Source organism: Myotis myotis, unplaced genomic scaffold (assembly GCF_014108235.1).
Source record: "Myotis myotis isolate mMyoMyo1 unplaced genomic scaffold, mMyoMyo1.p scaffold_m19_p_6, whole genome shotgun sequence".
Classification (NCBI taxonomy): Eukaryota; Metazoa; Chordata; class Mammalia; order Chiroptera; family Vespertilionidae; genus Myotis; species Myotis myotis.
The window spans coordinates 29474581-29544653 of NW_023416368.1; the positions used below are offsets into that span (position 1 = coordinate 29474581).

At 55.8% G+C, this 70073-nt stretch overlaps 1 protein-coding gene and 1 long non-coding RNA gene across 4 annotated transcripts; one reads left to right on the forward strand and one right to left on the reverse strand.

Moving 5' to 3' along the window:
* The first annotated feature begins 1953 nt into the window (after positions 1–1953).
* Positions 1954–3171, forward strand: LOC118659205. The gene is made up of 2 exons (XR_004968472.1): positions 1954–2269; positions 2602–3171. It is a non-coding gene; the product is annotated as an uncharacterized LOC118659205 (long non-coding RNA).
* Positions 3172–26504: 23333 nt separating this feature from the next.
* On the reverse strand, positions 26505–60137 carry CXXC5 (CXXC finger protein 5). Of its 3 annotated transcripts, none has more exons than XM_036313734.1 (3): positions 59840–60137; positions 29035–30105; positions 26505–27549 (listed from the first exon to the last, which is right to left on the reverse strand). In XM_036313734.1, the coding sequence occupies exons 2-3, from the start codon at positions 29944–29946 to the stop codon at positions 27505–27507; spliced, it is 957 nt and encodes a 318-aa protein (XP_036169627.1). In that variant the 5' UTR covers positions 29947–30105; positions 59840–60137; the 3' UTR covers positions 26505–27504. The 3 variants fall into 3 exon arrangements, with proteins under 3 accessions (XP_036169627.1, XP_036169624.1, XP_036169626.1); XM_036313731.1 differs by having other exon boundaries at positions 59574–60137; XM_036313733.1 differs by lacking the exon at positions 59840–60137 and adding an exon at positions 59411–59530.
* Between the last annotated feature and the right edge of the window lie 9936 nt (positions 60138–70073).

Below are 70073 nucleotides of genomic sequence, written 5' to 3' on the forward strand. Positions count from 1 at the left end.
ATTCATGGGTACATGGATGTGCATGTGAGGGCATCAGAACAGATGGGCCAGTGTGAGTCTGGATGAGTGTAGTTGAGAAAAAGTGGATATGTGGGCCAGTGTGTGCAAGAATAACAGGGCCCAAAGCGGGTGTCCTCTGCTGCCTACAGCCAAGCAGAAGCTCTGAGAGGTCATCTCAGCCATCCCCCAGCCTCAAGTAGACACATGCCCCTTCCCCAAGTCAGACTTGAATGTTCTTGTGCCCAGAGACCATCCAGGACCCTTCCCAGTGCATAGACCCAGTTTCAGGAAGGTCTTCCAGCATTCCAACCACAATCCTTGAGTGACACTTCAGAAACCAGTAGTCTCAAAGCCCCTGAAAGGAAGACATCAACCCTATGTTCCAGGCATATGTTGATCCTACATCCTCATTCAGCTCCCCCACAAGCTGCCCTTCCAGAGGTGACAGGTGGAATCCCACATTCCCAAAGGCCTCTCCAATTTGGGTGCCCTATTCCTGCCCCTAGAATGCCCAGCATTAACACTCCCTGTCCCACCACTATCCCCTTGGGGAGGAGAAGGGGCTAAATTACTTGGCCTCTTTCCCACCATCACAGGATCTGATGCTTGACAAAGAAGTGTGGCTAGACATGGGTCTAGGAAGGGCAAGCTCTCAAGCACTAACCAGGCCAGTATCAATGACAGGGTGATACTTTCCGAGGATGAAAAAGGCCCAAAGCACTAGGGTTTACGGGGGAGATCCACAGATGACACCATCTCCAGGGAATGACTCCTACCTTTCCCTTTCCAGGGGAGGAAGCCCTCACCGGGAGGCATGGCCCCCTTACTCCCGAGTCAGAGCTGGGGATCAGAGCTCCATGGTTCAGAGAAGTGGGCTCTCCTGGCTCTGTTGCCAGCTGGAGGTCTTGGGAAGCCTGCAGATGACAGGACCACCCCAGACCCACTGAATCAGATTCTCCACATACTGTTCCCCCTCCCTCCCCCACATCTGCAAGCTCACCGGCCAAGTGGTCTTGGGTGCACCAAGTTTTAAGAATTCCTGGGGTGGTGGGAGCCCCTGGTGGAAAGGAAGGTAAGGGACGTGGAAAGCACCCCTTCTCAGGCCTTGTTGGGGGAACTTCAGGTCACAAGATTCCTGAGTTCCAGAGGTGTTCCCCATTATAGGGGTGGGGAGGGGGAAGAAGTGAGTTCTGTCCCCCAGTCATCTCCCCCTGCCATCCCTGAGCCAGACAGGCACAAGAGTCTGAACAAATACCCTCTAAAAAAAAAAAAACTGGAGTAGGGTGGGAGCAACCGGCACAGCTGAGGGAGGGGGTGCCTGGGGGCGGAGAGGCGGCTACAGAGGCAGGAAGGTGGAAACCGGAACAAAGGCTGACCCGAGTCAGGCCAACTGGCCAACCAGCCCACCCCCACCCCCCTGCGGCAGGCAGCTCGGCAGGGCTGAGCGCCAGCTCCTAGATCCAAAACGAGTTCCCACCGAGCGTGCTTAATGCAGCGGCGGTGACATTTCTGCCGTCAGAGGCAAAAACAGGAACCCGGCCATTTTGATGAAGGACGCCCAGAGTGCGGCGGGAGATGAAGGCGGGTGGGGCTCGGACTCAGGCACCCGGCGCCCTAACCGCCCCCTCCTGCCTCTGCCCAGGACCCAAGCCCAGACGGTCACAAAACTAGGGTCGCCAGACTGGAATGCCCTCCCCGACACACACAGTCTTGTACTGGTGGGGAAACTGAGGCCATAGCCCTGACACTTCCAGGCCTGGGAAGGTAAAATGAGAGACCGAGAAAAGCCCTGGGGGAGAATGCCTTGAAGAATGTCCTAGTGGGCGTGCCTGTCTGGGAAGCAGAGAGCAGAACCGGCCGGGCCGCAATGACCGGTCTCAAAAGAGAGTACACACCTGGCCCCCAACCGGGCGTGCCCTTATGAGGGCGCTGGCAGTGCCTCTACCTCTCCAAGCAGCGAGAGGGTTAAGCTCCCTCGCGGTACTTGCTGCAGTAAGTGGAAAGGAAAGAAGTGTCAACTCTGTTCTCACCACAGCGGGGCTGTCGGATGGCACCTCCCCCCGCCCGGCGCACCCCGCCCGGCCTGCTCCCCCGCCCTCCCCTCGGAACGCGCGCACACACACCTCCCACCGCTTTGCCCAAATTATTTTCGATCCCGGGAGACTCCGGATGCCAGACGCGCTCCGTGGCGGCGACAGCGGCCGCGCCTGATTCATTGCGCCAAAGCTGCAGATGCGACCTCCCGCCTGCGCCCTGTGCCCTGGCCTGCGTGCGCGCCTGGAGAGACGGGGGTGGGAGTGGGGGTGGGAGGAGGTGGCAATTTGTAGGCGTCCCCCCCCACCCTAGAGCCCGCCCCCGGCCCCCCGGGGCCAGGTCCCCAGTCCCCAGTTTCCTGGGCTGCTCTAATTAGCTTCCTCGGGGGGCACCACGCGGCGTGAGGGGCGGCAATTTCCCGGCTGGGCTGCGGGGGAAGCGCTCCCACCGCCTGGGAAGGTGAAATGGGAAACTCGATTCAAAGAGAGCTTTCCTCCCCCCTCCCGCCAAGCGCCGTAGAAAACGGGTTTGAAATTCCTCCTCTTTTTTTTTTTTTTTTATTTATAGTGCACCGTCTCCATGGAAACCGCGGAGGAGGTCACGGTAGCTGGGCCCCCGCGCGTCACCCCGCGCCTCGTCGGCTGCAGACGCCAGGATTGCGGCCTCCCAGGCGCCGCGGCCCGCGTGGACTCTACTCCGCGTTCCCCGCCCCCGCTGCACTCCGCCCGCGGCTCCAGCCGTATGACTTTGTCGGGTCCCAAATGGAACGGCGCACCTGGGCACCGGTGCGCCAGGCCGTGCCTCTGTCCCCAGGCACTGGCACTAGAGACTGCGCCAAGAAACACGTGCGCAGCTCCAAGACGAGGACGCGTGCGGCAAGAAGCCGTTAGGGGATCCCTGCACTTGTGAATGCCCTGGGCGACCGACCTATATAGGCGCACAGCTCCCGCGCTCTGGCTACAGTGAGACCCCTGGTGGGAGTCGGCCAAGTCCTGCCTAAGTAACTTCCTAGCTACGTGACTTCGGGGGAGTCACAACTTCTCTGCGTCTCAGCTTGCTCGTCAACAAAATGGACTTGTGAGGCTGGAGACAAAGTACATTAAACGCTTAACTACCTTCGTCACGAGGTTCCGAAAAGATGGTAGTTGTGGTTAGGGTTCTATTTTCCCAGGCTGGGAAAACCGAGGCCCAAAAGGTGCTGCTGAGCGGCCAGCCTGAGGGCTGGGAGTGACACCTTGGGAACTCCCCAGCACCGCAGCCTAGACTCACAGGTGGGAGGGGAGGGGAGGGGAGCGTGCGCGGCGCGGGGCCTGGGCCACATCTGCACCCGGAATCCCGGAAATGGGGCCGCTCGCGGCGTCCTCCTTCCCCGCCCTAACACCGCCAGCAACAGGCCTGCCAGCCCTCCCTCCCAGGGCTGAGGCCGCACCTGCCCCACCGGATGGCCGCCCAGGGACCAGGCCTTGCCCCCCCACCGCGCACACTTCCTCCCGGACCCCAGAGCCCCGTCGGGCGCGTAGGGGGAGGGGACCCGACCGCCCCCGCTCCGCCAGCTTCCCACAGACTGAGCTGCCCAGAGCCGGGGAGGCAGGAAGTCTCAGAGCCGGGGCGTGGAGGCGGGGTAGGGGCAGGAAGTTGGGGGTGACTCTCCCAGAGACCCCAGACGGGGCCCCGGCGTGGGAGCGGGGTAGGCGGGTGCGTAGGGATTCAGGGTGCCCCTCCTGTAGCTGTAGGCCGTGTGACCCAGGCCAGAGCGCCCCGCTGGGTCAGGGCGAAGGCCGCTGCCTCTGGCGACCCCCAGCAGCGTGCACAGAGAGGGAGGGGCTGCCTTTGTCTACTTTGCCGCAGAGGCGGCCCCCCACAACCCCTCCCCCCCGCGCCCCGCCGGGCCCTGCACAGCCCGGGTTTTCCATCCGGCCCGGCTCGGCTCGGCAGCTGTCAGGGGACCGAGCTGACCTTCGCGAGCAGGGAGTTTCAATTAGCCGCAGATCAGATAAGCGGGCGGGCCCGTCTCTCCGGGCACCGCGGGGGCGCAGCCCCGCCCCCGCCACCCCGCGCCAAACGCGCTCCAGATGGGAACAAAGATGAGGACGCAGCTCCACCTGCCTCCCTGGGGAGGGGAGAAGAGGCCCCGCCGGGAGGAGCTTCCCAGAGGAAGGGGTTGCGTGCCCTCCCCTGCCCATCTAGGATCTGATGCCGGGCCCGGGGTCTAGCTAAGATGGGTCTTTGCTGCTCTGCTCGCCTCCCGCACAGCGGAGTGGTGTCTGACGCACTGACCTCATCCCCAGGCAGGCATCGCGTCCCTCCTCCCCCGGAAGGCGCCTTTTGCCATCTCTGATCTCATCCAGAGCGCTCCCTGAGAGGCTGAGAGGAGGCAAAGCCCAACAGAAAAAGGAAACTGAGGTAGAGAGGGGCTAGGTCGCCCAGCCACATTCTTTCAGATGTTGTTTGAGTATCGAATGCGTGCCAGGCACTGTTGAGAGTTTAGACCGTGGAGACACCAGAAAACAAAAATAGTCTCCTCCCCAGCCTCCCAGGACTTACAGGGAGACAGACTATAATCAAGTAAACAAATAGTTGAACAAGAGCATTTTGGAGTCTGAAGAGCCACGAAGGTATTAAAATAGGTCACGTGAGACTGACTCCAGAGAGGGGACGGTGTTAGCTACGGTAGTCAGGGAGGGCCTCTCTGAGGAGGTGACATCTGAACCAAGGCTCGAAAGGCCAGAAGCAGCCAGCCAACTAAAGGAGAGGGTGTAGAGCAATCACAGGGAAATGAATGCAACACAATTACAGTAATCAGTCATTAGCGAATGTTGTAGTTCATTACCAATAATTATGTATAACAGGATATTGTAAAAATTAAGTTACAAAATTTTTATTAAAACTTTTCGTACATACCAGTGTATTGGCTGGGCCCCAAAAATATTCATTGTGGGCTGCGAGTTTGACACGCATTCGCTAATGACTGATTACTCTAACCATGTTGCATTAGTTTCCCTTGCGCGCAGGCGCACCATTTCTCTCCACTAATACTAGCAGCGAATATTTTAGCAGCGGATTGCCACATCATTACTCTTGGACTGACTTGTTTGGCGTGCACAACAGGAAATATTTCACTTTTGGAGAACAAGAAAAATAGGTTTATTTGCGTTACGCTTATTAATTTGTGCAGTTATTCAGTGTCTGGTAAGTTAATGTTCAAGAAAAAATATTAATTTTTATTCAAATGTTCTGTTATTTTATGTTAACGATGACTCATTTATTTCAGCCCTTTGTATTCAGCATGTCTCTATCGAAATAAACCTACATTTCTATGAAAATGAAGCTTTTGGGTTTTTTTCGGCCCACATAAACTTAAACCTTGTTTATTTGGCCCATGTTAGCCTTTGAGTTTGACATGCTTGGTGTAGAGCAAGCCACTGTGGACATGGACCAAAGGGGAAGCAGATATAGCAGGGCTTTGCAAAACAGGCGAGGTGTCAGAGTTTATGCAAAGTGGGTTCTAAGCTGGGAGTGACAAGGTCTGACTAATTTTTGTAAGATCCCTATGGCTGCAGTATAGATCAAAGTAAGGCAAAGGTACAAGCAGGGAGACCAGGGAAGAGGGGCAAAAGATGGGCTAGAGGGAAAAGGGTGGAGGAGAGTTTGCTGGATTAGTGATATAGTTAGGCAGATGAAGTGGGTGTAGGGGTGAGGTAGAGCAACAGAAGCTTGGAGAGAAAGGCAGGGTTTGAACCCACGTTGGCCTTTGGAAGCATGAAGGAGCTGCTTAGATGTGAAGGGTAAATGTATGGAGCAAGAATGCCAGGCAGGGTTCAAATCCTGGTACCATTAGATGAGTGACCTTGGGCAAGCTTCTCTATGAATTTCCTCAAACATTAAAAAAGACAAGTAGGATTGTCATTAAAAGGTTTGAATATGATATGACCTGAAAAGTGTTTATCACAGAGCCTGGTAAAGAGTAGGTGCTCGCCCTGGCCAGTTTGGCTCAGTGGATAGAGCATCAGCCTGTGGACTGAAGGGTCCTGGGTTTGATTCTGGTCAAGGGCACATAACTTCAGTGTGTGGAAGGCAACTAATCACATAAATATTTCCTCTCTCTGTCTCTACCCCTCCTTTCCGCTCTCTAAAAATCAATGGAAAAATATCCTCTGGTATGGATTAATTAAAAAAAAAAAAAAAAAAGAGCAAGTGCTCAGTAAATTTTGGCCATTATTATGGGTGCTGTTGCTATCCCACCCATCCTCCTCATACACAGCTGCCACTTCCTACCAGAAGCCCCACAAGGGCCTTACAAGACCCTCCTCTCTGGCCTTGTTTTCAGTTGCTGAGGGCAGAAGCTCCTCCTCGCATCTCACCATCTCCTCCCAACACCTTTGGAGAGCAGTTGAGGAGGTAGGTCATTAGGGAGCGACCCACCCAGTCATTATTCCCTAAAATAACTGCTGGGATCCATCCTCATCCCAGGACCCCTATTCACCACCTCGGAGTAACCCTCCAAGCCCCTCAGTGGTCTCAAGATGGGCCTGCCCCGATCCTGCCAGAGCAGTAGTCAGCATTCAATATCATTCATTCAATCAGCTGAGTGATCCTCCAGGACCTGGCTATTGTGGGGACAGAGAAAAACATAACCCAGGCCCTGTCCTCAGGCAGATGCTTGGACAACACAGTTGCTGTTGTTTCTCTAGGAGCTCAGAGCTAATGAGCAGTAGCTTCCAGAGGTGAAGTGCCTTGCCCACAATCACACAGCGATTGTAGTGGTGCTGGTCTCACATGCTGTTAAATGCAAAGGTGTCTCCAAAAGGCCTTCCCCCAAAGTCCTGTGCAAATGGATTTTGCCCTTACTTCCCTGTGTGCCTGAGGCTTCACCCGATTCCTCAGGAGCCCACCTGGTGTCAGGTATACAGTAGGTGCTCAAGTTCTGCTTGAACAAGGTAGCATCCTCTTGGCAAGCAGCGATGAGGCCTACTCTCACCTCCACATCTCCCCTTGGGCTCCCCTATAACTCATTTCAGAGCCTGTCAGAGTTGTTGACTAGAAAAAAAATGTTCTAGTTTGCAGAATATTTGCATCTGCTTTGCATGCTGTTCACATAACATCAAAATGCACAGAGGCCAGGCCCTGGTACCCTACTCACTCTCTTGATATCCCCCCAAGAGAGGCTTGGGGGAGTATCTATTTAGGGTCCCCCTAAGCTTGTCTACTTTCAATGTGTGGAGACAGAGATGGGAAGTTTCTTGCCTACCCTTGCTCCTCCCTTCCCTCCATCTCTTACTGGGAGAAGTGTGGTGGGTCAGAGCAGGAAAGCCAGTGGCAAGCCAATGCAGGTACACACACACACACACACATACACACACATACACACACACACATACACACACATACACACACACACATACACACACATACACACACACACACACAGCAGTGCAGCAGGAAACATCTGGGGTCTGACAGAGGTTGAGCAGAAGGCAAAGGAGAAGGTGATGCTTTGGTGTTGCCACTGGTAGGTGACATGGCTGATGGCTGGGCTATCCCCAGTCATACTCTCATATCTCAGCCTCTCCTCACACCAGGCCAGTCTGTCTCCCCCACAGCCAACCATACACCTATCCACACTTCTGATATGGCTGCTTGGGCTGGAGGGAGGGGAGGAAAAGGACAGGAAGAAATAGAGATGTCAGTAATGGAATGGTAGCAAGGACTAGAAAGAAGGAATCTGTGGCTCTGTAATTTTGGAAGAAGAGGGAGAGAGTGAGGTTTAACCAGGTCCAGGACCTCCTAGAGACCCTGACATGGGGACATAGGAGGAGGGAGCTGCTGTGATTGGCTGTGAGATGTGGCCCACATACTAGTAAGTTAACAGAGGCCAATAACCTATCCTGATTAACAGTAGACACATTGTAATGAGTATTTGGGGATCTGATTGGCAGTTGAGGACTGATTTACAGAGGCATCTTGCAGCCCACACATGCCCCTTCCTTCACTCTAGGTTGAGATTTCAGGCTTGGAGGCACCGAGAAGCTGAATAGAAGTTAAAGATCCAGGAACTCAGAGTGGTGTCTCACATAGGGTCTTTGGATGAATGGGAGACAGCAGGATGCTTACTGAGTAAGCTTTGTGCCCGCCCTGTGACGGGAGCTGAGGGTAATACAGAGCTGACAGCATGGCAGAGATCCTCACACCTCCAAACAACCGCTGCACAAACACTGCCCTAGGAGCCCGTCCCAGAGAAGGCATCACAGGGGCTGGGCTCCAAGGGATGCATGGAGACCGTGACCAGACAAGTAACTGAAGGCACAGTGGGCAGGGCCTGCTTCAGGATGTCAGGGACTAGGAGAAAGGAACATTGGGAGGTGGACTGTGCCAGGCCTTGAATGCCAAGCCTAGGAGCCAGCACTTTGACAAGCAGGTGCTGTAGGCTGAGCTCCCAGAGGAACCCCCCCCCACCCCCCACCCCACCCCCGTGAAGCAGCTCCTGGCCCCTTGCCTCTTCTGGTTGTGTATGCCCCCATCACCAGCCTATGCTCAGCTGAGCAGCCAGGCTGGCAGAGACCTTCACGATCATCTTCTCAGCCCTTATACTGTAGGGCACAGAGTCCTGGGGGAATTCCAGTTTCCATAACTTACAGTCACAGACTCTCCTGAGCCTCAGTTTCCTCGCCTGAGATGCAGATAACACCAACTTTCTAAGATTCTTCTGAGAATTAACTTGGAAGTGCTGAACAGAATGCCTGAATTTTATTTGTTTAATCTCTATTTACTGAGTGCCTTCCATGTGCCGGGTATTGTTCTAGGCACTGGGGTTTCAGCAGTAAATCTCAGGGGTTTCCATTCTAGAAAGGGAGGAAGAATATAAACCACAAATATGTCAAGGAGAGAATGTCACATTATGGCAATGCTGTGACAATATAAATAGGGTAATGTAATAAGTTGACATCATGGCGTAACTGGAAGTAGAGGACAGACGTTTTGGATAAGGTGGTCAGGTTACCTCTGGGGTGTCATTTGAGCTGAGATCTGAATAATGAGGAGGAGTCAATCATAGTAAGAAGCAGAGAAAGGGTGTTCCCGAAACAGTAAGTGCAAAGGCCCTGAGGCAGGGAGAACTTGCCCTGTGGGGAGGGTGGTGGGGCTAAAGCAGTGGGAACAGGAAAGGCAGAGGCATAGGTACCGGTGCCAGGGGTCTTCAAGGACCTTGGAAGGAGTCCGGTTTTAATAGTTTTAATTCCAAGGACCATAGAAAACCACTGGAGTTTGCAGCAGGCATGCTGGGAACTGATTTGCACAGTAATTGCTCAATAAAGGCTTGCTGTTGTCATTATGAATAATAATAATACGAAGCTCAGAGAGGAATAGCAATATGCCCAAGGTCACAGAGTCCCCTTCCCACAGCCCCTTCCTCCTTTGATTGGCCTTCCCCCTCCCCTAAGGAGCCCTGTGGATCAGCCGCAAGCCTGGCGGGAAGGAGGTGAGTGCAGCCTCCCTTCCCTCATTCCCGCTCCTTCCCTCCGGCCATTTCCCGTGCTCTTGGCGCCTGCGTCCCAATTAGCCAGCGAGGCTGACGGCCTCGGCTCCGAATGACAGACACCTCCTGTCACCCCCTGACGGGCGAGGAGATTAACTCTGAGCAGCACCGGCTCCAAGGGACTACAGGGAGAGGAGGGGAAGGGGGAGGGGATGACCATGCTTCCCCCCACCAAGGGCCCCATGGCGTTGGAAGAAAGGGGGGTAGGAAGGGCCCTATTCTCTGAGAGGACCCCTAGCAGTCTGGGGAAGACTGCCCCCACTCTCCTGATTGGTCACTGTAGCTGGGGCCACTACCCAACTTCCACCCTCAGCAGCTCTGAAGGCAGGGACTGTGCCATGCCTGTGGGTGCTTCACAGCTGAACCCTCGGCTCTGGGTATTACATGGCATCATGAGCACAGAGTGGAGTGCCCAGTAAACATGTGTGGGCTACTATGCTAAGTACTTTTTTTCATGCAGACTCTTTCAATCCTCACAACAACCCCATTTTAAAGAACAGGAAACTAAGGCACAGAAGCAGAGGGACTGGTTCAAAGATCATACAGATGGGCTAGAATCTAAACTGAGGCTGCCTGATGCCAAAACCAGGTATCTAACCACTCCTCTCCTAGGAGGAGACTCAGCTCATGGCGTTTAGGTATTTTCAATCCACTTTGGAGCAATGAGAGGAAAGCCCTGGAAAAGGGAATTAACAAAGCAATTCTGGGCATAGACTGAGCACCAGGCTGGGGGCAGAAGTTCCAGGTAACACTCCCAGGTGAGCGGAGCCAGCAGGGATGGGAGACAGAATAGAAGTGAGTTTCCTAGAGAAGAGGTGAGTTGGACTTCTGAACACAAGTATGAATGGTCTGGAGAGGGCAAGAGGAGGTGTTCCAGGCAGAGAATTGCATGGGCGAAGGCTTGAAGGCAAAAATGAGCAATGCAGAAATCCAGGTTGCAAGTGAAAGAAACCCAACACACTGGCTTGAGCTAAACTGGAAGGAACATAGTGGTTCATTCTGAGGCTCAAAGGGAAGAGTGTTTGGCTTCAAGTACAAGGATCAGTTTCCCTTTGCTGGCTTCACCCATGGATAGCTCTCCCCAAGTGGTGGTGGCTACCACATCAGAGACCACCCAAAGCCCTGGGATTCAACCTGATTGGCCAGGGCCAGGTAACATGTCCATCTCTAAACTAATCCCTGTGCTCAGGAAGGAGTCTGCTGTTGGCCAGGTCCCTCAACACCAGCCGCTGATAGAATCCCTCTAGAGCAGCGGTTCTCAACCTGTGGGTCGCGACCGCTATGGGGGTCGCACGACCCTTTCACAGGGGTCGCCGAAATACATCCTGCGTATCAGATATTTACATGACGATTCATAACAGTAGCAAAATTACAGTTATGAAGTATGAAAATAATTTTATGGCTGGGGGTCACCACAACATGAGGAACTGTATTAAAGGGTCGCGGCATTAGGAAGGTTGCGAACCACTGCTCTAGAGTCCTAACGGTGGTGGGAGAAGGGAAAGGGGGAGGCTCCCCAGTTCCAGTGCTGGATTGTGAGCCCTGGATGACTCCTCCTTGGGCAGCCTAAGGACCCCTAATGTCCCCAAATCCAAGAGTTCCCATCTGTGTAGATGACATCCATCAGATCAGCTCTGGCCACGTGAGAGGGGGTTCCAGAAAGGCTCCTAACCCAGCACAGGAAGGCCTTGAGGTTTCCCCTACTCTAGTTTGCTCCATAGACCTACCTGATCTCGACCCATCCTTCACCCTTAGGCCAGCTATACGTTTCCCCTAGAGTTTGTTTCATTATCAGGGTCCTTAATTGCCTTTTACAAAGTCACCAGCTCTGACTGCCAAGAAGGACAGTCTTGCAATAGAAAAAACTGTGGCCAGGTGCCAGGAAGGACTTCTACAGGGAGAGTGTTCCCCCCTGTAGCTAGGGATAGGCATGGCTGTCAGTGTTAGGAAGCAAGAGAACACCCAGGCCAGCCCCCAGGGAAGCTGCTGCAGTAGCTCCTCCTAGAGCTACTGTCTCTGGAGGTAAGGAGCTCACTTCACTGGGAGGAGGAGGGAAGCACAGTACTTTTGGCAGTCATGCTCAGAGTTTGGAGAATGGACTTGGAAGTCACACTGACAGAGATTTGATTTGGGGGTCAGCTGAGTGACCTTGGGCTTGCCCTGGTCAGCCTTGGTTTTCTCATCTGTAAAATGGGATAATACGAGGCCTAACCTCAAGGTATCGCGAAGTTCAAATGAGATACTGTATCTACTACTGGCTACTACTACTATTCTAGCTCTGTCCAAGACCGGCCCTTAGCCTGTAGCTCCCCAAAACTCTTTCTGGACCTACCTCAGTTTCTCCATTTGTACTTCCAGCACTCTCTAGGGTGGGTGACTTGGATGATCTCACTGAGGGGAGGACCCCTCCCATATCAGTCAATCCGTGGGGGGTAGCGAAGGCAGCAGGCAATGCCCAACCAATGTTTTCACCAGGCTGGGCAGGCAGCGCCAGGCAGGCGGGAGCTGGTCAGGTTTTTAATTGAACGAGATGCAAATGAAATGTAAATACCATGCAAATAAGCTCCTGCCAGGAGGCGTTGGGCTAGGAGCAGAGGGAGCAGGGAGGGGACTGCTGAGCAAGGGCCCTCCCCGTCCCCCTTTTTTTGCTCTCCGGTAGCTGCCCACGCCCACCCCCTGGTGCTGCCCACCCAGCCAGTCCGTTACATTCTGGGAACTGTGGGCACTGCATCCCCCCACAGCTCCTTTCCAGATCCACTTCCCTAACCCTATGGCTCCTAGTGGTGATGGTGATAGGGCGCTCAAGGAGGAGCAGGGATCCTGTGGATAAGGCTTGACTGACACAAACACTCATAGTCACACAGAAAGACCTACTCAGAGCATAAAGGAGACACACAGATACACACATGCAGATACCCACATTCCCTCTCAAGCCCCCCACAACACTGAGACCCACACAGACAGCCCATCACACAAATATGGACACCCGCACATTCAGTCACAAATACCGGGGAAAATTAAACTAGTCATAGGGGCACACACATGTATACACACACGTGAACACAGACGTCTGCCCTGCCATGAGGACTGCAGACTAAGGTCCCTGTGCTGGCCTGAGGTCAGGACTGGGGGGTAGAAGTCCAGGCACCCTGTGTGGTCAGAGCCTGGTGGTCTGAAGGAGGCCAGATGGGCGGTAGGGGGTGAGGGGATCCTTCCGGGTGGCCTGGGCTCTTTGCCCACCCCACCCCCTCCCAAGACACATCGCCATACCCCAGGACTCACAGGCCCTAGACAATGACAGGTGTTGGTCCATCCCCCAATTCCTGGGGTACTGGGTCCCTGGAATCGAGAATCTCCCTGTGGTTCCATACCCCACCCCCACTCCCAGGCAGCCAGATACTTGAGGGAGGCTGGCCGAGGTGGGCTAGGTCAGGAGTCCATGCCCCACTCTGCAAAGAGGTGGGGTATGAAGCACAAGGGAAGGCGGGGAGGCGGGGAAGTTTGGTCAAACCTCCATTCCACCCAGGACCCACATCTGGGGGTGGTTCCAGCCCCTACTCGGAGCTGACTCACGCCCCACATTTAACTCTCATTAGCGCCTCTGAGCCCAGCTGGGAGGGACAACCGCCAACTTCCCCCAGCAGACGGAGCTCTGGGTGGGCCGCCCTCACAGCCTCAGTTTCCCCCCAGGGGCCTGGCCTGGCGACAGGGGCTGCGTGGGAGAGCAGTGGCTCATAGTCCCCTCGTCTGAGCTAGGGCCGTCCTCCGCCCCAAGGAATTAGGGGCTGGGTGTGGCCTCTTCCGGGAACCCCCGCCCCAGTCTCCCACCGGATGCCCTGCAGCCTCAGATAATCCCCCACCCCAACCAGTGCCCAAGGGTCAGGAGGCGGGGGCAGATGGCGTCGGATCTAAGGCTGCCGAAATTGCGGATGACCCGCCGCCAATCGGGCTGCTGCGCCCTCCAACCGCACTGCCCACTCGGCCTTACACAGGGCGGGGGCGGATGAATGGGGGCCAGAGAAGCAGGGACGTGGCCAAGGATCCATGGCCGTTCCGGCCTCCTTCCTTCGCCTGCTCCACAGGCCGACCCTGTTCTTATTTTCACTGAAACCGCCCTGTTCGTCGTCTCTCACGGAGCGCAGGGCGCCCGAGGCATCGGCCCCTGGGAGGCCACGCCGCCGGCCCCCACCACGCCCCAGGAGGGGCCGGTTCCGCAGCCTCCACCACACGCACTCCCCCTTTCCCTGCTCTGTGGGAAGGCGGCAGCTGGGGCGGGGGTGGCCGCGGGAGCGTCTTGCCCGTGTGATCGTGCCGAGCCGGGAATTCGGGGCCATGTGGGAAAGACATTAGTGCCGGCCGCCCTGCCAGCCAGGAATGCGCCCCCCGCTCCGCAGCCGCCGCCTGCCTGGCCCAGAAACGGTGACTCACCCGCTCCGTGTTCCCACCCCCTCATCTTGCACCCTCCACAGCCCACCACAGGCCTGGCCGCCGGCTTCCCAGCCTCCCTGCCTCTGCTCCGCCTGGTCCTGCTACCTGCCTTGCCCATCCTCCAGTCTCTACCGATCCCGGTTAGTGAGACTGAACCAGATCGCACCTCCGGGGGAGTCCTGAGAGGCCCCTCCCCAGGCCTGTCTCTTCTCTGGTCTCTTGCTCTGGTTAGAACACTTCTTTGGGACTCAACCCCTCCAGCTGTCTCCCTCACTCCAGAATGACTCACCTCTGGGTCCCCACACCCAGCACAGGGCCTGGAGCACAGGGCAGGTGCAGAAAAAAGAAAGTCAGTGTAACCTGTTCTGTTTGGGAAGCTGTGGGGGGTACTGTTCCTCCGCTCCTCTGTGACCCTGGAATAATAAACAAGGCCACCTGCTCCATAGGATGGGTGGCCTTGGGTCCCTTGCTCCCCTGGACTGAGCCTTGCTTCCCTGTTCTGATTCGGTGGGAATAAAGAACCTGCCCCATGTGCTAACAGGATGGCATAGGAAGAAACTTTGTCTGTAAAATCCTGGGCTCAAGCAAGGTCTGCCACTGAGAGGTACTCAATCACAACAATGATGGTGATGATATTACTGGTAATCGCAACTATTTAATGAACACCTACTATGTGCCAAGCCTCAGGCTGGGTGCTTTATAGACATGATCTCATATAATCTCTGCCTCAGTCCTGTGAAGTAAGTTATTATTATTCTTTTACAAGTGAGGAAACACTGAGGCTTGGTGAGGGGAAATCACTGATCCAGGGACCCACAAGTGGCAGAACCTCAGCCCACACCCAGGGCTCTGGTCCCAGCACCCAGAGCTCTCCAGAGTCCATGCAGGGACATTCTCGTCAACTGAATCTGCTAAAGATCAAACTGGGCCCTTTGCAGGGTAGCTCAGTTGGTTTAGGGTAGCTTAGTTGGTTGGAGTGTCATCGCTATGCACCAAGGTTATGGGTTCAATCTCTGTTCAGGGCACATATAAGAGTCAACCAATGAATGCACAACTAGGTGGAACAACAAATCTCTCTCTCTCTCTCATCTCTCCTTCCCTCTCTCACTCTCTAAATCAATAAATAAAATAAAAAATAAAAAAAGGACCAAACTGGGCTCTAGCAGGTGATCTCCTGTAGCACCCACCTTCATTGGAACCACACTACCAGCCTCCCACCTCACCCTGGTCCCCCTCTCATAACTTTTAATAAGAGGTAATATAGCACCAAGCAGCGGGCATCAGCTTCATTTTTAATTATCTAATTTACATGTAATTTTCCCCACCAAGGTGATGCAGTTTATTAATGTTTTACCTAAGAGCATTCATTTATGGGCTAAAAATATGTTTACAAAATTAATGACCAATGCTTCTCTTTTGGAGGCCTCTGTTCAGAGTGGGGGACCCCAGCTTGGGCCTTAGGCCCTGAGACCCAGTAGCCCACGTAACTCAAGACACTGAAATAACACACAAATGTCCCAGAACCCTTTCAGAGCATGCTCCTTCCCTGCCAGCCTCCATAAAGAATGATTATTGAGTGCTTGCTTGGCCAGACACTCTATGGCAGCGTCTCATTTAATTCTTGCACTAATCCTTATGGACAGGTACTATTAATACCTGTTCTGCAGATGGACAAACAGACCTAGAAAGATAAAGTGTCTGCCCAGGGTCACATAGTAAGTGAAGGGAAGAACTGGCATTGCAAACTTAGGGTGCATGACTCAAAGCCCACTCTATGCACTGTGGGGTCGGGGCCCCCTCAGAAAATTGATGCCCTGGTCCTGCAGGCACCAGTTTTAAACCTTGAGACCTTGGATCAATGGGGCCCTGTAGTTCTCAGGATGTCAGCAGAAGTGGGAGACAGGGCCAGTGGGGGGAAATGGAACGCATTGACTTGGGTCTTACAGCATTTGATCCCCTAGGGATCCCTGCGACCTGGGTCTGGTTTTCCAGGCCTCTCAGTGCCCAATGGCTGTGATTTCCATGGTGGGTTCCATAGGCCCCGGGAGGGTCCTGGAAATAGCAGGGCACCCCCATCTTTCCTCCCCACATTGGTCCCCAGATGAGACTGAGCAGAGCAGATGAGCAAACATTCTGGTTTTCAAGAGAGAAGAAAGAGTAGGAAACCCAAAATGAAGTCTAAGCTCAGAGCTGCTGCAAAGAAGACACAGGCTCAGGGCAAGTGGGCAGTGTGGATACTGACCTTTCCTCAGTTTCTTATGAGCAGTGTGGACCCTCAACTCAGCCTCAGCCAGGACTGGGCAGACAGGCTGCCTCAGCCTTGGTTGGCCCAGAGGATGAGGCATACAGACAACGACTCCACTCCTCAGCCAGACCTTGGGCAAATGGACAATGTGAACACTCACCTGCACTTCAACCAAACCCTAGGTGGGCAAGTGGACCCCCACCTCAAGCCTCAGCCCGACCCCAGGTGGAGGCAGGGTAGAGTGCTCCCCAGTCTCAGTATGCTCTCAGAACCGGGAACTCCTCTGAAATTTGAGGGTGCTGATCCCTGCCCTACTGTGGGGGCACAGACTTATTTTTCTACAAAATGGGGTCCCAGAAACTCAACTTGCCACTGCAAGACTAGAAAGGGCCACCCTGAAGCCAAAGACCTGATTAGCCCCCCTTAAGCCATCCTTACCTCTCCAGCCTTAGTGCGCTTATCTGGAAAAGGGGGTTATGGCCCAGTGCATTCGCCAGGGTGCTGCCAGGACTGCTGTGGTAGTTCAGTGAGATGGCGTGACCGGGGCTTGACCATCTATTCCATTCCTGTGCTTCTGCTCTTCCTTGTAGCTCCCTCATTACACAGGAAGGGAAACCAAGGCCCAGAGAGGACAAAGGACTAACCCAGGGTCACAGAGCAAATTGCGGTCAGAGGTGGAAGTGGCACCCAGATCTGGGTTTCACACAGGGGCTGGACTTTGGGCGACTCCATGGACCACAGTACTGTGTGGAATAAGCTACTAGTACACCTCAGCATCTGGCTAGACTGGTGTGTGTGTGTGTGTGTGTGTGTGTGTGTGTGTGTGTGTGTTGCTAGTGGTGGTGGTGCGGGGCGGGGTGGGGGGAGGGTTGGACAGGTGTCAGGGGAGCTGCCAATGCCGCCTCCCTGGTATTTTTAGCCTTGAGAATGAGCTGAGCTCAGGGCTCTGAGCAACCATCGGCAGTGAGGGAAATGGGAAGGTCCCCACCACCCCTTCCTACCACCATCAGCCTGGATCTAATTTTGGGGGTTGGAGGGCCAGCCTGGAAAAGGGTAGCTACCTCAGAGACTGGGAGGGGCCAGGCCCTGAGACCCTGCACCCCAGCACACTCCATCCGGGTCATCTTTCCAGTACCCTCTTTACCAAGTCAAGCTGGCAGGGACAAGCATTTCCCATCTCACCCCCTGCTACCCTCGGCTTCCCCTGCTAGAACTCCAGGCCAGCTCTCTCCTGTACCACCAGGTCAGAGCTGTGAGGTTCCCATGACAACGGGTGACAACAGCAGAGGCTACTGGCCACAGGGTCCAGGGGTGAGGGGGGTGTGTGTGGCAAAGCAGGAGAAGGGAGGGGGCCCAGCACACAGGTGGCGGAAGAGGCTGGAGTGAAGGACCCCAAAATTACAGCTCCCTTCTGAGGCCTGAACGCCAAGGAAAAGCCTAGAACTTTAGTTGATTGATGTGGAAGGGACTCCATTACAATGACTGGGAAAGCTAGGCATAGGAAGGGCTGGCTATTCTTTGGTCATGTGATCATGAAGCCAGCTAGGGTATAGAGTTTGGATGGAAATCCTAGACCCTTGCTTCCTAGCCCAGTCTCTGCAGCTTCTAGGCTAGGGTGTAGGGGGGTAAGAGGTGGACCCAGATGTCCCCTTATCCCATCTCTAGGAAGTGAATGGGTCCAGAAGCCCTTCAACCAGCCTGGCCTTTTTATAACTTGAATTCCCCATCCTGTAATGAATGATCAAGGCCCTAAAACCAACAGGTCACTTCTTATCAAGCCTCGCCCCCACTTTCTAACACAGAATATGTTGTAGTTCCTCTGGACGGGGACACGGCAGGGATTAAGGCCTCCTTGTGACTTCCCACTCCAGTCCCAGGGGCCCAGAGTGGGGCTGGGAACGTGTCCCACATACCCAGGTTGACTGGAGGCTTTCCTCCCGACCTGAGTCTCTCAAAAAGCTGCCCAGGTTCCAGAACCATCATTGGTCCCCACTGTCCCTGAGACAAAATATATCACTTATCCTGGAGCTTGAGGTTGACTCCACAGTCTGCTAAGCTCCCTCCAGTATGGTCTCCTTGCTGTCCCAGAAGTACCCGTCTTCAGATCGCCTAGGTAAGCGTAGCTGCACCCACACCTCCTTCAAGAAGCCTTCTTGGCTCCTCCAATCCATCCAGATCTATTGCTCATCAAGGAGTACAAGGCTGAAGAGTTCACAAGGACTTTTCACACAGGACTTCCCATTCTACCCTCAAAGTATCTCTGGGAAGCGATGTTACTTGCTGATGAGTAAACCAAGGCGCTGAGAAGGAAGCCTCTTGTAGAACGTCACACAGCCTGTGAGTGTCAACTTGGTACCTACCTGCAGGCCTCCTTTTCTCTTGAGGCCCCTTCTTGGCAGTGACCGGCCTGTGGCACTGAATTTGGAATCCTCCAGTTCACACCCAGCAGTTTCGTTCTCCAGGTCCTTATACACAGAGGGCCAACCAATGTCCTCTACCTTTGATTCATCCATTTATTTAATATTAAGCACCTAACATACCAGGTGGACAGTCTCCTCCCCCTTGGAGCTCACCTTCTAGCTGGGAAGACCAGCAAGTAAACAGAATTCATCCAGTATGATCCAAGCAGAGTTCCTGAGCCCGGGGGCCCCTGAGGCAGTGGGTGCCCAGGAGAGGGTTCTCCAGCCAGGCTTGCAGAGTCAAGGCTGACTCCAACCACAGCTCAACCTCCCTTAGGTCCTGTCTTCCTGGGGAATTTTACTCCCGTGTCTAACCTCAATCCCATTAGCTGCAACCCCTAAAAGACTTTGTAAGTAGGTGACTGGCTGAGAAAGGCCAATACACCGATCCTTGACCCCAGTGCTTTATCAAGCAGCAACCTTACTCTGTATCTACCCAGGATCCCCTCTCTCCACCACCTCCTCAGACCCACCAGTATGGTTAGAGGGGGCTGGCTGGACAGCAGGCCCATCAGCCCTAAAGCCAACAGATCCCCTGTGCTCTTCTTTGACTTCCCCAACCCCCAGCTCTGCTTTGGGGTGCTAGCAGGCCAGTGGGACCAGTAGGACCAGCAGGAGGTAGGTACACAGGCAAGGGTAAGAGCCTCCCCCTTCTCGAGCTGCTGAGCCTACGTGGCAACAGGGAAAGGAAAGAAGCCACAGGATTGCTGCTTGGCCCTCAGGGTCCCTGAGAGCCCAGGAACTGGAGAGAAAATGAGAAAGTAACTCAGTCTAGGTTCCCAAAATCCTCCCACCAATTGGACCGGGGGCCTGGGGGCTGCAGGAGGCAGGGCGGGCTCGTGATGAGGCTGGCTGCAGGGTGATTAATCTTGTGAGGCCTGTGCGTCAGCCCCCCACTCCTCAGCCTCCCATGGTCAACCCCGCCCGCACTGCCCGGGGAGTTAATCTCCGCTCGCTCGGGACTTCTCACAGCCGCTGTCACGGCTGCATTAATTCTGAGGCAGAGGGAAGCAGGAAGGAAGAAGCACAGTGGGGAGGGGGGCTTCCTTGGGAAGGTTTCGTGGTCAGCAGCTGGAGAGGAGGGGTCCAAAGGATGGGGCCTGGATCCCCTTCAAGGCCCAGCCCTAGATGAAGGGGGTGTGTGGGGGGGGTCGTCCATATTATCCCCCTCAGGCCATCAGAGCCCTTGTACCCCTGGTGGCCTCAAGCCCTGGTCGCCAGCTGAGCCCCAAATGCAGTTTGCAGTTTTGACAGCAGATGTCTCTGCTATTATGATTTATCAAAATGCTTAAGGTAAATAATGTACACATATTTATATGAAAGCGGGGGAGTGGAAGGAGGTGGGAGGGACCGAATGGGGTCAGGGAGCTTTGGGACCCAGGACTCAGAGCACCCTTGCCTCTGTCCTCAGCTCTCCCCTCTCAGATCCAAAGCTTGACCCTAGCTTGGCCCTGGGGAAAGTGAGCTGGGGTGACATCAAGCCTGCCCAGCCGCCTGCCCAGGCCTGGCAGGAGGTCAGGGAGTGGGTGGACCCGTCTTGCTGGGCCCCTGCCAGGCCTGGGAGGCGGCCACCTGGGGGAAGCAGCTGAGCCAGCCTCACACCTTGGCCCCGTTTCCATGGCTTCACTGTGTCCTGGCTACCGAAGGCTCTGTTGCCTTATCAACAGTGGGCACCACCCTTGCCCTTACTCTCCAAGCCACTCCTCCAGGACCCCAGCAGCTGCCTGTGGATCCCACTATGACACAGCCAAAACTCAGCCACGGGCGGTGCCCGCTCCTGGGCAGGCCTGAGCTGGGTGAGGGGCTGGGAGTGTGGTAGAAAGACCCCAGGGAGGTGGAGGGGAAGAAGCCTTTGTAGAGTCAAGCTGCACCCACTTTCATCCCCCAAATGCCCAAACCCTGTCGTTTCATTATTACACCACCCCGTGCCTTCACGCCATACAGTCCTCTTTGTCCCCAAACCTTTCTGGGCTTACGAACGTGTTAACTAACTTTATTGGGTTTCTTTTATTTGTTTGTTTTTTATTGATTTCAGAGAGGAAGGGATTGGGAGAGAGAGATAGAAACATCAATGATGAGAGAGAATCATTGATTGGCTGCTTCCTGCACGCCCCCTACCCAGGATCGAGCTTGAAACCCGGGCATGTGCCCTTGACTGGAATCGAACCCGGGACCCTTCAGTCCACAGGCCGATGCTCCATCCACTGAGCCAAACCAGCGAGGGCGGGTTTTCTGATTTGTAAAGCAATATATATTTACTGGGGGGAAAAAAATTAGAAAATGCAGAAAAGTTAAAGTAAGTCATGCTTGACCCTACTTCCACGTCTGGGCAGGACCACAAGCAGCAAGTGAGGTGGGGTGGGGTGGGGGTTCCTTCCAGCCAAAGCCTGAAGCATAACCAGGTGTTTAAAAGCCCGCTTCTGAAAACAGAGGAGCCCGGCTGTGTGCCTTGTGTATGCTTGCTTCTCCCTCTCTGAACCTCAACGTCCTCATCTATAAAATGGGATAACTGAGTGCGAGGATTCAGTGAGCTAGGCGCTGAGGAAAGGGGCTCTTTCTGGTAAGTTTCCCCTCACCAGTGAACAACACTCCAATTAGAATTGGAAATGCATGAGGAAAAAATGTCCAGAAAGAGGAGATAAGGTGTTTATTCAGTTCACACCGGTTTTCTGGTGCCGGTGCTGTAGACCACACCCCTGAAGCCAGGTGATGTCACCCAGAGTGATCAGTGTAGTCGTGGGGGTAGCACAGGGATTCTAGTCCTGGCCTGCAAGGCTTAAGAAGGCTCCTGAGGAGGTAGCACCTGACGGGGAAGGAAGGCATCAGTCAGGAAAAGGCAACAGGAAATAGACCTCATCTGACCAGGGTAGCCGGACACCAGAACTCACAGACCAATTCCCTGCCCCCAGCGCAGGAGCTCTGCACCCAGGCCTGGAACCTGGAGGACCAGCTCTCCTCCCCTGGGCCCGCCCCGTCTTCACGCCCTGCTGCCTGGAATCTGAGGCAGCCCTTGTTCTCTGGCAGGAGGGGAATTTAATGCCGCTGAGGGATGGCAGGTCGACAGGCGAAGAGATGAAAGTGTCCGCTCTGGCAGCTGGGTCGGTGGCCTCAGGGGACCCTCCCGCACCCCCTCCACTTTCCCCAGCCATCTCCACTCAGTGGCAGAAAGAGCCTTCACGGGGCCCTCAGGGGGTTGTGGACCTCTGGGACATAACTCCCTGGACTGGAGGGCTGTGTGACCTTGGTGGGACAGCAGGACCTCTCTGTGCCATCACCTGCCTGCAGGATGCCTGGGCCAAGGTCTGCATTATTAACATGCTGGTGCCTGCCCGGCCCTCCCCCGCCTTGGTTGTCCTCCCCCACCGCGGCTGTGGTCAGCAGTGCCTGTCAGCAAAGGGCTTCGGTGGGCAGTGGGGGACTGGGGCGGGCTGCAACAGTGACCTCCATCCATCCATCCATCTCTGGCACCTGGGAGGGAGTGGGAGCTGATGCTGCAATCAGGTCAGGCTGAAGTGGCCTTGACTACAGCAGAGTCGTGCGGCCATTACCGCCTCCTTCTTTGTGACAGCCGAGCTAGGTTTAGCCTGGGAATCAAGGCTGGGGCCTCAAGCCAGAATCTATCCCACTGAACCACCAAGCCCACGTCCCTATTGGAGATGCTGTGCGTCTTGGCACTATGAGGCGACCTTGCTGTTCTGCAAAGCACCCTGCCCATGCCCCACCCCACAACCTCCGGCCCTTCTTTCTTGGGAACAGAGAGGCAAGGGCATTTGGCCAAGGTCACCCAGCAAGGGCATGGGAGCAAGTGTGTGCGCGCGCGCACACACACACACACACACACACACACACACCATGACTTTGACACATGGTCACCAGGTGACCAAGAAATAAAGAGGACCAGTGTGTCCAGATTCCCAAGACCCCCTTTCCTGTCCATTGAGGAAGCTGATTCTTCCAAAGCAGCCTAGTCTGGCGCAGGGGTCTGGCAGCCAAGAGCCAAGTTCTAATTAGGACCCTGCTACCATCTTGCTCTGTGACCTGGCATGTCACATACTCTCTCTGGGCTTTGGTTTCTCACCTATAAAATGCGGAATAATCCCCATCCTGATGACTTTCTGGAGCCAAAGAAGCAAACTTACTGGCCAATTGAAACTATCTCAGACTGAAGGCAGCCTCCAACTAGCCTTGGGCTGAGAAGTACCCATATAAGAGAGCTTAGCTCCTGGCCCATAGTTACCCAGCACACTACAGCTTTCCTGCATCCTTCTTCCTGCACATGACCGGCCACAGCAAGCTCATAGCAGAGGTTCAAAGGCCCAGTCTGGACTGTTGCGTCAGGTTCAGGGCAGGAGACAGGGGCCCCAGGCAGGGAGGGGAGAATAAGGGCAGCAAGGGACTAGGTCAGGCCAAGCCCGGCTGCTGTGGGGAGGAGGGGGCGCCTGGCAAGCACTGGGCAGGCTGGGGTGGGGGAGGCCTTTGGCGGCCACAGAGAACAAAGAGGCTGGGGTTGCCAGGATATGCAGTGGAGCTGAAGCCCTGTGGTGGGGCTGGGAGAGGGGCCGTGGTGGCCGTGGGAACTGTGCCTGCTGCCCCCACGCCAGCTCTCCCACCCAGACTGGGCCTCAGAACCAGGCTGGGGGTCATGGGCTGCCAGGGCCCCACTCTGTCCCCAGAGTTGCATGGCTGTCAGGGAAGAGAGCCAGGAAATGCTGTAGACAAAGACACACAAGGCACATAGTGTCATCATTACTGAGGGTCACAGGTGCACACTGACATACAATGTCATGAGCACACACCCAGGGCACGACCACAGGGTTGCAAGCCAGCATCACACAATCATACAGAGTCGCTGATGTCAGTCTCAGGGCCACACCCTGATGGCCCCCCAGATTCAATGACACAAACCACATAGAATCATCCAGCGTCTGTCATAGGGTCATGCATGCCATACATGATCAATGCTGCATATCCAATGTCCCACATATAGAATCACTCAATGTCACACATTTAGTTGTACACCCTGGTATCACACCGGGCCTGTTACAGAATTGTACAATGTTACAGGATTACACATGCAATGTCACAGAATATCCCAAAGTGTCGCTGCTGACATCACATACTAACCCACAGCCACAAGAGGTCTCACATCATAGTTTACCACACACTGTCAGAGACCCATTTGCATGACACACTCAGTGTCACACAAGGCCTCACATGGTTGCCAGGGCCTTTAAGCATCTCTCTCTCTCTCTCTCTCTCTCTCTCACACACACACACACACACACACACACACACGCACGCCACACCACTTGGCTGCATGGAGGCAGGTTTTGACTCCAGCCCCTTGTGCACTCCCGCCTATCCCACCACTCCCTGCCACCCAGGTAAAGGTTCCTGGGTCACTAGGAGGTCAGGCTCCCAACTGTAGCAGAGCGGCGCTGAGGGCACCTCCTGGGGAGGGGAACTGGGCATACTTCACGGGGAAGCCGCCCCTGAATACTTCTCTGTCAGATAGGAGAGCAGCAGGGATGAACCTGTAAGAGAAAGGCAGGGAGGGACAGGATACAGAGATAGAGAAACATGAGAGACATGGAGGCTCCGAGACACAGAAGAGTCAGAGACCAACAGAGACCATCAGGACAGAGCTTCAGAGACAGTGAGCCAGAGCAACAGGCAGGCAGACAGGGCTGGGGCTTGCTGGGGAAGGAGTGAGGTGGGAGGTGGGGTGGCGAGGTTTTTAGGGAAGACACACACCTGGGTGGAAGGTGGGGGACATCTTGGTGAGATTTAGGTCAATAGTTTTAAAATAGTAACATCAGCCCTGGCCAGTGTGGCTCAGTTGGTTGAGCATCATCCCGTTCATCAAAAGGTTGCCAGTTCGATTCCTGGTCAGGGCACATGCCCAGATTTCAGGTTCAGTCCCTGGTTGGGGTATATACAGGAGGGATTGGATTGACGTTTCTCTCTCACATTGATGCTTCTCTCTCTCTCTCTCTCTCAAATCAATAAAAAAATTTTAAAAATAAATAAAATACCACCACCAGCTGCCATTGACCAAGCGCTTAAGATGAGCCAGGCCCTTCCCTAGAGTGATCTCATTTCATCCGAAGGTCCCTTTATGGGAGAGAGACTATTAATTGTCCCCATTTCCCAGATGAGGTAACTGAGGTTTCATCATGTGTTCAGCCTCACAGCTATCCCCACCCCTGCCTGGGGGCTGACCTACCATTTCCACAAAGCAGAGCGCAAAAAGCTGAAGTTGGAAGGGTGAGGGCCTTCGAGGTGAGAGCTTCTCTGTAGTGTGTGTGTGTGTGTGTGTGTGTGTGTGTGTGTGTGTGTGTGTTGGGGCAGGGGAGGGGGGGCAGGAGCTATGGCTGGGCTGTAAGTTGGCACACTACAAGGTACAGACTGGCTGAGTCACGGCACCCCCCTCCCCCTTGGGGCTGGCACAGGAGCCATCCACCCCGCACCTAAGGGCTGGCCGAGGCCATCTGCAGCTTTTGTTTTGCCAGTAGCCAGGTGGGGGCATGAAGGGGCCTCCAGCCTGGGTGCCCCCTGCTGGCCAGGCTTCCCATCCCTACCCCCCAAGGAGGATCCTTCAAGGTTCCGAGGTGCTGCAGTTTGCCTTGTGCAGGGGGTGAGGGTGCCCCCGCTGCAACACCTCCCCCTACTCCCTGCTGGACGCCCCCATCGGCAGAGCCGCCTGGAGAGATCACAGGCAGCCACATGAAAGGGAATTTTTCCCAGGCAGAGATGGAGTTGAAAGCAGCCTCCCACCTCCCCCGCCTGCCCCCGCTGTGCCAGGCCAGGCTGCTGAGCTCCTGGTGCTGGAAAGGAGCTTGTGGCACATGGGAAAGGGTTGAGGGTCAGAACCCCAACCAACATGGCTGCTTTTCCCCTCCCAGAAACGACAGAGCCATGTCCCTCACCTCTCTGCCCACGCAGCTTCAGAAGTAGCTCCTTCCGTCATCCCCAAAGCCCTCACCCACCTGAAGCCAGGCCCCACATCTTCCGGAAGTCCTTCCTCAAGCCTAGCCTGTCTCAGGCCGGCTCCAAGCAGCTGGGTGGGAAGAATGCCTCCCTGTCCAGTGGATGGTAGGCCTCATCCTGCAGCCAGCCTCTGTGATGTGCAGGGTGGGGGGTGTACAGCAACCATCTCTTCTGGTTCAGGCTGCCCTGGCCTAGACCATGAGGCTCTGTGGGTGACTTCCCGTCATCTGACCTCTGAGGTCCCAGACAACCTTGTGCCAACAAACTTTCTGGGGGTGGGGATAGTCACAAGAGACAAAGCCAGGGATACCCTAGGCCCCAGTCCAATAGCCCTCAGGCCTAAAGAGGGGTCCGTGTGTGTGTGCTGGTTATGAACCCTGGGGACTCATATCAGTGGTTGGGGGAGCACTAGATCCCTGCAAGTAAGAAGTGATAAGAACCTGAATGGGCAGCTCAAGCCCCACCCCCAGGACTGCTGGCTGCTTTGCACTGATCAGGTGCTGTTGACTTTAGATGAATAGAGAAGGTGGCCCCAGGTGAACGAAAGTCCCTGGAGGTTCCGGTTCTGAGGCAGGGGTACAATCTGGCAGGGGAGGTGCTCCAGTACCAGCCACTGCCAGATTAATAACATTTCCATCCTGTCATCCAGGCTGGCTGCTCCTGCTTGCCCCCCGCCTTGTGTATCCAGAGGGCCTCACTTCCCAAGAGATCCCACTCTAAATGTCCCTGGGTGATTCTTCTTCTCCCCCAAGGTGGTCCCAGACAATCCCTGCCCAGCAGCAGCCCCCCAAACCCAAGAGCAAGAAGCCAGCGGTGCTCCATGACACAAACATGCATTCGTTTTATTCACAAAACAGCCTGGTTTCCTAAAACAATACAAACAGCATGTTCATCAGCAGGAAGCTGGCCATGGGCAAGAGGGCCCAGGCCGAAGGGGACCCCCCTGGGCACCCACCCCCACTGGCAGGGGACCACGCAAAGAAGCCCTTTCTTCTGTCGCCATCAGCCAGGCCGGAAAAAAAAGGACTTACTTTCTCTAAGGGAAGTAGCCACGATCACGATCAGAACTATCGAGACATGGGCTCCCCAGATCTCAATGAATAAACAAACAGAACTTTCATTTTTGCAAAATCATTGTTGGGGTGGGGGGCCCCATTGTGGGGACTGTGGGTGTAGCACGCCTGGCCTGGGCCTGGGGGGTTGGGGAGTCTTCTCCCTCCCCCTCCGTGAGCTCCTCAAGGCAGCTCTGTCCACGTGGATGGATACAGAGGGGCTTCAACACGGCGCCATCAACATTCTCTTTATAAACGCGAGTGGGTTCTCCAGGCAAACTATGCACTATTTCATGGTCAGAAAGAATCAAAGGAAGTTTAAATGAGGGTGGAGTTAAACTGTGCTAAATTACAGTAGTGCTTATTAGTAACTAGATTTCAAAAGGTTACAGAAATTTACATTCTCTACACAAAACTGCATCTCCTGCACAGACAACATCGACATCGACACAGGAAGGAAACTGATTGTCCATTCTTTGCCCAGGAAGTCTCGGTACTTTATAGATTCGTCTTTACCTCTTTTTTGTTGTTGTTCTTCCGAAAAAGCAGTTAAATTTTTTTCCTTTTTCTTTTTATACTAGGGACGTGGAGATGTTAAAACGACAACAAAAAATATATATATATAAAAACAGGAATGAAATCTGTGAGAGAATATTTTTGGTTCTAAAGATGGGTGCATCCGTTTGTCTTCGCCCGAATCCCTTGCCGGAGACCACACGAGCAGTGACATTGCACGGAGAGGGCAGCTTTGGGTTCCCGCCGCCGTCACTGAAACCACCGGAAGGCGGCTCCCGTCGGAAGCATCACCTTCTGGCGGGGGCGGGAGACAAAAACAAGGAGAGAGTTCAGTCAGGGTCCGGCTGGGTCTGGCGCAAAGATGTTCCCCGTGGAAGGTCTCATGGCGGAGGGATGGGCATAGAGTAAAGGCAGCCACCCTGTGGAGTTCCTGCCACCCTGGCCAGGCCAGAGGAGGAGCCTGGAGCACTGGGTCGCTGCAGGGCCTGGAGCACCTTGAGGCCTCCTGAACCACTGTGCCCAGGAAGCCTCCTTCCAGACAAACATCCCTTCCCCTGGTCCAAAGGCCACAAGCACCAGGCGGCTGCGGTGCACCTGGGAGCTGTGTGCAGGTTTCTGTCGAATGAGCTTACGTGTAAGCGTGTGCACTGAACACATATATGGATGGACGCCTTGAGCTCTGCTACGGTGTGTAGCGTGTTTGGAGCTGTGGTGGGGAGAAAGGATACTTGCTATGTTTATTAAGAGGCTACGTCTATGTGCACTGGGCAGGGGTGTGTGTGTGTGTGTGTGTGTGTGTCTACAACAGACGAGAGTGGGTGCCTTTGTGTGCATACAGGTGTATTCTCTGGGCAGGAGAGCAGATATATAAGGTTTGGGGCTCAGGGGGTGGGTAGCCACGGCTGAGATGCCGTTATTGTTTTCCAACCATTCTGGACATTTGCATCAAACCCACTCAGAGGGGTGGGGCCAGGGCAGGGGCAGCAGGCAGAAAAGATACTTTTGTACCCAGGCCTGGCACCACAGCTGGGCTGACACAGCTGGGGGAACAGGGACAGGCCTAGCCTCGAGGCAGAGAGAGAGCAATATGGGAACCATTTGGCCTTCTTTAAGCCAATCCCATAGTGGACAGGTCTTGCCCACACCCCAGGCTCACCACCTAACTCCAGGCCCATAGGTTCCTGGTCATTGGCTGTGCAACCAGACTGATCTTGGGGCCTCAAGGCACCCCAAATATGTCAATGAGGTGTCTAGAACCAGGGTTTTTCCAGGCTTCAGAGCAGGGCTGCCCGCACTGGAGCTGCCCTATCCTTGAGTGGCCTTGGGGGAAAGGCGAGGCTCTGAAGGGACAAGTGATAGGGTTACCTTAAAGCCACAGGGTCCATGGGACAGAACCCTGTCAAATGGGACAGGGGAGAGTCCCAGAATCTTAGGTCACAGACGGGAAGCTTTAGGACATGTCTGAAATTTGGGAAGTTGGGATGTGTGTGGGAATCTCAATACCTGACCCAGAACTCCTGGGGGGCCTGGCTGGGAAGGCGAGGCCCTTGCCTGGAGTTTCATGCTTGCCTTGCAAACTACAACCTAATGGGATGTCAGGATGTGGCTCTGATGTTGGGGGCAGTGAACTGGTGTCTCAAAGACTGGCCTAGAACCCCAGAGCCCAGGGACTGGGCGTCCCCCAGGCCCTCACCCAGGCAGGAAAGGTGGGGCTGGGGGTGGGTTTGGACTGCCAGACAGACACAAGAGCCCACACACCTCCCTCTAAGGCGCCGTTACCTCCAGAGCAGCGGAAGGCTTCTTTTTGAGTTCCTCACATTTTCTGAATTTGCAAATCTGATGGCCAGTCTTTCGGTTCCTACAACTGCTGCACTGCTCGCAGTTGATGCGCCGCCGGCAGGGCGGGCACATGCCGCAGCGTTTCCGCTTCTTCTTGCCGGAGCTGATGGCGGAGGCCAGCTCGCCCTGCATGGGGTACTCGGCCAGGCCTGCCATGTGCAGCGCACTCTCCGCCAGGAACACACCCGCCGGGGTCATGATGAAGAGGCCTGGGTTGATGGGGAAGGTGCCCAGGTAGGGGAAGTCGGACTGGCCATTGAGGGCTTCGGCACCTGCCACGGCCTCCATGTCGGGCAGGCCCGCACCCGCCTCGCTCATCAGCGGTAGGTGCTCCTGCACCACGCGCTTCAGCATCTCCGTAGACTGCGCGAACTGCTGCAGCGTCAGCTGTCCTTCAGCTGCTAGCTCCGTGGCCCGCTCAGCCTTGCTCAGCAGGCTGGCCACAGCACCACTTTTGTGCTTTGAGGTAGGGTTGCTTTTGTCCACAGCCAAGGCTGCGGCCAGGTCGTGCCCATTGGCCAACAGGGAGGCAGCAGCTGCGGCTGCAGCAGCCTTGTCGGCAGACTCCCCACCCATCATGCTGCCCCCGCCGCCGCCCCCACTGCCCCCGAAGGAAGAGTAGTGGGAGAGAGGGCGGGAGCGGCGCAGGCTCTTGTTGAGGGGTTCGCTGATGATGCCGCTTTTGTTCCGACGTTCGGGGGGTGGTGCGTCATCGGCCACGGAGGCTGGTGCAGCAGTAGCCGCCGCTGCACTCTTGTTGGCCACTCCTGCCTTCGGGCCACTGCCACTGCCGCCATTGGTGGTGTTGCTACTGCCACTGGTGTCCTGGGAGCCACTGCTGAGGCTCGACATGGTGGGGCCGAGGCCCAGGCCCGGGTGCTGGGGGAGCCTGCCAACTGTGGGAGTCCTCAGACAAATGCTGGGCCCTGCTGCCCACAACAGAGACGCCTGGTGGGCCGCGATGCTCAGGGCAGGCACATGGTCAGCTGTTCACGTGGAAGTGTCTTCACTCTGTCAGGACAAGAGGATACAGCGTCAGAGCAGCGGTAAGCATCTCCTCCTCTACCACCGCCACCGCCACCGCCAGTATCTAACAACCACTAGGCATTTAATAAGTGCCAGCCCGCGCCCATAGGTAGGATTTTTAAACTTGTATTATCTCAGTTAAGACTCACAAGAACCCTATGAAGTAATGACTAGTAATATCCTATTTTATAGATGAGGAAGACAAGGTTTAAGAGAATTGACTAGCCCATGGATGATAAATGAAGTGGCTCAGCCAGAACTGCCTTGCTTGGATCTGGGAGACCTGATGGAGGCAGTCAGTCCTTCCTGGGCTGAGAGCTGGAGATGTTCATTGAGCTTGGGGAGATTATAAAGTCACCTTCTACTTCCTAATCTTCCTTCCCTGACCCAACTATGGAGGAGTTGGAACAGCCTCTGAAGGGTAGACCAACAGAAGGTGTAGACCAAAAAGTGTGGGAAGCTGCCCCTGGATTTTCATGGGATATTCCTATCACATCAATGATCTCAAGGCTCTGGTAAGTCCTGCAGGTAAAGAAACAGTTTGCTGCTGTTTAACAGAATTTGCCAAATAAGAGCTCAGAAACCTTATTTCAAGGAGCATGTATCCTGCTACAGGGCAGACAGGATACTATGCCAGAGGACAAGCCTTCACCTGCAAGAGTGGGGGACACGCGTGTGCACACATCAGCACACACTTCCTTCTCACTCTCAAACCACAGACCCCACTCTTATCTCTACTCAGGCCTCACTGCTGTGTTCCAGCCTGACTTCCAGATGGACCTGGGCTGTGGGCAGGAGGGACCTCTGGCTGGTGCAAGTTGGAAATGAGATTAGGTGTGACCCTTCCCAGGACAGAGCCTGTTCTGCTCAGGCCCCAAGACGAAGGCACATGAGCCAGGAGCTCTGGGAGGAACTATTCCAGATGCAGCGGAGTGGCAGTTTCCTCATCAGCCCTGGCTCTCTAGCATTCCTTCCCTGTCTGCTTGCCTTGGCCTAGCAACCCCCAGGAAAGAGGCGGGAGGACAGGGCTCAGCCTAAGCAGCTGGTGGATCAAGGGGGAGGCACACATCTGGCTGGGCCTGCCCCGCCCTGGCCTTGGGGGCGGCACACACTGCATCTTTGTCCCCAGGCAACCCCACCATCCCCCAGTCACGGGACTCAGCGTGTCCCAGGAGGTCATCTAGTCCAACCCTCTGCACAGACAGAGGAAAATTGAGACCCCAAGCAGGCAGGGCCTCTGCCCCAAGACTGCTAAGCAGTGGTAACGAGGAGGAGCAAGTGTAGGAAAGGGAAACCCTTATCTCCAGGGTGAGACAAATGGCAGGCATTAGTAGAAAGCCAGGCACTCTTTGGCCTGCCCCAGTGGGCACCAGCCCACCGAGGCTCCTTCCTAGTGAAAGTAGATGAATGGTGAGGAAGAGCTGGGCAAGCTGGCAGATTCCACCAGGACAAACCCAGGAGGGCCTGTCCAGGCTGGGCTTCAGGTGTCACAGACGTCAGAGTTGTAGTTGAGAAAGAGGGTCATATATCCCCAAGGATAGCTTTGCTCCACCCTACCTCCTAAGGGCCAAGCCCAGGCTAGCTCTTCGGCCTCTCTCCTCAGAGGTCAGTATCCCTCCAGGCACCAGTGACCCTGGCTAGGTGTTGGGGACTAGGGCTAGCGAGATCAGGCCAGAGACCATCACCACAAGTCAACTCACCGGGCTCCTGCCCATCTGAGCTCAACTACCCAGCCCCAGATGACATTCCTAGCAGCCCGACAGGCGAAGGCAGGCGCCCGAGGGTTGGAGAGCTGGGGAGGGGAGCAGTCTGTGCCCTAGCCCCGTGCGCACCCCCCCCCCCCCCCACGCCTCTGCGGCCTGCTGGCTGGTGGCAGAAATCGATAGCGGCATTAACTCTGCTCTTGCTCTACTCACCCCCCCACCCTCCCCCACCTCCCAGCTCCAGGATCTGGCTCTGCGTGCGGGGCTGGCAGGTCAATTAGAAGTCAGCTCCCTCCAACACAGCCCGGCCTGCGTTCAGGGCTGGTGTTCTGGCTGAACCTCCCTGCTTTGTCTCCATCCTGAGTCTCATGTGGTGGGGACCAAACCTCATGTTCTGTTCATCTCTGGCCCTGTCTTTGAATCCCTCTTTAAATCTTCCATTTTTCTGTCTTTTCTCAGGGACTACCCTCTCCCAGCCCCCCAGGTCCTGGGACATGCTGAGCTCAGGAACCGAGGACGTGATATGTCATTGAACAGGTGCTGCAGGCAGAACACTGTGGTTTCTCAGCCACAGCAACTGAAGGTGGGGAGTACACAAGGGGAACTGGCATGCAGGCTCACTATCTTCAAACCCCAGAGTAGGCAGACACCAACACTTAGTCCCCAAGTCCTGGTCCCTTAGATGGTCCAAATCTGCCCCTCTACCTGGCTCATCCCCTCCTTCAGACCCTGAAAAAAGCTGATGCCCTGGTCTCAGTGGACCCCTGACCACAGGGCCTATTTGCTCTACTCGTGGAACGGGAGGACATAAGAGAAGGCCATCTCCCAGGCCCCAGCCTTCTACTGCAGGGCACACAGCAACCCTTCCCAGGCCAGGAAGGGCCTGGCAGTGCCAAGGCAGCAGGGGAGGAGCTGGGGCTGCGTTGAAGCGGAGCGGGAATGAGCGGGAGGGAAAGCTGGCGGGCAGGCGGGCGGCGGCGGGCGCATCCATCATCGGCCCTGCCAGGAACGCATCCAGCCCCCAAAAAGAAATACTGCGCCTGAGGAGGGACAACAAAGGGCTCCGTTTCATCAGCAATGTGGAGCCAGCGCCCCGCCGCCCCGCCAGGCGCGGTCAGCCCACAAAGGACCCCTTTGTCCATGCAGGAGCCGGGCCGGCCAGGAGCTGGGACCAGGGGCTGACGGGCGGGACAGAGCCCGAGGGGGGTGCAGGGGGGTGGGGGGGGATCAGTCTTAGAGAGCTGGGGGGCAAAGGGGAACATGGGGGCTGAAGAAGAGAGACAGGTGGTGGGGACAGAGGATCATGAGACAGAGAACTGAGGGGTGGGTCCGAGAAAGGAGGGCTTGAGAGGATACGGCACATGGTGGAGGCGAGAGGACACAGCATCACAGAAAGCAGAGGAGTGGCCAGGCTCAAAGAGACCCAGCGCACCAACCCGGGTCTGAGCGACATGGAGGCAGAGCCCTGAGGAGAGAATCCCAGACTTGGGGACCTGGGGACCAAGAGAAAGCAGTTGGTCATACCCATGGGAGAGGAAGGTAGAGGGGGAGGTTTGGGGGAGACCAGATGAGATCCACTCCCTAGGGCCCCAGCCCGCTCTGGCCGGAGGCCTCAGGGCTTGGCCATGGGGACCAATCTCTTGTGGGTTCAAGTTCACTCGCTGGGCTGGGAAGAGAGAGAGTCAAAGCTGGGGCCACTCTCCTGTCAGTGGGCCACCCCTTGTCTGTGACCCCAGACCCTGGTCAGCCCCAGAAGGCAAAGACTCTGCCTTCCTCTACCCAGCTCCCTTAGTGACACAAAGGCTCCCTTAACTAACCAACCTATCAGCTAGCATTTACTGAGCACTTACTGTGTCCCAGGCCCTGTGCTCTTATGTTTTACATTCTTCTCTCCCTCCTTGACTCCTTTCCAGAACCTGGGAAATAGGAACTTTTAACCAGTTTTAGAGATGAGGAAATTAAGGCTCAGAGAGATTCGAGCTGTCAGGACAAGGTCAAACAGCTGGTGCTGTTTGGGGTAGAACTCGAACCCAGAGCTCAAGTGTTAGTTGCCACCCTGCTCTGGCGACTGCCTTTGCTCACCTGGGCAATTGACAAGAATAGTCCAGAGCAAGGTGACCCAGCTACCCCGAGACTGCCTCCATCTCCCAGAGTTGTTACCGTGCCTGTCACCTTTACGTGGTCAGGGGGTGAGCTGTCACAGACCCCCAGGGGAGTACCCCCATCTCGGGGGCTTGGAAATACCCAGGCAGGAACCCAGAATGCTGGGCCAGTGACAACATAATGCCAACTGACAATGAGGTCACCAGAGGTGGTAGCTGTACCTTCACCCCACCCTCAGCCCCAGAGGAACCAGGATTCACGCCCAATAGAGCTCTGTCTTAAGCTTCTCAAGCCAGACAGCAGGGGGTGGGGCACGGGGGCACCGTGGCGAGGGATGGTACTGTCTGCATGTAGACGTGCACGCAGGTGGCCCACAGTGAGACGTTCTAGTGCTCAGTTACACACAGCCCCCAACCGACCCAACAGCAGCCCCATGCCCTGGGCTGCTAAAGACAGGAAGGACACAGACCTTCTGGAAAAGGGCGCAGGAGCTGGGCCACCCAATGTGAAACAAGAGCAAGAAGGGAACCGAGTGGGGCATGGGATGAAGGGCCTTCCTGGAAGAAGGGACCAGTAGCTTGTGAGTTAAGGATAAAAGAGAGGTTACCAGGGGGGACACAAGCCTGAAAGGGTTCCTAAGAAATGGAGAAGTGGCTGTGAGAATTTTTTTTTATTGCTTTACTGAGATATAGTTAATATACTATAAAAATCAGCCATTTATAAGTGGCTGAACAATTCAATACTTTTTCATAAATTTACAGAGCTGTACAATTACCACTACCAAGAGCAGAGTGTGAACAAGGGGCCAACCCTCCCTCCCTCCCTCCCTCCCTCCCTCCCTCTCTCCTTCGCTGGCTGGAACAGCCTCCCAGCTGTCCCTTCTGCTGAGGTAAGGCCTCCTGGAGGAGGCTGCATTTCAGTGGGGACTTCAGGGCCCTGCAGGGGAGCCAGAGCTGCCATAGGCCGGGCAAGTCAGCTTTGCAGACTTTCATACCCTGGCTCAGCCGTGGGCAAACTACGGCCCTCGGGCCGAATGAATAAAACTAAAAAAAAAAAAAAAAAGACCGTACCCTTTTATGTAATGATGTTTACTTTGAATTTATATTAGTTCACACAAACACTCCATCCATGCTTTTGTTCCGGCCCTCCGGTCCAGTTTAAGAACCCATTGTGGCCCTCGAGTCAAAAAGTTTGCCCACCCCTGCCCTGGCTCATTGCAGTACCCTTCCCCCACAGTTCCACGCTCTCTCCTGGCATCCCTGTTCCACCCTCTTAGACTCCTCCACCCACCTTGGTGGGCCAGTCTCCTTGGCCTCCAAGGGAGGCGAGATGGACAGACAGACTGATGGAAAACTGGCCAGTGGTGGCAGGCAGTAGACCACAGGCTATGGTGGTTGAACTGAGCTGAGCAATTGGGTGCATGTGTGTGTGTGTGTAGGGGGAGGGGGGGGTCCGTCTCTGATTTCCATGATTCAGCCTGGGGAGTTTCCAGAGGGAACAAAAGCCCCACTCAGGCCCAAGGAGATGCCCATGGGACACTGGTCTTGGAGGCTGGGAGAAGTGCAGACCTGGCCAGAGAGCAGAGCACAAGTCCTGCTACGAATGGACACACATACAAGGACACATTGACCATTCCTAGCACCTAGCAGATGGCCTGGGGTGGGACATGCCCTCAATACACTAGGGTCTCCCCAAGACTACCACCCCAAAATTGACTGCCAAGAACAGAACAGGGGGCTGCAATCATGTTTCCTGGATTCCACACCCCCTGACACTCTTATACCCCTCCTCCCAGGGCAGGCACAACCCCCCTGCCTGGGGACAGAAACAGGCCGCTGAGAAAACCCCAGGAGTACATAGGCTCTGTGCTTCCTCACAGAACTCCCAAAAAGTTCTGGAAGAGGGGATCAGCCTATTTCATGGATAGGAAAACTGAGGCCCAGGAGGTATACCCTGACCTGGGGCTCGAGGGAGTGAGGTGCAGAGCCCGGGACACCTCTAAAAGACAAGGCCTTCCTCAACAGCCAGGTTCCTTCTCTGGACGAGTGAAAGGATGAGGAGGGGTCTTCCTTGCAGTGTGACCTTGGCCTATGGCCTCTGAGCCAATTTCCCCATCTGTAACATGGGACCGTGAAGATAAGAGCTAACATGAGTGAGGGCCTCCCTGTGTGCCAAACACTGATCATTCCTGTCTCATTGAATCCTCATATGTACTTTCTTAAGGATTATTATTGCCCCTTTTAGAGCAGTTAATTTGATAAGCAGTTATGATGTAGAGAAAATGATGCCTTCCCCATTGAAAACCACCTGGACCTTAGCTAACGTTTTGCAAAGTGGTGACATCAGCCTGGAACCAGAGCCCATACACGTGCTTAGGACCTCCCTGCTTGTGGGTCTCACTACTAGGCAAGCCAGGGAAGGCCAGTTCAGACACTTGGCCCAAGGAATTGGGGGGGGTCAGTCCTTCTGCAGTTTGGGGGGGGGGGTGTTATGACTGGCAAGGGGACTGGAGTCCTGAGGTCTAGGTTTGTGCCTCCATCTTTTCCTTCCCCGTTAACTGTGACCAAACCTTTCCCCCACACTGAACCCCAGTTTCCCATTGTAAAATGGAGAATGGTTCTTATTCTTCATCCCAAACTGCAGGAGTCATGATTCCAGAGGGGCCCGGGGGGAAGGAAGTAGAGAATACAGGAAAAAAAAAAAAAAAAAGACTCCAGAGTGTGACAGGGTCATTCTCCAAATCCTAACAGTGATGGCGAACCTATGACACGCGTGTCGGAGGTGACACGCAAACTCATTTTTTTGGTAGATTTTTCTTTGTTAAATGGCATTTAAACATATAAAATAAATATCAAAAATATAAATCTTTGTTTTACTATGGTTGCAAATATCAAAAAATTTCTGTATGTGACACAGCACCAGAGTTAAGTTAGTGTTTTTCAAAATGCTGACACGCCGAGCTCAAAAGATTCGCCATCACTGTACCTAGGAGCACCCCAGAGAGCCTAAATTGGTCCTTGATTGGTGATCTACAGCTAGGGAAACTGAGGTCTAGAGAGAAGGGTTTGGGGTTAGGTCATAGGGTTGGGACTAAACCCCAGATGATATGAGACTTATTGGGGTGAGCAGCATCCAGCCCGCTCCTGCCTCCATCTTCCCAGATGACTTGATGACGGCAGGCCCTAATAATGAGTGCATACTCTCTGCCAGGTGCTAAGCATTTTACTCACTGAATTCTCTCTATAACTTTAAAATTATTATCCCTATTTACAGATGAGGCAACTTAGGTTTCGGGAAATAAAGTCACCTGACTAAGGTCACCAGGTCTGCCTGAGGTCACAAGGTCAATTCGTGGCAGAGCCAGGACCTGAAACCAGGTCTGTGTGACTACAGGGCCTGGCTCTCCAACACTGGCCAAAGGCTCTGAGGCACATGGAGGGAGGGATTTGGGCTTTTCAGCTCTCAGTCCAGGGGAACCCTCTCTAAGTTCCCCAAGGGTCCTGGCTCTCGGGCTCTGGTCAAAACACGTTAGGGCACTGTTGTAGCAAAGTCTGCAGCTGTACCCTAAGGCCCAGGAAAAGGCAGGGGAAGGGGCTGCGGGTGGGCCGGACAGGCCAGGCTGGGCCAGAGCTCCGGGCATTCCGGCGGCCTCCGCAGGAAGCAGAATGGGACGGAAACCGGCTCCTGCCTCCTCCCCCAGAATCCTGTGGGCAGCCCAGCCGGGCGCACAGAGGCCCTCTTTGTGCCTGCCCCAACCCGCCACCCGCGGCTGGCCCAGGGTTTTGAGTTTCCTGGGGGGTGGGGGCCCTGCCCCTGCTAAACCTCCAGCTACCTCCCCCTCTGAGGGGCGGTCACAGCAGTCCACAGCTGGAGGAGGAAGTGAGAGGATGGCCAGGGATACCCCAGAGACCCTCAGGGGCCTGGAGTCTGCCCACATCTCATCCCCCCAACACATACACACCCTAATCAGGAGCTGGAGGTAAGGCAGAAGGTCCCAGAGACAGTGCCTGAAAGGCCTCCCCCAAGCCTGCCCTCGCTGCCGGTAGCCACCAAGCCCATCATGACCCCCTCTGGGACCCCATCCCACTCCATCTTGGTGCTCTTGGGCTCAGGGTGGTATGCATAAGGAGTCTGGCCATGTGGGTAGAGCAGCCATCTGTCAACTGCCATTTCCCACTGTCCAGGGGCTTCCTGGAAACACAGAGCACACCAAGGGGGAGGTGTCAAGCTCCCTTCATCATTTCAGGGGACAAAAGCCCCTTGGGTGGCATAACTGGGCTCAAGGAACACTAGGCCCCAAGGAGTGAGCTCGGGTTGGAGTATTGGGAGGAGCAGCACTATGGACAAGGATAGCTATGTGTGTCCGCCCGGGAGGTGTGCCCGACACCTGTGCATGCTGTGTGCCTACGTGTGTCTGTGGTGCCTAGGTGCATGTGGGCTTCAGCATTGATGTGTACATGGAGCTTAGATACCAGTGTAGTCTGTAGAGGCCTTTGTGTGACCTCCCTGTGTAAAAGTGAAACGTGTGCCATCGACACTGGTGATGTACCTGAATGCCCAGAGTATGTGTGCAAGTATAGTGGTTTACACGGTGGACAGATGTTTGTGGGTTCTCCTGGCCTGTGGGTGTCAACACATCTCTGCCACGTGTACACCAGTGTGTGTGTGTGTGTGTGTGTGTGTGTGTGTGTGTGTGTACTGTAAGTAGTATCAGGGCTTCTAAGGGGTCTGGGATGTGAGTCTGAGGCCCAACTGGGCTGGGGATGATGCAGACAGGAACTGATGCCAGGTGCTGGGGCCCCTATGGAAACAGGAAGCTGCCCACAGGTGCACTGGGGCTGTGGTGAGGCTGGGCTCCACCCAGCTTCAGTTTGTCCCCCTGAGAAACCAATCCAGGGTTCCACTAGCCTGTCACAGCCATGAGGGAGGCACCTGCCTTGTCTGCATTCAAACCCCAACAGCTCTGGCCAGCGTCTCTACCCGCCTGCCTGGCCTGAGCATGAAAAAAAACACTGGAAAACAAAAGCCCCCAGACCGAAGGCCCTCCCTGCAGAGGCGTGGGGGAGGCAGGCAAGAGGCGGGAGGCGGGAGGCTGAGGAGGAGGGAGGTGTCGCTGCCCGCCACAGCCCCGGAACACAAAAATAATGAGGCGAGAGGGGCCGTGGGGCCGAGCCGGCTGGTTCCGGAGTCGCTATCTGACCTTGACAGATGCCACAGCTGGGCGCCTGGAGAGGAGCTGCAGCCACAGCGCTGCAAAATCCCCCTACCCCCCTCCGCCTCCCCCAGGCCAGGTCGATGGAGGTTCAGGCAGGCCCCAGCCACAGGAAGCCACCCCACCAGGTGGGAGCGGGGAGACCTGAATGGGTCCCAGTCAGGGGTGAGGGTGGGGGTGTGGGAGGGTATGGAGACAGGGGAGTGGGGGCAGGGCCACTGCAGGGCAGGGAACGAGGTCTCCCGAGGGTGCCCTGGTCCTCAGGTATGGCTCTACATATCAGAAACACACACAGTGTGATGTTGTGCCCGTGTAACTGTGAGGCGGAGCGTGTGTGGGGAAGGGAAGTAAACTGTGAGTGTGACAGAATCAAAGATCATACTTCGGTGTGTCTTTGGGGTTCACACAGGCTGGGGAGATGGGCTGATGTCCCTGAAACGGTGTGGCCACATCGCACAGGGGTGGGCACTGATAATTCCCCTGCCCCCTTCCAGAGCCACAGCTGCCCTGGGGGGGGGGGGGCAAGCCATGCTGGGGGCCGGGGGGCAAAGAGAGACACAGGCCCCACCACCAAGTTCTTCCACGAGCAGCCAGACCAGTGCCTGGTCTCCCCTCTCCCAGGGTGGCGGTGGTCCCCAGCACAGCATCAGCGAAGGGCGCGGGGTAGGGCACCGCCACTCCGGGGACACCAGTGAGGGGCTGGGGTGTGAGCTGCAGGAGGGGATGCTGCGCTGGAGGTGGATTAGCAATTCCGAGCACTGGCTGCATAATTAAAAAATCATTACGGGCAGGCGGGCAGAGCCCAGCTCATGCTCAGAGCGGGCGGGGACACTGCCATGGCGCTCCCCCTCCCACCGCTTCCCCCGAGGAAAAATCCCACCTGCTAATATAATTATGGAAAAACACAAGCACAGAAATTCGGTTTCAGCAAACAACGTGCCTGAGTGCCCAGGGCCTGCCTGGCCCTCAGCACAGAGAGCAGGCTGGTCACTAGTGCCCAGATCTCTTGGCACGGAGGCCGGCCCTGCTGGGTCCACATCCAGCCCCTGACCTCACCTCCTCGGCAGCCCCCAAGAGAGGGGAGTGGGGGGCAAACGAAACCTCAAATCCCCAGTCCAGAAGAAGACGAGTCAGCCCTGATAGTTTACAGACGGGGAAACGGAGGTGAGCAACCTGTGAGAGATCACTTTGTCGTGGCAAAGCTGGGAGGAAGAGCTGGAACCCGCTGCACCCAGCCACCACCTCCGGCGCTCACCGCCCGCACCCGCCCCTCCCCGCGTCCCCCCAGCTTCCCTCTCATCAGTTCTTCTCCCCCCTCCACTCTCCCCGGGATGAGCGTCTCTCTCCCGGAGACGGAATGGGCCTGTCCAAGCCGTGTTCCCCGCCACTACCCGGAGCCTACACAAACCGTACCCCACAGTGGGGCCCCGGGGGCCCCGGCCGCCCTCGTTCAGGGACAGGGAGTCCTGGTTGTCTGGGTTAAGCTGGGCGAGCAGAGCTGGCTCCGCCCGAGGAGCGCGGCCAGCTCTGGGTCACAGACCCCAGAAGGGCAGGCACAGCCGCCATCACCTCGGGCCGGCGCGGGCGGGGGGAGGGGAGAGGAAGGGAGGGGAGGGGAGGGGAGGGAGGGGAGCGGCCCTAATTAGCCGGCCTGGGACCCGGGCGGGCGGGCGCCGGGCCGCAGACGCAGCAGCAGCAGCCGCCGCCGGGGCGCGCAGGCACGTCCGCGGCCGGCCGGAGGCGGCGGGGAGCCGGGAGGCGGCGGGGAGCCGTGGCGCCCTGCGATGCGGTGGGACAGGAGGCCTGGGAAGGCCGGGCGAGGAGATTCCGCACCGGGCGGGCCTGCCTCCCCTCATGCCTGGGTGCCACCAGGCACAGCAATTAGAGGCTTTCAAAGTTTGTCCTTAATTGGTTTCATTTTTGCCTCATAAATGATTCATGGCCCCGGAGGTCTGGGAGGCGGAGGGAGTGGCCGGGGAAATTTGGGGAGGCTTTTGCCTGGAGCCAGGCCCCCTACCTGAGGCTGGAGACGGGCACAGCCCAAGCCCAGTGGATGTTGGGCCGGGGAAGCCTTGGGCAGGTGGGATCTTCCAGCAAAAATAAAAACCCAGGCCCTCTCCTCGGGGCACTGACTAATTAGAAACTGCAACTTCTCTGCAGACCAGAATTCTGCCCAGGCCCAGAGCCACTGCAGCTGCTAGGGCCCTGGGAGCATGAATAATAATGCGACGGTAAAAAAAATAAAAATAACAGTGTTAGTAATAATAACGATGGGGAACGCTTAAGGAGTTCTTACTAAGTCCCAGGCATCCGTTATTTACTTTAATCCCCTCCCCACCAAGCACCACCAGGGAGAGGTGCCAGGATCCCCATTTTACAGATAAAGAAGCAGAGGCTGGGAGAAATGAAGGCCCGCCACCTGATGTCAAAAATCCCCTCACTCCCTAAGCTCTCAGGAGCACAGGGCTCAAGGCTGGACACCCAGAACACGGCCTGCAGCTGGAGCAGGAGCTGCAGGCCCCAAAGAAGTCTGGGAAGTGAGTTCCTGAGGTCTCCAGGAAGACCCCAGAGGAGCCAGCAGCTCCACACCCATCTGGGCCAAGTTAGCTCTGCCCCTCAAACAACTGTAACCTTAGCTGAGCAACATGCTCACGGGGCCATCTGTACAATAGGAAAACAGGAGCCCTATAACCCACGTCCAGCACTAACTCTGCGCTGGGCATGGGATATAGAAAGATGCCATGGACCCCACCCTCAGGAAGCTCCCAGTCTAAGGGGGAAGTGGGCAGACGCACACAGAGAAGGGTTACCAGTCTATGCAGAGAACCCCAAGTGTCCAGCCAATGGCCTCACGTACTGGAGTGGGTGGTGGTGGTGGTGCCAACGAGGGCGTTTGGAGGAGGTGAGGTGGGCAGAGGAAGCTTCTTCCCTCTGACCCCTTAACCCCTTAACCAGCCCACAAAGGATGCTCAGGAGCCGGTGTGTCCCGCTTAAACCCAAGACTAGAGGTCAGTCCTTGAAGAAACCCAGAACTACAGACCGCATCCCTGATATGGAACACAAAGTGCTCGGCTCAGCCGCTCATGATGGTCACTTTTATTCTGAACCACTACGAGAGGCAAGGCCTACACCAGGGGTGGGGAACGTCTGGCCCACAGGCCGTATAAGGCCCGTGAAATCATTTGGCCTGGCCCTGCCAAGGCATGAAAGGTGAGTTAATGAAATGTCTGACCAAGTACAGCAAGCTAACTTTTAAGTTGACAATTTTGTATGGCACCAAGCAAATCTGAGTGGATGCTGTATAGACTGACTCCCCCTAGAGGCCCCAGGACTCTGGGCTGTTAGGTCCCAAACCTGCTGGCCATCGCAGTCCCGTTGGCTCCCTGATGTCCCACTCAGCCCAATGCCAAGGTCAGATGCTTCAAACAGTTATACCTCCCTGCACCGCACCAGAGCCTTCTGAGTGGTATATACGGCCATCCCTGTTTCTCAGATGAGGAAGATGAGGCTCAGAGAAGCTAAGGGACCTGCCTAAGGTCACACAACCTCTTGAAAGCCCAAATTCTTCACCTTGCTGGCCTCCTGCAGTATCTCTGACCTGTCCCTGGCTTAGCCACCTCGTGCCCCAGTCCTGACCCTCTCCTATCTGGATAATACTGTGTACCAAGCCCACACTCCTCCAGACACTCAGACTTAGTTGGGCTGTTGTAATGAGGGGCCCTGGAAGTGGGGCCCCTGTATACTGAGGGAGCCCTAGGATATGGGGCCTCCTGCCTTAGCCTCGCTGGGATATCCTGAAGTTTGGGTGGGGTGGTGGGGGAAGCCCCTACATGTACACAGAAATATCTGAGGGTGGGATGTGTGTGTGTGTGGGGGGGGGGGGGACGACGACGACACACAATGGTTCCAGGAGTGCCAGGGTGAAAAGGGTTGGTCATATTCTCAGGCCTTCTCCTTGGGAAAGAGAGTCAACTTCAAGGCTCCTGTCACTGACACTTGGGAGGGACTGGACACCCAGAACACTGCCTGCCAGGTGGATCAGGGAGCATTCGGCCCTTGGGAAGAAGCCTAAGTGTTATATGACCCCTTACCCCATCCTGCTGGAGGATACAGCTGAATGACTTGGGCAAGTCACATCCTCTCTGAGCCTCAGTTGCTTCATCTGCACAATGGGCCCAATAATGTCCCTGAGCCTTTTGGAAAAGCCTTTCGGTACAGGTTTAGACGGTTCCTTGAGAAAAGGGATTCGGAAGACCTGGACAAAACTTTCAGTGGTCTATGTCAGCGGGGGCACTTGAGACAACAGGATCGGTGTACAGTAGAAGCTTGACAATGGCTTGTTGAATATACAAACAAGTGGCTGAGTTCTCAGGATGCCACGTTTACCTCAGCAGATTCAGTTGACAAACCCTTTCCAGGTGCCCACTCTGGGTCACAACACTAGTCTGTGCTTTCTTCCTCACTGTGCATCTGCTGCCCGTCCCAGGGCTGCCCAGCCAGCTCACTGGGGTCCCTCTCCCAGCCTGCCCAGGAAGCTGCATGTCTTGGGTGGCGCAGCACTCATGTCAGTAGAACTGGCTGGGTATGGAGCCTGCCACTTCTGGAACTGTCAATTAATTAACTTTTTTGAATTAATTTTCCAAGCAAAATTTCATAATTACATCTGTCTCATCCAAGCTGGGCAGGCAAGAGGACCCCACAATGAGATAGAATGTAGGGTGAGGGGGTGACCCTACCAGCCCCAGGACCAGGTCAGAGAGGCGCTGGGGGTTGGGTTTCACCAAAGCAGGGGGATTGCCCCATGTCCTTATGGATGCTGTCTGGAAAGGGGGGGGCTGAGAAGCCAGAGCCCCCCCTCCCAGCCAGGAGGTGGGGGGCTCAGGGAGACGCATGGCTGTGCAGCTCTTCCTGCTGCCCCCATCCCTAACCCCATGCCCCCAAACCACAGTGGATCTTGGCGGGGACCAGAAGCAGCACAGGCACTGTGAGGCTGAGAAGGCCTTGGCTGCAGCGTTCTAATTTCCCAAAGGGGCTGAGATTAATTAGCTCACACACAGGCGCAGAGAGAGGAGAGTGGGAGCAGGGGAGGGCAGTGTCAGGCGAGGAGCTGGCTGACGCTCACCCCTGCCGCCGCCCGCCCAGCAGGCAGTCAGGTGGCCTTGACAGCCTGGGTGCTCTGAAGGTCAGTGGCCAAGCTGGCTGAGCCAGCAGACTGGCATTGTCTCCTTCCCAGAATCCCTGAGACCAAGGCTGGGGGGACCAAAACCAGGACAGCCGCCATCCCGGGGGGGTTGGGGGGGACACAATGTCACCACCATCAATCAAGTTTGTGCCAGGTGCAAAGAGGTAGGCATCACGGTCCATCCATGTCACAGATGAGGACACCGAGGTTGTAGATGGTGGAAGGGAGACTAAAATCCAGGCTGGCCCAACTCTAGAGGCCACCCAGCTGCCCCTGGATCCTGTGCTCACGAGATGGAGCTGCAGGAGCCTGGAGACCTGGGGACACCAGTGGAAGGGCATGTGGGTGTGTCCTTCCTCAGAGAGTGTACAGAGCAGATGTAGAGGCGGAGACCAGAAAGCGGAAGTGACTTGCCACGCGGCATAAGGCCCCAAACCCAGAATCTGCTCCTCCATTTGAGGCCAGCACCAACTTCCAGCAACATCAACTTGACTCAGTGACCTTCAGTGAGCCCCAACCCAGGGCCACAATGGTGCTGGGTTGTCTTTGGCTAACCAGCACACTGATCAGGAGTGAGTGTGGGGGTCACTGTGACTATCCCTGTGTACAAAAAGGAAGGTATTTTCATCTCAAGGGCACTCACTCAATGACTCCCTGCAGGGCTCCCCAGAAAGGGAAAGGAGCCCCCAGGAAGGTGGGAGGTTGGGGGATGGGGACAGTGAATGACCCTGATCAGGCCCCTAGGCGGCTCTCACAATTGAGTGTCCAGGAAGTTGTCTGCAAGATCACTCAGGGCGGCAAACTTCTCCCTGGGGAATCCCTGACCCCCTATCCCACTCCCAGTGAACCAGTTCTGAAGCCAAGGCCAACAGGGCTCACCCTGTCCAGGCCTAAGGGGTCAGCAGTCCAAGGCCCTTTTGTCCCAACCTGGGGAGTGCCAAGAGCAGAGATCCCTGAGAGAGTCATGGGCCAGGGCATAGGTGAAGAGGGGACTGGCCCAACTGGGCACATTACTCAGTGTGTGTGACCGGGGGAATGGGTGGGAGTCTCCAAAGGCACAGACGCAGGCCATGAAAGGGTCCACAGGGCAATGGAGTCAAGGTTCCTCTTCCACTCTGCAGGCTCCATCCTAGTGTCATTACCAGCCAGCATGAGTATCAAGGACAGCTTAAGCCAAGAGTGTTGGGGAACCTAGGTTGTGGCCCCAGTTCTGCCACTGTTTGCCTTTGAGTCTGAGCCAATCCCTTGTGCCTCAGTTTCCTTAGCCCCAAATAAATATTCTCCCCTCCCCACCCTCTTACCTGCAAGAACATGGGGAGATGAGCATACAGGAGAGGTCTGAAGGCTAAAAGGAGGGCAGCACTCAGCTGTCCAGGCTTACACTTCCTTTTCCCGCCCGGGTCCCTCAGCCCTGTCTGTTCTGTCAGCACTTCTTCCATCTCCCACAGTCCCAAACAGCTCTTCCACCCAGGCATGTGCCAAGCTCTCACTACCCTGCAAAGGCCTCATTTGCCACCTGGAAGTCCCTATTTGAAACTAACATGCAGCCTTGCTGTGTGCTGGGGAGTGGGGGGGACACAGGAAGCCTTGGCTCTTTATGTTTCTTCATACTTTGAAGCCCCCGGGAATGACCAGACACCCAAGAAACCTAGGTCCCTCTGCCCGGGGTCCAACCCTTTCCTATCCCTCCCCCTCCCTGTGGCCCAAAGGTCAGCCTCTTCTCTCCCACACCTCAGCATTCCCATCTGAGAAGGCTAAATCCAAGACTTTCTAATTAAAGAGTCCATGTTGTGGGGTACCACTCCCAGGAAAATGCCAGCTTTGATGGAGCAGATGTGTGTGGGGGGGGGGGGGGGAGGCTGGAGATTCAGGTGTGACATGGTGAGAACCACACCCCACCATCTACTTCAGGTCTTGCAGCTTTGAGACAGAGATAAGGCTCATAACCACTTTATAAGTGGCAAAAGTGAAGTCAGAGAGGTTAGCATCCTGGCCCACGATTGCACAGCAGGCAGTGACCAAGCCTGTCCAACTCAAGAATCCATGACTCGGGACATCCAGTCCCCCTGACTGGCCACTGTCATTTGTTTTCCTCGGGATACTTGGGCTTCTCTTCTCTCCCTGACCACTGTCCAGGCCTTTATGGGGGAGACCTGTGTGACCAGAAAGAGGAAGCCAGCCTGGGCTGACGCCCGATAGCCACCTGCTCCTTGACCCCTGTTGGGTTGTCTCAATCCAGTGGGCCCAGAACAATGTGTAGTCTGGGTGCTGGGCGACTATGAAGCCATCCCCATTAAACTCAATTCTCCCATTTGAAAAATGGTACATTTTCGAGTAAATGAAAAATGGGTGTGTCCCCAGTTCTGCCTAGTCTGGGGAAGGCAGGTCCCCGTCCCAGTGGGCAGCAGAAGCTTAGAGGCATCTCTCCAACCCAGCAGCCCAGCTCTGCAACCATTTTGCAGGCGAACAGACCAAGAACAGGGGGGAAATAATGAGGGGCTTGGAAATGAAGGGGACAGAGGAAAGTGGGTGCAGGGAGGGTGGCAAGACAAGACTCCTGGGGTACAACCCATTAGATCAAGGGGTCTCATTCCTCCCCCAATCTCTGGCATCCCCAGTCTCCCAAAGACCCCACACCAAGTGGAAGGAGCAGCTGATCACTTGGCACTCCGGGGGAAAAAAAAATCAGTTTTCCATGGCTTTCCTTTTCTAGCGTGTCCTTTTCCTAGCTCCTCTGCATCCCTCCCCATCTACCCCAACCAGCTCTGCCATGGCCAGAGTGCCCCATCCTGGAGAGAGGGTTGGGTGTAACAGTTCCATGCCTGATACTTGTGCCTCCTCCTCAGAGAGGGCCAGCCAGTCTGGAAGACTGGGGAAAAATGTCTTCCTTCTCACACCCACCTGACAGAACTCAGCTGCCTCTACATGGCCAAGGGTGGAGCCTCCCTTCTGCGAGCCTAAACAGGGGGCATTTGGGTGAGAGGAGCCCAGCCAGTTTGTGTGCATGCGCCAGGCGCTACTGTGTCCGTGGTCCTGACCCAACTCTGTGGCACCATCTGCGTGTGAGCTATGGCCCGAGGATGACTGCCTGAGCCTATGACGGGACGGGGCACACACACAACTGCTTATGGAGCGTGTGTGGGGTCTCCCCAGAGGCATGTCACACACGTGTGACTGTGTGTGTCCATTTGCTGATATACGTGCCATTGTGTGTATGCACCGGAGGCTGGGGCTGTGAGTGTAACAGCGAGTGTGCTTCTGGAATGTCCAGGGTGAAGGTGATCAAGCCCATAACATGTGTGTCAGTTGTGTGCGCAGGTCATGTGGAACTGCATGAGCTAAATGACTATGTTTGTCCAAAGTGTGTGCCCCTGGGTGTGCCACATGGGGAGTGCGTGCGTGTGCTCTGCCTGCCAGGCTGAAGGGCCTTGTGGGGCTGCTGGGGATGGGGTGACTCACATCTCCTGAGCTCATTCTGCTGCCCGCCCGCCCGCCCGCCCAGCTCACCCTGCTCTGCTGGGCTCATGGCCGCCAGCGCAAGACACGGCAGGGAGGCTGGCTTGATAAATAACCTGCTGCTTCCCCAGGCCTCTGAGAAAGGGAGGCTGCATCGCGGAGAGAAGAGAGAGAAGGGGGAGGAGGGAGGGGGAGGCAGCCCTGGCCCCCCAGGCTCCGGCTGCCCTGGCCCCCACAGCCCAGGCTGCGGCTCCGGTTCCTGTTTCATCGAAACCTGAGCTGGGAAAAGCCTATCGGGTCATCTTGCCTGTCCCGCCGGCCGCCAGGCCCAGGCAAGCTGCCCCTCAGGGGACAAGCCCGCAGCCTGGCCACCGAGCCAGTGGGTGGGTGGGTGGGGGGAGGATATTTCTGTCCAGACTAAATGCAGCTCCAGGATTCTGTCTGCACCCCCCACCACCAACAGCTGCTCCCAGGGGCCCTATGGCTCTACAGGACTGACTAAATATAGCCCCCCACCCCCAGCGTTCACCTCTTCCCATTGGCTCCACCCACATGAGGATAGGAGGAAGGCTGGGAGCCCACCGTGTGACCTTGGGCCAGTGTTTCGCCTCTCTGGGCTCTCAGCTACAAAACACCAAGTATTATTCAGCTCTAGGCACTGACCTGCCTAACAGGAACTATTGGAAAGGAGACCACAAAGGCTACTAAAATTGCGGTCTTTGTCCAGGGAGATAAGGGCTGTCTGTGGTCCCCTCCTCCAAAGCGACTCCCATCTGCTTCAGCAAAATGATAACTGGGGGAGCCCTACCCAGCAGCCCAATACCTTTAGGCTTATAAACATGGCCCCCTCTACCCTGCCTGTTCCTCACCCAGGCTGGGCAATACCAGGTTCCTCCAATCTGCCCCAGCCAGACCCTGGCCAGGAAACAAGTTGTGCCAGGTTTGGGGGGGGGGGGGTGAGGGGGGGAGACTTGGGAGCATGACAGCTGCTATTTCCTGGAGGCCACCATCGGGCATAACCCGGATTCCTGCCTGGCTCCACACTCTACCAGACAGCCTCTCCCAGGATCAGGCCCTTAACAGGGCACTCCCTTCCCCAATGTCAGCTCTGTCATCAGACCCCAGCCAGGGTCACAGTCCACTCCCCTCACTGTACTGCTACAGGAAGGAAGAAGCTGCTGGATATGCCTTCTGATCTGGACTGGGAGAACGGTGGTCTCTGCAGGGCTCAACAGGCGGGGTAGGCAGCCCCAGCTTCCCACCTCCTGCCTGCCTGCCCACCCGGCTGCTTCCCCCAGTCCCACACGCACCAAATTCCCCACATGCCTGTCTGTCTCTGACAGCTCGAGCAAATACTTGGCTGCGCGGGCACCCGCTGTTCTGAGCCCGCTGCGCCTCCTCCCCTGCGTTCCCCAGGGGGGCTCTGCAGACGCAGCCAGGGATGGGAGGGGGCCAGAGCCAAGAAGCTTGGTGGGCAGTGGGGAGACTGAAGGCAGGAGGGACCAGTCTCAACTCTGAGGCTCCAATCCCCCACCCCAGGCCTGGGGGACCGAGAGACCTGGGAGGCCACTAGAGCCAGCCCTGGCTGGGAGGCAGCTGCCAACGCCCCACTGCCCCCCGGAACCTCCCAGGAGGACCTTCCGGAGGCCTCCCACTCGCCTCAGCCGATGAAACAGCATCTGCCACCCCCGCTGTTGCAGCTCAGGACAGGGCAGGACAGGGTGGGGGGCACGAGAGGCCCCTGGGGAAGGCTTTGAAATCTGGACTATGGCCCTGCGCCTCATGGCAGCACTGGCCCCCCACCAAAGGCCCAGCCTCAGAGCAGGGGGGAAAGGCGATGCATTCCAGCCCTCCCGCAGTATGAGGGGCACACCCGCCCAGCTGCCAGGCCTGGCATGTCTTCACTTGGACTGCCTGGGGGGCCTTATTTGCCCCCAGCTACCCTATTTCCTGCTTGCCTTGCCTCCTTCCCAGGAGACCAGTGGAGGAAACACTTCCTGAGATCTGCTGGGATTTTCCGATGGACACTGCCTGACTAGCCAGCGCCTTTATCTTCCCCCACCTCATTCCTTCTCCCAGAGTCACCCCTTCAGCCAAATCCCACTCCCACCCCATGTCTGCAGCCAAGGAGCTCCCCTCCCGCCCCACCACTCTGCCACTTGTCTCGACATTCCCGTGTCCACAGCACTCAGCACATATCCAGGCACAGAGCAGACCCTGCATGAATGACCTCATGGAAGAACAGCCTCCATTTTAGAGATGGCTGTACTGAGGTCAGGAGATAGCCTGGAGAGCTGGCCCTCCCATTCACTGCTCTTCTTCCTGAAGGAGAGAGACTCTAACTGTAGGTCCCTTCTCTATCCATTTACCCCACACCAACACTTTCTGCCCCAGGAACCAATTCAGCCCTCCCAAGCTACTGCAGGCATTAGGGTGACTCCAAGAAGGGTATCTCTGTGCTTTGGGTCGAAATGTCCAGCTGGCTAGCTTGGACTACTCTCCCACAAAAGAATTCCAACTGCCCGGTCTTTGTGAAGCTAGACTATAGGATAGTCTCCTCTCCCATTGCACAGATGGGGCTGCTGAGGCCCCCAGGGGAAGGGGGAGCTACAGACAGCCATGAATCAGAAGGGGAGCTGGGAAGCTGCCCGGCCCGGCCGGCTGTCGCTGGAAGCAACAGCCTACATTTCCTCCTCATACTGGTGCCGTGGGAAGCGTGGGTAGCAGGTAGGCGGGTACCACCAAGAGGACCCCCACTGTGCCTGCAGGTCAGCCACATCCCCTTGCTCGCCTCACTGGGCCCACACAACCCACTCCCCACACTGGACAGATCTCCAAAGAGCAGTGGGCCAAGAACAGAACTGGGTTTTCTGCCTCAGGTATGCACTCACGTCACCTGAGGGCACCACAGGGAGCCCCTCCCTTCAGATCCTCAATATCCCCTAGCATCAAACGAGATTGAAACATAGCCATTCATGCTTTCCTCCAGCAGTAAAGCCCATGGTCCTGTGACTCTAGAATCCCACCAGAACAGGAATTCCTCTGCCCTACGTGTTCTATGATTCTAGATTCCTGTGACTAAAAACTCTAGACCACCAAAATCTGACACCCGAAGGAATAAAGATGGCCAAGCCCACTCCCACCTCCTGCTATGGGTCCAGCTAATCAATTTCCTAGCTAGCTTTGGGTGAGGTGAGTGACTGGATCTCTCCCATCAGGGTCAACAGGGACTGGACCTAAGGCTGGGGTTGGGGGCCTATGGGCCTGTGGGTAATAGCTGGTCTAGTCCTGGAGAACAGACCAGCTCCTCAGGTCACACACAGCCACTGACACTGCAGGTGTCAGGAAGCACAGCCCTCGTCAGAGCAAGAGTGGGTAACTAGAGGTTTGTGAGCCTGCACCCCCACCCTGCAGCTCAGAGGGAGGATGGGCGTCAGGTCAGGGCTGGTCTCTGCTTCTCAGGTTCCAAGCCAAGCTCCACGATTCATCTTCCTGTCTTCACCACCCACTACTTCCTTCTTCCCACCAGTCCCCCCACCTCTCAGGCTCCCAGGCTAGCCCCAAATCAGGCCAGCACACAGCCCCAGGGCAAAGGCTCCCAAGCCCATTGACAGATAGAAAAACTGAGGTCCAGGGGGAAGATGTGACCTGCCCCGAGTGCTCAGCCCCCGCAGCCTACTGGTCGCTGGCCACATCTTTCAGCCCTATCCTCGACCTCATTTCCCGGATGCTCTACAGGGCCAGAGGATCTCTACATACCAATTTGATCAGAAGCACAACTCCTATCCCAGTGTCCCTGGAGAGCACTCATCCCCACAACTAATCATCTGGTCATTCATTAATTCATTCTTTCATTCACCTAACTGGCCAATCAGCCCATTTTCCCACCACATGCCAGGACCCTTGACAAGGGTACGGGGATCTCAAGAATAGTAAAGCCTGAAGTCAGCAAGTATTGAGGGAATCCCTGCTGTGTGCCAGGCAGTGTGGAAGTTGTAGGAAAAACCATATGCAGACCAACCCTGGCTGTCATGGTGTTCACAGCCAGGCAAGGGCTCTGCTAGGACCTAATTCCACTTGTCAGTGGCATGTCCTGGGACAAGTCACAAACTCTCCAGCCTCAGTTTCCTCATCAGTACGTGGGGAAGCCAACAGCACCCAACTCAATGGGCTACTGTGAGGATTAAAGTGAAGACTAGAAACACAGTGCCAGTTAGCCCTTGTCATTACCATTGTTACAACTTCTTATTATTGTAATAATTGGGAGGACAGCAATTGATTAGAGCAACAGCTAGAGCTCTTGAAACACTTAGCTGGTGCCAGGCATGGGAGAACGGGAAGGAATCACTGCCACATCCCACTGCAAGGCTGGCAAGGAGCAGGCTCGAAGGATCCCACAAGCATCTGATGAATGAGGGAGTCAATGACAGGAGGCATGGCCCTGCCTCCAAGGAAGGTACAATCCAGCATATGTTCATGCATGTTGCACATATACGTGCAAACACTGAGATGTGCACATGTATGTGCATGTGAGGGACCTGGGAGTTCCAGCAGAGGGCAAATTATGTGGCAGTGGGGCAGCAGTGCAGGGAACACAGCTGCTCATACCAGGTAAGGTTCCCCCCCAGCCCCACCCCACCCCTGCCAGTGATCAGAGGATGTGGCAAGAGCAAGGACCAGGCCTGGTGGGGAGAGGCCTGGAAAGATGCTTTACATAGTTCTGGCCACCAGATTACAGGCCTAGGCTAGGCCCTGGGTGGGGGTTGGGGGAAGGCACTTCCAGGTGCTGGCCCACAGGAATCAGGCCCCAGAGCCCACACTTTATGCCTGTACTGGCACCACTAAGAGTGTTCCTGCTGGTAGGCCTGGCAAGTCCTAAGAGGTCAGAGGAGGTCAGAGGAAAGGGAGGGAACAGTGGGCCCAAGGGCCATGTGGGGTCTGCTAGACAGGGAGGGTGGGTACCGGGCTCCCCCTGGGGCCACCAGGCAGGCCTGGCTCTGCCCTGCTGGGGCCGGCAGCTGGAGGGGAGTAAATATAGCGCGGGGCGTCCCGGCCACATTCCTGGGAGGCCAGGACGGCCAGCCTGCCCGCTGCTCTAGGCAGAACACAGCAGCCAGGGCCCAGAACTGCCACTGCCCTCTTCCCAAACAAACAGAAAAATAAATAAAACCAGCTCTCACAGCCAGCACGGCTGGGGCGGAGGGGAGGGGGGTGAGAGGGGGCAGGAAGGGGTGGACCCAGGAGAGGGGAGGCAGGCAGGCAGGCAGACCAGTTGCTGAGGTTTCTGTTCCACTGGGAAGGAGGCGGCCAACAAAAGAGGAAAATGGAGAAAAAGGGCAAAGAGCTGGTCAGAGAAGGGGAGAGGTGGAGTATGGGAGATGGAGGGTGTGACAAGTAGAGGTGTCAGGGAAGCAGGTCAGGAGGGACAGGGAAGGTGTCAGGGCCAGTTGAGAGAAGGCCGAGGCAGCCTCTGGTCAGTAATTCAGCAATTCAGCGACAGGCAGACAAAGGGGCCTGTGGGCTGGGGCAGGGGGCTGGCTCCATGGGCCATGAAATATTAAAGAGCCTAGGCCAATGAGTGACAGAGGTCACAGAAATAAGGAGACTTGCCGGGGAAAACGGGGACCCCCGCCCCTCACCACCTGTCCCTCTCCACCACCTCCAGCCGAGCCAGTCTCCCCAGCTTTCCTCCTGCTGTGGCTCCTTTCAGTCTTTCCACCCTTAGAGGACAGGCTGGGGGTGGGAGGGGCCACGGGGATTAGTGATGGCAGGGGACCTTTGCAGTTCCCTCTTCCCTCTGGCTGATCTGTGCTCAGGCGGCCTTCCAGAGCTGCCAGCCACCCTAGCAAGGCCAGGAGGCCTGTCAGCACAGCCACTGCCACGGTGCCTCCTGGGGGAGGAAGGGGTAGACTTCCAGCTTCTCCTTTACGAAAAAATCAGCCAAGCTACCACTTTCCGCAGAGACCAGCGGGGAGGGAAGGCCATGGCTCAACGCTCAGCTAAGCCAGCGAGCAAGCCAGCAGGTCATGCCTTAGCCCTCCCACCCCACCCAAGCCCTATTACCAGCCTTATGACCTTGGTCAGTCCCCTCGTCCTTGAGCCTGTGTCTTCACCAGCCCCACCCAACCCAGGCGTGGTGAGTGGAAAGAAAGACAGTAAGTAATATGTTGAAAACCTGCTAGGGCACCTGGGACCAAGCACCTGCACGTAGACAATCCTCCCAAGCCTCTGTGAGGTCAAGCCTATTATCAGTCCCCCTTTTACAGATGGGGAAAAGAAACTCAGACAGGCAGAGTGCGCCCAAAGTCACACACCTGATGATTAACATAATGGAAACTGAAAGACTAAATGTGAGCCTCCTGTTTTTCTTCTTCCTTTTCACTGGGGGATATGAAGTCCTCTTCTCCATAAAAGCCAACTCCAATTGAATGCTGACTGTGGGTTAGCCTCTGGTGCTAGGCACTGCACAATCGCCTGTGTGTCCATTTGAAAATGGTCTTGTGGATCAGGCACTCTTATCATCCCATATCAGGGATAAGGAATCTGATGATCACAGGACACAAGATCACACATGGCCAGGATTTGGAACTAGGTCTGACTCCAGAGCCAGAGCTCAAACACACTTGACTGGGCGAGGAGGGCTCAGTAGAGGAGAGGGAGCTCAGTGATTCTGCTGGCCCCCATAATGGACAGGAAAAAGTAAAAAACAAGGTCACAAGCCCTGTGCTAGGGGAATGGCCAGCAACTGCTCTGGGAGCAAGAGATGGGCAGAGCCTGTGGAGGCCGGAGGTGAGGGTACTGCCCAGGGGCCTGGCCAGAGTGATTTGCCTGGTCTACTCACAGCCTGTGTACCAGATGACACAAGCCCCCTCTCCAAGCTTTGGGGATACTGAGGCTAATCCAAAAAGAACCACCAGAACCTGTCCTGTTGATCCCCAAGGTTCCAACATGCACCCCAGGGCCAGTGTGCCAGGAACTAATCTCACCCCCACCCCAAGAGCCCTTAGTGCTAGCAGAAGGGGGGCAGGATCCCCTCCTTCCCTTCTAGGCCCTCCAAGCCCAGAGGGAGGCCAGCATCAGAGGCAGGAAATGAAGAAGAATTTGCGATCTAATTGAGCTGGCGGGGGATTAGACGGCAGAATGCAATTACAGGGGCTGGAGCAGGGCCAGGGGCACTGACACCCTGAGATGTGGCCTGGCCCAGGTGACTGGGCCTAGCCAGTCTCTGGCCAGAGACACCCTACTGGGAGGGTTGCAGAAGACAGGTAAGAAAGGATTTGGAGCCAGAAGGCTCCTCAGCACACAGAGAACAGCCCCATTTAACACCCAAGAGCCCTGGGGACTCTCACATAGGGAGCAGGCAGATAGGAACACATGCTGTCACAGGCTCTGTTCATGCATGTACACATATGTGTTCATATGCCCAGGAAAGCCCCACATGTGTAAACGTGCATGGAGACAGACTCACAACCAGCAGACACAGAACTCTGGCCCTTTGCTGCCACTGGCTCCAAAGGGGTGGGGGACTAAAAAAAATACACCCATGACCTTAAAATCCTTTTATTCCTGTAATCACAGGCTGCCATTGACGTGGATACGTGCTGTCACCCTGGCCCCAGCCTGTCTCCCTCCACGGCTTCCAAAACTCTCAGCAGGCAGGCAGACGGGGAAGCTGCCCAATTACTGCCAGGGAGGGCAGGGGACGGAAAGGACCTGGTGGGAGAGACTCAGAAAAACAGACTGGAAGACAAAGATACAGAAAGAGAAAGGAACACAGCCACCAAAAACAGACATAGATTAATGCCCTCACAGCTCAGATATGCCCAGGTTCACGTTCACACTTTCACAATTCAGATACACCACTTTGGGAGCATCAGCCACTCCCAGATTTACAAGCATATACAAACACAGAGGTATACACAAATCATAAATATACACTCTACAAAATTCCAAGCATACATAACTCAGAATATACATATTCCCAAATTCACAGGGACAAATAAATGCAATGCAGACACACAAACTCCTAGATCCCCGGATACACACGCGCAGACTACCCCAACCCAAGACAGACACACATTCACAGAGATACACGTCCTGAGTCATAAGCACCCAGGCAGCCTAGATTCCCACACCCCAGGCCAACAGACTATACCCACACAGCCTCATCTAGCAGCTGACACTGGCTGACTTTAGGGAGCAGGTGGAATGGTGGGCGATTCCTGGGTCTTTGAGGGGGCCAGTCCTTTCTCATTGCCTACAGCGTGGGAGGTGGGCTCAGAGTTGGGGGGAATTAAGAGGGAAGTAAGAGAAAGCAAAAAAAAAAAAAACTTGAGTGGGATATTCTTGTTGGGCAGTAGTGCGTGAGTAACAGGGGAGGCTTTTTGTGGTCTGGTGAGTTCCAGCTATGAGTGAGAGTTTAACTATTAATACACTTAATCAAGGACACTTCATACACACACACACACACACACACACACACACACACACACACACACACACACTAGACTAGACAGGTGATGAGGATAAGAGGGAGAGCCCAGGGGAGGAAAAAAAAAAAGGAAAAGCCCCAATCAGGACTTCAGGAGGTGGGGAAAGAGGGTGGAGCTTCCACCCTGGGCCTGCCTCCAGAGCAGGGGCGGAGTCAGTGATTCATTTCTGCACCCCCCCAGAAGGGTGGGGCTTGACACAAAGTAGGTGCTGGATAAACACACACTGGGCCAATGAATGAATAAGTGAATTATATAGAGAGAGCAGGCAATAATAACAGTAATAACAATAAGTGAGCCCCACCTCATCCTTGGCCAGGCCCGGGGAGTTCTGGCATCATGGTCATCCCTCCAGACAGGGGCTCAGGAAGCATGCCTAGGTCTGGCTCATCAGGATCCTCCCCCTTCTTCCACCTTATCCCGCACCCTGGAAAGTTAGGTGGCCTCAGCCAAGCCCACAATTCTCCCTCCCAAGGAGAACCCCACCTCCATTACCCACTCCCATAACTAGGTGGGATCCTAACGAAGGTGGGGTATTTAATGCCCAAAGACTTGGTTCTTTCTACAGATGCAATTCTGCCCACCCCAGCCCCACACTCCTATGAGCCTCAGTTTCACACTTGTTAAATGGGTAGAAGGCAAGCTAAAAGCTAGAAAGAGGCAGCAAGAGTTGGGGGTCACAGTGGGAGCCCACAGAACATAGGCCTGCACTGGCTTGGGCCCTGGATGCAGAATCCTCCCCTCCCCTTCCCTTCCCTTCCCCCATCCAGCCCAGCCCAGCCCAGCCCAGCCGGGTGGACATTCCAGGCCTCACGTGATAAAGACGAGGCCGCTGGCCCACGGGTAAGTCAACAGGCTCTGTCGGGGGAGATAGGAGGCCTGGGCCAGGGTCACCTGCTGAGCCGAGAAAACAGCCTGGCCCAAACACACACACATAAATAAGGCGCCAACGGACAGACAGCCAGCCAGCCAGCCAAGGGTCTGCTTCTGCAGAGGAACCTTGAAAAAGGAGGTGGCATGGGGGAGGGAGGTGCAAGGCTGGCTAGGGGCTTCCCTGGGATAGCTTCGACATCTGCCAGAATTGGGGGTTCGTGGGGCTTTTACCACGACCTCCAGAGACCAACCTCCCTAAGCAGTTCCCACCCCTTCCCAGGGCAAAAATCATCCCCTCTCCCTCCTCCCCAAGGAGAGAGAACAATTTCCGTTCTGGGAGGGGGGGGTGACAGCTGCAGAGCGGGCCACTAACCCCCCTCGGCCCCCCTCCCCCAGTCTTGCTTGAGTCTCATCCAGGGAAACTGCTAAATCAACACTACGCAGTAGTAGGTAACGCCGGTCTCGTCTCTCCGCAGCGATCTCAAAAGGGGGTTTGGGAGATTTCAGGTCCCAGTTTCTGGGTTTCCCACTGCGGGTCGAGGTCTTTGGAGAGGGGATCAGGCCATGCTGAGGCCAATACACCCCCTTAAAACGTCTAATTTAAATGCTCCTCAGTTGCACGAAGGACACCCCCGCACCCTCCCCCCCCCCCCCCGCCGCCCCCGCGGGCCGGGGCAGCTGAGGTGGCGCCGGGCTTTCAAACAGCGCTCCAAACAAGCCCGCAACCAACGCGCACGCAGCCCCCGCCAGGCGGCCCCAGCGGAAAACTTGAAAGGGACTCCGCCGGCCGCCCTGGGGCAGCTCGGGCGGGGGCGAGGGCTGAACCCTCACACACGCCCCCCTCCCCAGCGCTTCCTGCGCAAATGCGGAGAGGGGAGGCAGGGCGGGCCACAAAACCGAACGGCACCCGCGGCGCGGGGAAAGGCGGAGGTCAAGAGGCTGGTTCGCCGGGACCCCCGGCAGCCCCCCCACCCGAAGACGCAACTCTCAGACCACCCAGCGTCCAGGGGCAAAGTAGGGCGCGGCTGCCAACCCCACAGACCCCCGTAACAGGAGACGAGAGAGAGAGGATCTTTCCGGATGAGTATCTACAGAACACCCCCCCCCCGCCCCCCAATCTGCCGGTGCCTCCTTGAAGCCCATGACACGAACCCAACTCTGCGAACCCCTTCCGATTCCTGGGGGGAGGGGGGAAAACAAACAACAAAATGCGATCTTGCTCCCACATCGGGCGCTTCAGCTCTTCTGACAGGTTCCGGAGGCGGCCCCCCATTTAAAAACTGGGGTCACTCACTTTCTGTCGATCCTACAAATAAACAAAGCCAGGCGCACCCCACACTCCCCTCCGGAAAGCAGCCCATTGCTGGCTAGAACAACTTCCCCCAGCAAGAAAATTAACACATTCTTAACGCAGCGGTTCATGCCCCACCCCCCTCCCCCTCAGGGGAACCCACGGGGAGGTGATTCGGGGCCGAACTTATTGAGTAAATGCGGGGCCAGAACCGCGAGGCGGGCGCCTGGGACACCCGCCTCCCACAGCTCCGCAGCGAGAGGAACACCCCCATTCTCCTTCCCTGGCTTTGCGCGCTGCTTGGCCACGCGGGGCTCGGGAGACAGCCTGAAAGACACCCCCACCCCCCCTCAAAGCTGGAGAGGAAGGGAGTGAGGCTGCGGGGCGCGGTGAAGGGGGGGGGCGCGTGATACTTTGACGGGAAAAAAGGTCAAACTTGATCAGCCCGCCAGGCACCCTGAGGGCAGCGGGAAAGAGCCGGAGGGGGAAATGTGGCCGCCGCCCGCTCCAAGTGGAGGGGGAGACTCCGCCACGCGTGGTCCCGGACAGTCACCGTCGCCCCCAAAACACCGGGCTACGAGCGGGGTCAGATGGGGGAGTGCGCGCCAGGGATCGCCAATCAGCCGCCCCCGCAGGCGGAGCGCCCGCCCAACACCGGGAGGTGAGGACCCCGGGTCCCGCCACCTCAACGCCCTCCAGCTTGAGTACTTGGGAAGAGGACGGTACCCCCGCAGGGAGAGCCCCAGCCCCAACCCAGGGCGCCCAACCCGCAGTCCCGACCCTAAAACCCCTCTTTTTGTCTGAACTCAGTGATCTGCGACCGCGCCAACTGCGGCTAGGGGAAGCTTGGGTACAGCAGCGGCCACCGAGCGATCGCCGGCGCTAGGGTTCCCAGCCTCCGGGGCTCCAGGACTTGGGCTGCAGGCGTCCCCCACCCCTCCCAAACAGGACCCCTCCTTCCCTGTCCCTGGCTCTCCGCACCTGAACTTCGGGGGAGCCCGCGCCGCCAAACTTTCCGCCGACTTGCAGCGAACTCCGGCCCTGGCCGCGCACCGGGCCCCGGGGGAGGAGAGGGAGGTAGGCGGGGAAGGGGAGGGGGCCGGCCTCCGGGGGGGTCGGGGGAGGGCCGTGGCTCGACACCTACCGGCTCTCAGAGTCGTCCAAGCCGCCACCGCCGCTGCCGCCGCGAGGACGAGGGGGAGGGGCGGGGCGGGGAGCAGCGCTCCGCTCTGGGCACCGCCGCCGCGGTGCGCTCCTCTCCAGCCCCGCCGTCCGCCGTGCCCGGGTCCGGAGCCGGAGTCACGCCGCCTAGGCTGGCCCGAGGCGGGGAGGGGGGGGAGCTTGCAGCACCTGCCCCTCCTCCCCCTCCCCGCGGCCCAAATTAAAAAACAACAAAAAGCAACTAATCACCCCCAAGCAGAGCGCGCCGCGGCGGGCGGAGGGCGAAGCGTGAGGCGCCCGGACTCAGCAGGCGGCGCGCATGGCTGGACGCGGGCTGGCCTGGGCTGGGACGCGGGGCCCGGCTTCGGGGGCAAGGTTCGGCTGCTCTTCTCGCTGGGCTCGGGCGCCTGCTCTCGCTGCCGCGTCGCCTCTGCTGCCGCCAGTGCCGCCGCCTCTACATCCCCGCTCAGGCTCCGCCGCCTCTGCCGCCGCCGCCGCCGCCGCGCGCCCGCCCGGGCAGGAGCTCTGAACGCTGCCCGGGGGCTGCCGGCAAAACCCGGACCGGACTCACTGCTCCTCCCCCCGCACACACACCCCACCCCCGCTACCTCGGCTCCCCTCCCTCCTCCCGCTGCCTCCCTCCCAGCACAGCACCGGCCACTTAGACGCCGCAGGCTCTGAGGCCCGAGCCGCAGCCGCGGCGCCTCCAGCTCCCCGCGCTCTGACGACATTGGCCCAGGCTCAGCTCCCCATCACGCCTCGTCTTCACCTCTTTCTCCACAACTTTACAAAAATAAGAGGACCTCCCCGTTTTATGAGGGGTGCATAGGCTTGGACACCCACCATACTTTAAAATCTGCCGTCCCTCCGCCCCCTCTTCGGCCGTGCCCCTCAGATCAGATGCCTGTAGGTAGGTCCGGTATCTCCTAGCAGAGGTCTCTTGGAGCTAGACGCGGTTCAAGGACCCCACCTTTCCAGAGCGCTTTCTTGGACTGGGTGGGCTCTGGTTCCCAGGGAGAAAAAGGGCAGAGATTCCTGTTCCCATTTCACAGATGAAGAAACTGATTCAAGAAAACACATTTTTGCATCCTATGCCGCCAGTGGCAGTCTGCAGCCCCGAGTCCTGGGGCTAAGGCACTCACATTTGTGTGTGGTGCCCTGGAACCCTGGCCTACAAACTCCAAGGATGAAATAGTGCCTATCTTAAAACAGCGCGCAACAGACACTGATTGAAAGAGATTATAAAAGCCCACTGGGTACAGATTTTAGTCCGGCATATCCATGCCGGGCTGATGATATGGCAGAAGTCCTTTTTTCGCCATCTCAGGGATCCAGAGTAAAACCCCGGCTGCTGTAATTCCAAACTGCAGATAATCCCAAAGTGAAAAATTTCTGCAATTCTGTGGAATTCGTGGAGGTGGGAGTGGGGGTGGGTTTGTGTTTCTTCTTTGAGGCAGAGAAAACACAGCCCCCAGACTCCAGACCCTGGGGGGATAGGGAGCAGAGCAGTTGGGGGAAGTCTGCCTTGAGTTAAACAGTTGCAACCCCAGATCAATTGGGGCCCAGATAACAGGGAGTTAACTCTGGTGACCCGGTGCCTCCAGCCACAGGCCTCCCAGCCTGGCCTCTGTGAGAGAAGTCGTGGGAGAAGCGAAACCAGCTCCCACCTCGCTACTTCCTCTCCTCCTCTGTGCAGCCTGCCTGTCTCCTAGGAGGCAGTGGAGGGCCTTGAGGCCAGTTGTTTAAGGGAGCAGACAACTGCCCACCCTCCAAGTCTAAATTTGGCCCTGGGACCTTGACTTACTTAGCCAGGAGGTCGGGGAGTGAGAGAGGTGTCAAAGGGCAGAGTTCACCTGGAATGTGTTTGTTGCCTCTCTACCCCTACTGGCCTCCTGGGCCATAAGGAGTGGCCCCTCCCCAAACATTGTGGACACTTCCTCCCTTCCTTCCACAAATTCCAAGTGTACTCTTAACTTTATTCAAGGAATGGTTCCCTAGGGGAGATGTTTAGCCTTTCCTCTCCTCTCCAACAACCTTCCTAAAAGTCAACCCAAGCAAACATACTATGTGAGCAAAAGCAAGGTACTTGCTCTGGGAACACAGTTTTAAGACAAGTGAACACCTCTTATCACCCCTAAACTACTTAAAGACACATTCTAGGTCCCACTCTGATGCCAGGTACCATGCTGGCACTGACCATACAAAGAAAAAGGAGGGAGGGTCCCACAGGTAGATACAGCCGGGATCTCCAAACACTTAGCCCACCTCTATCTACCTTCTCTGGGGAAGCTGAGGCACAGAATGTGAGGAGGCACCTGTTCCCCAAGAGTTAGCAGCAGGCCTCAGAGGATTAGGATCCAAGAAATGAAGCTCAGTCCTGCAGAGCTCCTGAAGCTAAGGGTCAGTGCAGAATCAGGTCTGCACACCTAAAAGAAGCTTCATGCTAGCATTCATGCGGGAGGGTGGATAGTGGCTTCCGCCTTAGGGAATTACTAGTATCCACTTTTTTACTGGAGACTTCTGCCCCCAATTCAGAAGAGCTGCAGGCTGCAATAGAGATGAGCCAGGTGATTCCAAAGGTGACTTTCTCGGAGTAGGGGTTTTGGTGCACACCTGGCCCGGTTTAGAGGATGGATCTAGGAGTCTTCCCTGCTCCTGGAAATTAAGAACTGGAGGGAGATCCAGACCCTCCCCTATCCAACCCAGGTAGGAACCAGAGGGGAGAAGGGCAGAATTGTTGACATGGAAAATGCAACATGAACAGGAAATGTCGTGTGCAAACCATCCACACAGAACTCTCCACCATCACAAATGAGACAAGTAGGGGACACCCAGGAAGGATCCAGTGTCAGTCTGGCCTTGGGGGAGATCATCCCCATTCTAGTCCCCTTCCATGGGAGGTGAAGCAGCCCTGACTCACTATTTCTGTCCTTTCTCCCTGCCTCCAAAGAGGAATATTTAAGTTTCACATTGTTATTCAATCAGTTTAGATTCAGGAAGCAAATTCCTTAAGTGTCCAGCACCTTTGGAGGAGAGAGGGGCCTGTCCTCTAGGAAGGAGTATGTTTAGCACAATACCCTCTCTGGGCAGGGCATTGTGCTAAACAGCTGACATGCATTATCTCATTTAAGCCTTACATCAGCCCCAGCAGTAGTATCATCCCCATTTTCCAGATGAGGAAACAAGTGAGACTGGAACCAAAGTGAGGCTTCTCACATGCAGATCTGCCCTGAGGTTCATTTGCTTTACATCCTGTAGTGATTCCTCAGAGCCCAAGCCCCTTCCCCGGCTGGACCTGGCTTTGCTAACCAGCCCTATGCCTCCCTGAAATCCCTGGGCCCTGCTGACCAATAACACCCAACACTAGTGGTTCCCTCAGAAACCCCAAAACTCTTCCTTCAAGTTTCAATGGCTTTACATGCTCCCTCTGCCCAGGAGGGAGCATAATCAAGTTCATCTCATGAACTACTCACTTAAGACCAACAGCATGTGTCACCTCCACTGGGAACCTCTGATTCCCAGACTGTTTGGCCCATATCTACAGGGCCACCATTAGCCTTTGTGCAAATTAGAAAACAGTTCTCCCTTTGGGCAGATATACGCACCCCTTTGGTAGCAGATTATGGACTGTCTTTCAGTCTTCCTTTGTCAGGGGCTTTTGCAGTGCATGCACTGAACTGTACTCTGTGGCCAGGTTTTGGGGCCCCTCATCTGTTCCCTCCTATGGCCGCAGTGACCACACTGCACAAAAATAGCTTTTATTTGCTTAGTTGTCCCCACCCCCTCATTACCACCACCCATGATAATTCTTTGAGGCTAAGGGAAAATCTACCTGCCTGGGTCTGGAGCCTGGGCACTAAGTAGGTACCACTAATAACAATTGTAGCCAACATCTTCTGGGAACTTTCTATATGTCAGGCATCACATTAATTGCTCTACATGTATATGCTTACTTAATCATCAGGCTCAGACACCTGCTCAAGGTTACCGAGTAGCAAAACCGGGATTTAAATCCATGCCTTGTCTGAGGGATCTGCCTTTTCCACGACTGCCATTTATCAGCTAATGTCGGTCATTGATTAAACATTCAATGACTGGGAAATGGCTGCATGGAGAGAAGTATAGGAGTTACGGTGTCCAATAAAGATAGCCAATCCAGAGCCTGGCCTAATGTCTACCCCTCTTGGGCCCCAGTCTCACCCCCCACCCCCATAATGTATCACAGAGGATGGAAGCAGGGTCATCTGGAGCCCTGACTCAGGACAGTAAGTCTTCAGTGGAGTCACACTGGACTGTATTACTTCAACCAAAATCCCAGGGCAGGCCTGGGAGTGCAAACATGGGCAGGGGAAAAGTCACAGGCTTGGGCCTTTGGGGTCTCAGCCTTCACATAAGTGCCATTAGTCCTTAAATCTTCCTACTCCAGCCCCCACGATCTTTGAAGGGTCAAAAGAGTTGTGAAACTAGAGGGGAAAATCAGAAAAGTCAGGTCTCTTAGGAGGCCAAGGCTCATCCATTCCTGAGAAGTTAGTTTGGTGGTCCAAGCCTGGCCCTGAGCTATGTGAACAGGGGGGAAGGGAGGAGAGCTGAGGGGGACTCCAGTTCCAGAACAAAATGACTGGGTGAGGCTGGGAGGTAGCAGAGACCAAGCCAACATTCACACTTCGTATTTCCCCTAGGCCAGGCACAGCTACATACATGCCACAGACAACCAGACATAGCCCCAATCTCTGCCAAGCACAGGGAATTCAGCCTGTTTGTGGAGTGGGGCAGTTTGGGGTGGAGGGTGGGGAACGCGGGAGGTGCCTTGTCCCTGACAGTAACTCTTGACTTTCTATGCACAATCATGGTTCAACTGTCTCTCTTATAGGAATGGACAGCGTGTTCCCAGAGGCCAAAGCTGTGGTTAGAGGGCCCACCCCGTCCCTGTCAGGAAGAGGGAGGAGCCTAGAGGTAAATTAATGGGGCCTGGGGGAGGGTACAGCGTCCCAAACCTAGAGGCCCCAGACCAGGCCCAAAGGGAGGGGTGCCTTGGGCATCCAGAAGCCAGCCAGGCCTGAAAGTGTCCTACCCAAGACCTGTAGGCTAGGGTGGGGTGGTATGGGGAGGGCTTGCTGAAGTTGAAGGGGTGAGTCTCAGCCTCCCCTTACAGACCAGGCCCAAAAGGCAGGGAAGGGTGGTAAATGCCCCTCACACAGGGACTTTTGAAAACAGACCTGAGCCTCCCTCCTCAGATCAGAGGACTCCACTCACCAGCCCCTGCTTTGCCTTCCCCTTCAGATTCCTGAGAAAGGGGTGCTCAGACAGTGCCTGGGGGTGGGCCCGGAATGAACTGCTCTTTGAACTGGCGGGACTGGTTCTGTGTCTAGCCGCCTGGGAAGTCACGGGTTGCCTGCCAGGCCTGGGAGGGAGGCCTCAGGAAGGGGCCCCTCGTAAATCGTTAACTCCCACAGCTGCCACCTCCACTGCCACCACTGCCTGTCCATTTGGGCCCCACCCCCAGCTGTGACTCTGGCTCTCACAGAGCCCACCCCAGGCCAGAAGTCAGAGGTTAGAGGTAAAAGCCAGAGGTCCCAGCACCTGAGCAAGACCCTCCTCCAACTATGGGGGAAGAGGGGCAGGGAGGGTGCCTATGGGGAAGGCACTTCTAAGTTCAGAGCTTCTCACCCTAGTTTGCCCTCTAGCTTTCCTGCTGCAGCCCTAACCTTTGCCTCTTAGGGCAGCCCCTGGGCAAGTCCCAACCCCATCAGACCTTTATTTTCCTCAAGGAGATAATTATGCCAGGCCCACCCACTCTACCTCAAGGAGTGTCACCAGGACTACATAATGAATGGACTGAGCAAAAGAACTAGGTACAGGTCAGAATTGGGATAGGACCCTTAGCATTGTTCCACCCCTGCTTCCTGGTGCTGGGATCCTTCAAGGGAAATAATAAAGGCTGCCTTCAAGAGGCATTGTGCTAAGTAAACCCTTTACCTGCTTAGTCATCTGTTTAGCAATCACATTCCCATTTTGCAGATAAGGAAACTGAGGCTCTGAGAGATGACTTACCCAAGCTGTGTCAGCTGTACAGGATCAAGGCCAGGATTTTAACCAATTTAGTGCTCTCAAGCTGAATCCTTAAGGGTTCTCTGTCTCCTCAAATTGCTAAACTACAGGTGAGGAGACACCCTAAAGGCAAAATGGGCTGCTAATCCGCTCCAGTAGGGTTTGTGTGCTGGGGTAGGGGAGGGTCTGATATGGGGCACATAGGGGAGTATAGTGGGCAGGAGACAGGCAATGTCCCCCACCACTCTCTGTGAGCCTCTCCTTTGGGCCATCTTCCCTCCCTTAGGTCACATACCCCCAGGTACTACCACAGGGGAGGCCCAGCTGCTGCTCCCCAGACCCCCAGTAAGAATTCTCCTGCCCCAGACAAGTTAATGAGGGAGGATTGACGGTGGTGCTACCACCCTTTTCGCTAGGGAGGCATCTCAGAAGTGAAGAGATGGAGACAAAAAATAAATAAAATTCAACTTTTAATCAAGATTGCAGATTCAGAAAAGATTCATAAGTGAAATGATTCCCTGAGGAAATATAAAAAGTTACTTACGGCATGGCTAAATTGGGCATGCTTCAATCAGGGGCTGAGAAATCATTAAGATATACAAGACAATTTTTTAGATATATGTGAGCTCTGTCAGGAGGGCTGGCCACTGCTCCAGTTAGATCTGGCCCTGAGCCGGTGCTTGGCCTCTAGTGTCACCTCCTCCCACTCAGACCCATGGCTTATTTGCCAGGCCCCAGGAGCCACTGCCCCTAGGAGCCCAGAGACTCTAGTAAGGGAGAGTGGAGTAGAAGGGATTAGGGTTAAGCAGAACTTTTTAGTGTCTCAAGGAGCTTTTCCCCTTTCCAGTAGCATAATGGGATGTAGCAGGGCAAGAACTATATACTTGCCCTGAAAAACTAAAGAGGGGACCCCTTTCCCTAATTCTTGGGTCAGCCTGAGGAAGTGGGTGCCCTATTTGGACACAGAAGGACCAGAATGCCCTTTCAAAATTGTATCTCAGGGCTTTGCCCTTGGGGAAGAGGGCAAGTCATTCCTTTGGTTCCTCTCTCCAGGGAAAACTGGGGGAAGTGAACCCCCTCCTCCGTGGCGGCGGCGGCGGGGGGGGGGGGGGGGGAGGGGGGGAGGTGTGAGGGGGCAGTTTTCAAGGATGATCACTAGCTCTTAATAGAACATTGTCCCTCCCCATTGTAGCCACCTTCATTTCTCTGGTCGCAGGCATATTATCTGAGGTCTAACCCTCCTGTCCTGTAGCCCGCAGGGGTCTTTCTGCTCCTTGCTTTCCCCATGCCTAGGGCTTTCAGAGGCCAGGGCATTAGTGAAACATGGAGGATCCTGGCTGGATACTGATCACCCTCCCAATTCTGTGCAATCTTGGAGGCCAGGACTCTTGGGACCTGGGACAGGGTCAAGGTCTCCATGCTTGGTTAAGGCCTGGTCCCCAGTTGGTGTTAAATGTTTATTGAAGTGGAGGGAGAAAATCAGGAGGGGCTGGGCAATCTGTCCCCTGAGAGTGGGTGTGGAGAAGGGAGATGGGCCAGAGCCTGGTGAGGGGACTGTAATGGTAAGTGCCTAGACAGACCCCTTTCCTTAGGCCCATCTGCCTGGATAGACCTCGCTTCCATCAAATCATCAAGGAAAGCAAGAAACTCGAGACGGATGGTGGTGGCCACGCTGCCTTGTGGGTGACCCGAACCCGATCCTGGCCAGGCCGAGGCACTATTTTAAACCCCAGCCCCAAACTGCCACCTCAGCCAGCCTGGCCCATCTCTGGTTACAAAGCCACTGCCCACCTCCCAGCCACTTCCTCCTCTCCACCCTGGGAGCCCCCTAGACCGGGGCTGGGTTCAATGTGTCTAGGGGCAACCCTGCTCTCTGTGGGCCTTAGTCTGTCAATTGGCATCAATGCCTCTCTCCATTCCTTCAGTCTTGCTCTCTACCCACAGAGGGACCCATTGGCCTGTATTCTGACTGAATCTTCCCATGGATAAGGGTTCTCTTCCACTAGAGTTAAGGGTTCACTCTGGCCACAGAAACTGAAATGTTGGGCTCTGACTCTGCGGGGGCCAGAGCATGCAGGCCAGGATAGGATAGATGCTATAGAAGGAAGGAAGTAGGTTAGACATAAGTAGGGACTTCCCAGCAGTGAGACTGTACACTAGAGAACTTTCCTTCACATCAATGCCTACTTGCCAGTTTGGGCAGGAAAAGGAAGGCGATGACTCCAGAGGGAGTCTGGCTCAAGGACTTATGGGATAGGGGACTTAGGGACCATGCAGCCAGCCCAGTGTGCCTTTCTCTCTCCCCCACCCCCACCCGCTTCTTGGAGGGGACAGATTGGCACTCAGGTGGCCCAGCTGTCAGCTGGCTGAGCCTGCTGGACTTGTGTCTATAATCCTTCTACTTTAGGCAGTAGCCCCCACTGGTTCTGAGGCCTGTCAGCCCCACCCCTACCCAGCAGACATTGCCAGGGCACCAAGGGAAGAGAGGAGGCTGATCATCCATGCTGGTTCCCCTCACCTCAAGCTGGCTGGACAGAAGGGCATCCAGGCAGGCTGAGTACCCCCATGACTGCACCCGCTCCCTCACCCCCATGCTGTGTAGTCCAGCAGTGAGTTGTTGGCACCAAACCTGGTGCAGCTGAGCAGTGACACCAACAGCCCTGCCATCACAGGCAAGCATAGTTCCCTCCAACCTGCAGTTGGGGCCATGGAGGCTGAGGGGAAAGGGTGTCTCTCGCCCTCCTGAGCCTGAGATCTAGGAATGGGGCTGTTTTGGAAACTTTCCCCACTGCTGCAGAGGATCGTTGGCATTCCCAAGGTTCCTGGCTGCCCCTCCCAACCTAGAGGGCTGGTCTTCATGTTAGACCAATGGTTCCCAACTATAACTGATTTTGCCTCACAAGGGATATTGAGGCATGTGTGGAGGTGTTTTTTGTTTGTCACAACTGCTGCTACTAGCATCCAATGGGTAGAGACCAAGGATGTTGCTAAATATTCTATAATGCATAAGACAAAGAATTAAATGGCCCAAAATGTCAATAGTGCCGAGGATGAAAAACCTTGGGAAGAACTTCCCTGATTAATCTGGGAGACTAGTAGGAGGCAAGGCGTATTTTACACATATACACGGGGCTAGGCTCATCATCTCCCACCCCACAATCAGAGAGGGTCCTTCTGCCATTCTGGCTTCAAAGGCCCCTGTGGACTGCGGAATGTGGTGTGCAACCTGCCTGCTCAACTACCCACCCACCGACCTCTGGGTTTGTTAGAAGTGTGTCCACAATGTGTGTGTGGGAGAGCTGTCAAAACTCTTCACCTGCCCATGGAGAGGGACTCAGACATATCCCACCCACTAGGCAAGCTCTACAGAGCCCTCACCCCAAGAGGATTGTGGGCCTATGGAAAAAAATAAGGGCTGCCCTGCCCCTCCCATTCCCAGAGGGCTGGCCCAACCTGTGGCTGGTTGGAAGTTCTGGCCTCATTTCCCTATCACCTTCCATTTCTATTTAGGAGGCAGTCATGGTGGCTCAGCTCCTGTCTCTGGTTTCCTAGGGAGCTCTGCTGAAGCAGCCCAGCTTCCGTGGATCCATCTGTCAGGGAGGCTGTTCCGCTCCATCGATTGCTGTTCCCAGGAGGCTGTGCTGCTTGAGGGACCCTATGTATAGGCCAGATAGGAGGGAACCACACCGATAAGAGGGAGTGGTTGGGGACAGCTAGGCAACAGGCAGAGCTGAGGGGGGCTGACACTTCAATGAGAAGGAACAAAGCTAGACAGGCATGAGAAATGCAGAAGGCCAGGGGCAGCAAGGCAAGAGGCTGGCTAGAATGACCTCTGAAGCCAGCTGGTACCCTAAGGACCCAGTTTTACCTTTGGACACACCAGATTCTCACTTGCAAAGACAATAATAACTGACATTTATTGAGCAGGAACAGAGTATACAGTATGGGATTGGGGGCTTTGCACATCTCTGCTTTCATTTGAGGCTCACACCTATCCAAAGCAGATGCTATTATTCTCCTTTGACAGGGAAGGAAGCTCAGAGAGGTTGCAACACTTGTCAGCAGCCACACAGAGGAGCTGGAGCTAGATTTGGAGGCAGGACAGCCTGGCCCATGGCTGTGCCCCAGCCCCAGACAGCCAACCAGGCCTGGAGGGGGAGGAAACTTGTCTAGCCAGGCAAGAGGCCCTGCCTACCCTCCCCATGGAGCCACCTCCTCCCCTGGGCACTGTGACATCTGCCCTGCTTCCTGGCCCCAGACAGCTGCTCAGAGCCACGTCAGCACTTCCATGGGGAGCCTGGAAACTGACTCTGGCCCCTGGGCAATGGGGGACCAGGGAAGGCTCAAAGAGAGGGTGAGCCACTCAGCCAAGCAGGCAAAGGGTCTTATGACCTTGGGCCACGCTTCTGAGCCTCAGTTTCTCCTGTGTGGGTGG

Bases quoted from the DNA above. Each gene is read 5' to 3' on its own strand.
- CXXC5 (XM_036313734.1), bottom strand. From the start codon at position 29,946: ATGTCGAGCCTCAGCAGTGGCTCCCAGGACACCAGTGGCAGTAGCAAC. The intron at 27,550-29,034 runs GTAACGGCGCCT...CGCCCCCGCCAG, and splicing joins AGCCTTCCGCTGCTCTGGAG to AAGGTGATGCTTCCGACGGG.